Raw genomic sequence first — 67660 nt, 5'->3', positions numbered from 1 at the left:
GGTGGGGCTGTTTGAAGGTGTCAACCTGCGCTGTGGGGGGGTCCTCATTGACCGGAGGTGGGTCCTCACAGCTGCTCACTGCAGCGGCAGGTAAGCACCCCCCCCACCCTCACCCCCCGTTCTGGCTCCCTTCCTTGAGTGGCCGAGGAGGGTGATAGGAGATGGTCCTGCCACAGGAGTCTCTGAGGTTAGACAAGGAGTAGGACTTTTTTTTAAAATATATTTTTATTGATTTCAGAGAGGAAGAGAAAGGGAGAGAGAGAGATAGAAATATCAATGATGAGAGGGAATCATTGATTGGCTGCCTCCTGCACGCCCCCTACTGGGGATCGAGCTTGCAACCTGACCAGAATAGAACCCAGGACCCTTCAGTCCGCAGGCCAACGCTCTATCCACTGAGCCACACCAGCCAGGGCCAGGAGTAGGACTTTTTAAACAGTGGGCCTGGGTGGGGCTGGCTGGGGTGCAGTGGGGTGGGGGGCCGAGGAGGGGCCTGGAACCTGCCCACCCACCTCCTCTCGTTCCTTCAAGTCCCCCTCCCTCCCTAGATGGCGTCTGTCACCAGCCCCAGCCATTCCCCAACCCAGGCTGGGCCCTGGGCCCACATCTGACCCACACTCTCTGTGCAGCCTCAGTGATCCCATCTATAAAATGGCAGGATTGGGCTTCCTGGGTCTGACCCTCTGTGTTCTATGCGAAAGGGAAGTTTCAGACACACAGAGATGGAGAGATGTGGGGACAGGGAGAGGCACACTGTGCAGGACAGAGAGCGGTCACACGGTGGGCCAAGTGGGCAGTCCAGGCAGTCTCCTAGGAGGTGGGGTCAGAGCCGGGAAGAAGACCGACAGCTGTCCCTTCCCCCGTGTGCCTCACCAGCTAAGAGAATCAGATGGGGACACAGATGCAGGGACATGGGGCGGGGGGTGGGGGGAGGAGGGTGATGGAGATAGAGACCAAGAGGCTGAGAGACAGCACCTTAGAGAACAAGGGCAAATGAATGAGGGACCAAGATGATGACATGAGGGCCTGAGAGTCCGGGGGCAGCCCACCTGCTGAGCCAACGTAACCCCTAGCAGGTACTGGGTGCGCCTGGGGGAACACAGCCTCAGCCGCCTGGACTGGACGGAACAGATCCGGCGCAGCGGCTTCTCCGTGACCCACCCCGGCTACGAGGGAGCCCGGAGGAGCCACGAGCACGACCTGCGGCTTCTGAGGCTGGGCACCCCCGCCCGCCTGACCCGCAGTGTCCAGCCCCTGGCCCTGCCCACCACCTGTGCAGCAGCTGGCACCGAGTGCCACATCTCCGGCTGGGGCACCACCAACCGACCATGGAGTAAGCGGGCCCTGGGGTCAGGGGTCAAAATGGGCAAAAGTCTGGGTATAGGGTGAGAGGTCACAAGCCACACCATCTCAGGGGGAGGAGGGTCAAAGGGTCAAACATCAGGGTTATAGTCTGGGGCTGGAGATCCTGGTGGATCAGGCCTTGAGTGTCAAAGTGGTTAAGGGGCTGGGTATGGAGTCAGAAGTCCTGGGTCAGGGAGGAGGTGGTTAGAGGTCAGAGTGCTGTCGGGGATCATTGGACTGGAGCAAAAGGCATATATATAAACTAGAGGCTCAGTGCACGAATTCGTGCACCAGTGGGGTCCCTGGGCCTGGCCTGTGGGATCGGTCCGAAACTGGCACTCTGGCATCCCCCGAGCGGTCCTGAATTGCAAGAGGGTGCAGGCCAGGCCGAGGAACCCCACCGGTGCACAATCAGGGCTGGGGAGGGACACAGGAGGTTGGCCAGCCAGGGAGGGACCACAGGAGGGCTCCAGGGCTCAGTCCTGACCAGCCAGACCCCAGCAGCAAGCTAACCTACTGGTCAGAACATCTGCCCCCTGGTGGTCAGTGCACGTCATAGCGAGTGGTTGAGCGGCCTTAGCATATCATTAGCATACTACGCTTCGATTGGTTGACTGGCTGACCAGACAACCAGACACTTAGCATATTAGGCTTTTATTATATAGGATAGGATCAGGGGTTGGTCAACGTCATTGAAGAGTTGAGGCCATGGGACCCACATGTTGCAGCAGCTGGCCACAGTCTCAGGATGGAGATTAGGGGTCATGGATCTGGGATTGGAAGCCAAAGAGTTTCGAGTGTGGAGGCAGAGGCTAGGGGTCATGGAGTCAGGGTTCAAATAACCTAGGGTCAGAGGTCACCTTGGAATAGAGACGAGTGATTTAGAGGAATCAGAACTGAAGTTGGAGCGTAAGGTGAAGACAAGGAATACGGGGTCAGGAGACAGAAGACATGAGGTCCAGTTGGGATCAATGGATGATAAGACTGAAGGTCGAAGGTCACACAGTAGCTGAAACGAAAGGAGTAGGTCAGGTCCGGATTCATCTATCTATCTATCTATCTATCTATCTATCTATCTATCATCTATCTATCTATCTATCTATCATCTATCTATCTGTCTGTCTATCATCTATCTATCTATCTATCTAATCTATCTATCTGAGGTTGGAGGGACCAGGAGGGTCTAGAGTTATGACACTCAAAGTTAGAGGTTAAAGGTCCGGGAACTGGGCCAATGGGCTGGGGTCAAGGGTCATGATGGCATCAAGTCATACATCTAGAGTTTGGAGGTTTGAGGATTATAGTGGAGGTCACAGGGAGGGGACAGGGCATAGTTTTGGACCGAGCTTCCTCGAGAGGAGGGAAGTGGGAGGTTCTGGGGGAACCGCCAGCACCCACCTTCCACCCCCAGGCCCATTCCCAGACAAGCTGCAGTGCCTCGACATCGCCATCGTCTCCAGCGCCACCTGCCGAGCCGTGTACCCTGGGAGAATCACGGGCAACATGTTGTGTGCGGGCGGCAACATGGGAAAGGATGCCTGCCAGGTGAGCAGGTGCAGGCGATGCCTGGCCCCCGGGGACAGGGAGCAGGGGAAGGGTGAGTCAGGGAAAGGGGGTAGGGGAGAAAGATGAGGCCCGAAAGAAGGGGAGGGACAGCCCAGGGAAGGGGGACAGAACAGGAGGAAGAGCCAGGGAGTGGAGGACAGAGAGAGGGAGGGTGGGCAGAGAGAAGAGAGGGAGATGGGGGAGAGTAAAGGAGCAGCCGGCCTGTGGGGCGCTCCGGTAGGTAAGCTGCTCCCTCTCCAGTTCTGAGTCTTCCCCACACCGTCCTCCTCTGGTTAATGCTGGCTCAGGTGAGAGATTCCAGGATGGAGGCAGGAAAGGAGGTCGGGGCGCTCTCCGCCTCCCATTCTGCTTACCTTGCCCTCTTGGGGCCTCCAGAGAGGAGGCCTGCCCCACCCTACTGGCCAGGGGCCCTAGCCTACTGCCCTTCAGAGACCTCTTTATGGAGTCCCGCCCTCCTTTGCTGCGATTGGTTGTTGGCGCCCATGCTCTCTTCCCTCGTTGGTCAGGGCCCCTGCCATTGTTCTTGAGGGAACTCTCTACCCTTTGTGGACACCCGCCCACCTTCCCTGTGTCTGGCATCTGAGAACAGCATGTCCTTCTCTATTGTTCAGTGATCGCTGTTGTCCTGGGGGCACTTGGCTGGGCTCTTATTCTGTCGACCAGGTTGGGAGCCACTGTCCTCAAGGCCCAGACCTGGTCCGGGGAGAGGACAACTGCAACAGGATTGCCCCCCTATTCATGCCTCGCTCCCCCCCCCCCCCCCCCCCCCACCGCTTTCCTTCCAGGGCGACTCTGGCGGCCCGCTGGTGTGCGGAGGAGTCCTTCAGGGCCTGGTGTCCTGGGGGTCCGTGGGGCCTTGCGGCCAAGAAGGCATGCCGGGAGTCTACACCAACATCTGCAAATACGTGGACTGGATCCTGGGGGTCATCAAGAACAACTGACTGGCTCCTTCTACCTCCGCCCTTGCCCGGCTTGGGGTCCACTCTGACCCCCGGAGCGCCGACACCTCCTCCATCGTCAACCCCAGCTCTCACTCTTCTTGGTCTGGGAAATCCCCTCCCCCAGAACTCCAGCTCCAGCCGGCCCCCTCCTAAGGCCCACGGTTCAGGGAGGAGGGCCTGTGGGGGCCATTTGGAATAAATATAACTCGCCAAGGGGTGGAGTCTGTCTGTCTGTCTGTCTGTCTGTCTGGCATCCCCGTGCTGGTTGAGAACGAAGGGAGGGCTCATTCGTTCCCCTCCTCGCTGGGAGATCTCAGGTGGGGAGGGATTTCCCACAGAAACAGAGTAGGAAAACGTTACTTATCCCAAGAAAAAGAAAGGACCGTGTTCTCCATCGGACACAACAGGAACAGGAACCAAGCGCTCGTAAGCTTTTCCAGGGCCCATACGCCTAAGGACCTGAAGGAGGGGGGACAAACAACACACGGGTTGCAAAATACCCCACGACAACTGCGAACCCAAAATTGGTGACCGTTGAACGCAATGCCCAATACGTGTAACGTTCCCGCCAACCAGCCCATGGCAACTGGCTTCTGCTGGGGTCGAGCACACGTCACATTATTTAACCACTGGACGTAGCACGTGGGTTTGTCTCGCCGACGAGGACGGAGGGTGGAGCGCAGCCACGGAAGGCCCGAGGACCCAGCCCATGTCTTCGAATCGTCCTGCCCAGCCCCTTGGGGTCTGTCCTCCCTGCCTCTCCAGGAGGTGCAGAGAGAACTTGTCCGCGGTGCCTGGGAGAGGAATTTGAGGTGTGAGCATGACAGCCGTGGGAACATGGGCTGAGAACCGTCTGTCCTTGGCTCCCTTCAAGTCCTCATCCAACCATCTAAGGCAGGGCTGTCCCCTTCCCCCCTCCGCGCACACACACACACACACACACACACACACCCCTCCAGGTCACAGATGAAGAAACTGAGCCTCGCTGGGGTGGAGTCCCCCGTCCCACGTCACCGCGGCAGCAAGAGGCAGCACCGAGGTCTGGGGCCAGGGCTGGCTGCGGGCAGAACCCAGGCCCTACCTGGCGATCCTGCTCCGCATCTGGTTAGAGGAGAGAGGAGGCAAGACAGGAAGCAGATCGACCCGATAACAAGCCCGAAGACGCAGAGATTGCCACTAGACTTTGCAGACCAGGAAACCGAGGTGGCTCAGGCCTGGGAAGGCATCGGACCCGGGTCACACAGCCAGTAAGTGCCACAGCTGGATGCCAAGGCCCCTGGGGTGTTCTGGACAGACTCAGGGTGGAGAGAGGCGGGTGGTTAGAGAGAAGGGTGGGCAGAGGAGCCCTCATTTCCTATTCCCCAGCCTTGACTCCCACAGGCCCCGACCTGCCTCCCCCACCCTCCTGTCCTGCCCCTGCGCCTGGCAACAGCCCCACCTCTGTGACGCCCCAGTTCCCCCTTTTCTTGGAATGGAGAAGGGAGGAGCCCTAAGGAGGCCAGGGGCCCACCTGGGCTCGGGCTGTGGGGAGGGAGGGCGGGGCAGGCCCAAGAGGAGATGAGGTAGAAGAGGGGTTGAGAGACAGAGGGAGAGAAAGGGAAAGACGGACAGAGCCTGGGAGATGCAAACAGAGGCAGAGGGAGACAGACAGGCACAGTCTCACAGACACAGAGAAGGGACAGGCACGCAGAATTACGGAAAGGCGGCCGGCCACAGAGGAGGAGAGAGAAGCTGAGAGATGCAGGCAGGCAGGTGGATGCACCAGCCAAAGGGACCCTGAGCAGCAGAGAGAAGAGGGGCTTGGAGAGGTGACAGAGGCTGGCAGGCGGGCGGGCGGCAGCGTCGCCCAGGCCCTGCGCCTGTCTGGGTAGGGCCCCCCCACACACCCCGCCCCCAAGGCAATAAGGTAGGGCTGGGAGGCCCAGTCATGGGGCCACCCCCTCCGACTGCCTGCCTGGTGCCTCTCGCTCCGACCCAGCCTGCCTCAGCCTGTCACAGCCGCCACCACCACCACCACCACCACCGTGGGTCCTGGGAGCCCCAGCTCCAGAGGATGTGAGTCTGGGAGGGAAAAGAAGCGCCCCCTCCCCAACCCCCCCACCCCCAACCCCAACCCCCAGGCATCCAGGTGGTACCAGACAGAGCACTGGGCCTCCTGGTCTCCGCACTGTGCCTCCCTCTGCTCTGTCCTAGGCTTGGGGTGGTGGGTTGGGGTGGTGGGTTGGGGGGGGGGGCTCTCTGCTTCTCTCTGCCTCTCCAACCGGCTGCCGCCAACCTCCGTGACTGCTGGCCTCGGCCTCTGGCCCCAAGTCCAGCCCTCCACCTCTGCCCCTGTCAGCCAGGGCAGCTGAGGACACAGGCTCTTCCTGTCCCAGCCCCTCTCAGCTCCGTCCAGGTGCCCTTCGCAGGGGCTGGGGTGCAGCAGGGCAGGGTCCCAAACACCATCCCCGGCTGAGGCTCCCTCAACCCCCACCCCCCATCCGCCCCCCCCCCCCCCCCGCACTCCCAGAAGCCCATGTCCCCCTGGGTGGTTTCTCAATGGTGCCAAGTCCCTTTCCCATCCTGCCCCAAGCGGCTGGGGCCCAGCCAGCTCTCAGGTGGACCCAGGGGAAAACCTGCTCTGAAAGGGACCAGGGGGGTGGGGGGCGGTGTCAGAGGGGCAAAGCCTCCTCCGGCCACATCCTCCTTGGCCGCCAGCAGCTTCTATCTGAGATCTGGTCCCTCCAAGGCCACCCTCCAAAGATTCATGTCAAGGCCCAGAGGTGCTGTGAGGACAGAGCGCAGGGCATTCTGCCAGCCCTGTCGTGTCTCCCTGGGGACGGTCAGAGCAGGCGAGGGAGAGAGGAAGGGGCAGGAACCCGCCCGCGGTCTCCCCATTTGGCCCCCTCCTTGCTTCCAGAAGCACCTGGGGCCTGCCCTCCTCCCCCCGCTCCAGGCCATGACGATTCTGCCATTAATCATGCTGGCTCTGGCGACAGGTACGGTGGGCGTTGGGGAAGGGCAGGGGCCTCCCTCTCAAGCCTCCAGCGTCCCCCAACCTCCTGCGTCAAGAATAACCCAGAGGGGGCATCTGAAGGGATCTACGAGCCAGAATGAGGCCCTGGAGGTCCTTGGCTGCAGCGGGTGTTAGAATCAATTCAGTGATGGGGAACCTTTTGAGCTCGGCGTGTCAGCATTTTGAAAAACCCTAACTTAACTCTGGTGCCGTGTCACATATAGAAATTTTTTGATATTTACAACCATAGTAAAAAAAAAAAAGATTTATATTTTTGATATTTATTTTATATATTTAAATGCCATTTAACAAAGAAAAATCAACCAAAAAAAATGAGTTTGCGTGTCACCTCTGATGCTAGAATGGGGAAGAGGCCCAGGAGGGTCCCAGGGGAGGGGCCAGGGCAGCCGGGCTGGGGGGGGGGTGGTGGCAAAGAGCTCAGGACAGTGGCTATTGGCCAACCGCTATGTCAATCATTCAATGCCCGGCCTGTCCATCCAGTGCATCCCAGCGGGACACCAGGCAGGGGAGCCCAGACAACCCCCCCCCCCCCCACGCACACACTCCCTCTCTCCTGGGAGTCCTCTCATGCCTGAGCCCCCTCTTTTGCCCCCACCCCCTCCAGGGCATGTAGGGGGAGAGACCAGGATCATCAAGGGGTACGAGTGTTCTCCTCATTCCCAGCCCTGGCAGGTGGTTCTGTTCCAGAAGACACGTCTGCTCTGTGGGGCAACCCTCGTCGCCCCCAAATGGCTCCTGACAGCGGCTCACTGCCTCAAGCCGTGGGTGCGGGGGCCGGGGCGGGGCCGGGAGGGGGCTGGAGATGGAGATTTGCATGAAGAGGGGCTTGGTGATGGGGCGAATGTGCATGGGGCGAGACAGGTGGGGGGGAGATGGGCACAGAGGTGGGGCTGAGTTGGCCTTGGTGATGGGGAGCCACTGGGGATTGAGGAGGGAACGTCAGAGCTGGGACGGGGTTGGGTAGGGGGCTGGGTGCTGGGTGCTGGGTGCTGGGTGGGGATGTAGTTTGGAAGGGGGTTTCGATGGGACCCAGGGGTGAGGTTGGAAGTGGACATGCGGTCCTTCATTCCCTCAAGGGGCCCTCACATCTCCCCCGCCCCAACCCCATGCCACTGGTCCCACCTCCCGTCTCTCCTTCTCCTTCCACCTCTGACCACCGTCTCTCCCACCTCAGCCAATACATAGCCCACCTGGGGATGCACCACCTTCAGAGACATGACGGCTGGGAGCAGACCCGAAGGGCCACCGAGTCCTTCCCCCACCCGGACTTCAACAACAGCGTCCCCAACAAGGACCACCGCAATGACATCATGCTGGTGAAGTTGGCGTCGCCCGCCATCATCACCTGGGCCGTGCGCCCCCTCACCCTGTCCTCGCGCTGCGTCGCCCCGGGCACCCGCTGCCTCATCTCCGGCTGGGGCACCACATCCAGCCCCCAGTGTAGGAGCTCCACGGGGGGCGGGGGCGCGGTGGGGGCAGGGTGGTCCCGACCGAGGAAGGAGCGGCGGGAGACCGGAAGAACCTTCCCCAATGAGTCCCAGTGATCAAAGAGGGGGCTACCTTTTGGTGTCAGGGGTGGGATCAGGTGACAGGAGTCGTGGGAAGTCAGGGCCGGGGGTGGGTGGGTGGAGACAGGCGTCTGGGCCTTTGACTCCGACGGAGGTGCCGTCCCAGACCCAGGCTTGCTGTCCTAGGACCGTAGGCAAGAGGGGTCACCTCTGTCCACCTTGGTTTTCCTCTATGAAATGAGAACCATCACACCCACCCCCCAGGGCTGGATTAGGGGTCCTGTGTCTAGAGACGTGGTCGGCAAACTGCGGCTCGCGAGCCACATGCGGCTCTTTGGCCCCTTGAGCGTGGCTCTTCCTAAGCCTTGGGAGCACCCTCATTAAGTTAAGAACAATGCACCTACCTATATAGTTTAAGTTGAAAAAATTTGGCTCTCAAAAGAAATGTCAATCGTTGTACTGTTGATATTTGGCTCTGTTGACTAATGAGCTTGCCGACCACTGGGCTAGAGCCACGAAGGAGTTACTCGGTAGTTGTTGTTGTTACCAGCGGAGAGACGGGCTGGCTGTCAGCCAGCGCAGGGACTGGGTTCAGAGCGAGCCCTGCAGTGCGGGGCACGGAGCCAGGCGGCTCTCATGGTCCACACCCCTCCCTTCCTTCCGTTCGCACAGTGCGCCTGCCCCAGACTTTGCGATGTGCCAACATCACCATCATCGATCACAAGGAGTGTGAGAACGCCTACCCCGGCAACATCACGGACACCATGGTGTGCGCCAGCGTGCGGGAGGAAGGCAAGGACTCCTGCCAGGTCAGAGGGCAGGGCCTGGGTCTCCAACCTCCATTGTGTCTTCATCGCCACCCGCCACCCCCACCTCTTCCCTCACGTGGCGCCGGGCACCTTCTCCTCTCCCAGTCTCAGCCCAGCTCTACCCCCACCCCCTGCCCATGCCCTCTGCTGCACCAAACCCACCTCCATCTCCGGTTCCCTATGCCCACCCCAACCATCCCCAAGTCCGTTTTCTTTTTCTTTAAATATGTTTTTATTGATTTCAGAGAGGGAGGGAGGGAGGGAGGGAGGGAGAGAGAGAGAGAGAGAGAAACACCAACGATGAGAGAGAACCATGGATGGGCTACCTCCTGCACGCCCCACACTGGGGATGGAGCCCACAACCTGGGCACGTGCCCTTGACCGGGAATTGAACCGTGACCTCCTGGTTCATAGATGGATGCTCAACCTCTGAGCCATGTGGGTCCGGCCCCAACTCCATTTTCAACCCTAACCTCCCTCTTGGTTCTTACCCATAACTCCAGTCTCATCCCCACCCCCCTCCTCAGACTCCACCCTTCTAATCCCACCCCATCCCCATCTCTCCCTAACCCAGCGGTTCTCAACCTGTGGGTCGAGACCCCTTTGGCGGTCGAACGACCCTTTCACAGGGGTCGCCTAAGACCATCCTGCATATCAGATATTTACATGATGATTCATAACAGTAGCAATATTACAGTGATGAAGTAGCAATGAAATAATTTTATGGTTGGGTCACAACATGAGGAACTGTATTGAAAGGGCCAGAAGGTTGAGAACCACTACCCTAACCCCACACCCAGCACCTTCCCCTCCCCCGAGGCCTCTCATTCCCGCTGATGGGTCTTCTCTCTCCCGGTCCCCCAGGGTGACTCCGGAGGCCCGCTGGTCTGCAATGGGTCTCTCCAAGGCATCATTTCTTGGGGTCAGGACCCCTGTGCCGTCAGCAGAAAGCCTGGCGTCTACACAAAGGTCTGCAAATACGTGGACTGGATTCACGAGACGATGAAGAACAACTAGCCGGCACCAGCTCGCCAGCCTCACCCACGCCCCGTCCACGTGTGGTGACGTGGCGCCTGTTCCGTCTGCTCCTGACGAAGCCCGGCCAGGGCCCCTTCAAGCGTCCCCGGGGCTTCCTGGCCTAGATAGATGCCGAAGCGCAATAAGCAACTTGTCAGAATGGGATGAGACCGGAATTCATTAACCTGGGAGTCTGGGGGGTGGTTGTTTGGTAGCTGTTTGGTTCACTGTTGTATCCCAGGCCCAAAGACAGTTCCTGGCACGAGATTTCAATAAATGTTTAGTACATGGATGGCTCGCCTGAGTGCTTACCTGGGTGCCAGACCCCGGCCCAAGGGCTTTTCCCTGTATCCATGAACATACCCTGCACCAACGCCTAAGGAGGTTGTGCTATTATTATTATTACTAGTAGCCCTGCACACAAATCCGCCCCCTGCCCTTCTGTAGCTCCCCCCAACCACACACCCCCCATAGCTTGTTGCCCTGCCCCTTCCTGTAGCTCTCTGCTGCCCCCTTGTAGCCAGTAGGTCAATGTTGCCCTCCTGTAGCTCTCCCCTCCTGCCTCCCCACATCGTAGCTTGCTGTCCTGCCCGCTCCTGTAGCTCTCCACAGTCCACTTGTACCTCGCTGGCCCAACCTCTTGCTGATCCGGCATCTGGTCGATACGTCTCAGGGTCTAACGGCTAATTAGCATATTCATCTCTTACTTTTATAGGATTATGATTATTATTGTTATTATTATACCTATTTTGCAGATGAGGAGACTGAGGCACAGTGAAATGGAGTCGCTGGCTCATGGTCACACAGCCAGCAAGTAGAAAAGCCAGGAGTCTGAAACAGGGGTGATATCTTCACGGAAGCCCTATCGCCTCGGTTTCCTTGGCTGCCAAGCCACACATACACCTTGTACCCCAGCACGGGAGGTCGGGCTGCGGGCACATAGTGAAGACTGAACAAAAGGGAGCTCTCATTGCTTTGTTTCCAACCTCCGTGAGAGGCAGCTAGTTCCCTGAGACCCGCGCAGGCCAATCCGTTCACCACTGACCACATGCGACCTTAAAAAATATATGTTTTCGTGGATTTTTAGAGAGTTGGGAAGGGAGAGAGCTAGAAACGTCCTTGAGAGAGAGACACGGATCGGCTGCCTCCTGCACGGCCCCCACTGGGGATGGAGCCTGAAACCTGGGCATGTGTCCTGACCAGGAATCGAACCTGAGACCTCATGGTGCATGGGTCGACGCTCAACCACTGAGCCACACCGGCCGGGTGTGACTTTAAAGGAAGATTACGTGAAAGCAGAAATGCCATTCTTCCCTCCCAGGTGACACATCGCCCGTGTGGCATGGCCACCTGTGGCCCGTGGCCGCCCTGTTGGGCAGCACACATAGAGCATGGCGTAGCTGCAGGAAGGTCGCGTGGACAACGCGGAGCCGCACGGCCTCTGGAAGGAACTCCCTCCTCCCTGGAGAAGTTGCTGGGTCGACAGCCCAGCACCCGGCCTCTTTCCCAGGGTTCTGCTCTCCTGGCAGGGGAGGTAGCCGGCATGAGGAGGAAGAGCCCGGAGCTGGAACCGGGTCTTCCTGGTTGTTAGGCGGACTTGCTGCGTGACCTCCCCTGAGTCACGGCCCTCTCTGAGCCTCCCATTCCTCACCCGAAATGAGGAAGTTGGCTGAGCTCGTGTGGACACCCCTGGCAGCCTCTGGTGATTCATGGGCCTGCCTGTCACCTGCAGACACACGGAGGGCAGGGAGGGTGTGAGGGGACCACACATGGGGAGGGCAGGGTGTGCCTGCCTCCCTCCCCTAACACCTGGGCTTGGTCACTGGGGACACACACACACACACAAAGTCCACCGCCCTGGCTGCGGTGCGGAGGTTGGGTGGGGGGTGGACTCCAGCACAGAGCATCCTCCTGGGTCTTGTCTCCACCTCCTCTCCCTCCATCTCCCCCTTTTCCTTTTCCTGTTTTGTTTCTGTGAGTGTCTCTGAGGCTCCTACACTGTCCTTGAACCTCTCTTTATCTCTGCCTCCCCCTCTCCCTGGCAGCCTGCTGGCTTTCCTTACGTGGTCACCCAGGTATGCATCTCCCTGTTTATTTATTCTCCCAGGCCTCATCTCCCTGTTTATGTTCTTCTCTTCTGGTCCCCGCCACCCTCAGGCTCCCCGGCACCCTCTCTTTCCATCTGGGAAGACTCCCTGGAACAAGGAGACGTAGGGAAATCCCCAAGGAAGCCAAGTCCCCACAAGGGTGTCTTGGGCACTGGGAGAAGCCTGTATTCCCGGGCCCCTCCCAGAGCAGGAATCTGGGGCCCAGGTTGGATGCCAGCCGCGCCCAAGTCTAATTAGGGAGAGGGAAAAGGAGGGGGCGCGGCCCCGGGGGCAGGGTGGGGAAGTTTCCGGGCTCTCGGAGGTTAAAAGGGAAGGCCTGGCCAGGGGTCCCTGGGCAGAGGATCCAGCTGGCCCGCACGACAAGCAGAAGCGCTTCTGGGTCACCACCTCCTTCTGGTCCGCGACAACCCGGTGAGGTCAGATGCACCTCTCACTCTGGTTAGGGACCCCGAGTCCCGGGCCGGAGCCCGGCTGGAGCCCAGTTTCCCTCCAGACCCCCAGTCTGGCTGGGAAGGAGGCGCGGCCCCCACGCGCCGAGGGGCCGGCAGCCGGGGCAGCCCCACCAGGAGCGCGCTCCCCGCGGGTGCAGGAGCATCATTAAGATAATTGCGCCCATGACCGCTGTCCCGGCCCGAATAGCCATTCCGCCCGCCCCTGGGGTTGTGGCCTCAGGTTACAAGGGTCCAGCGGGCTGGAGGGGGGCGAGGTAGAGGGCTGGCTGGCGGAAGGGCGCGGAGGGATGAGGGTCTTGGTTAGGGCACCTGTTTTAACCAACGCGTCCTCCCCCTCCCCCCCAGCCCAGGTCCAGGCCATGAGACCCCAGCATCTCCACCTCCCCGCCGCCTCGGGCGCCCGGGTCCCGGCCAAGTTGCTGCTGCCGCTGCTGATGGCGCAATTTTGGGGTGAGGCGGGGGTCAGGGCTCGTGGGAGGCGCGGAGACCGGGCGAAGGGCGAGGGAGCTCTCACCACCCACCCCCGCACCCGCTCCAGCCCCGGCCCGGGGACCCCGCGAGCAGCCAGCGGGCCCAAGCGGGCCCCACTCCCAGCCGCGCCCCCTCGTCTAGCTGCGCCCGGGAGGCCGCGCCCCGGCCCGGCCCCGCCCCCCCCCCCCCCCCCCTTTCCCTTCCCGCGTCCTCTCCTCGCCCCTAACTCCGCCGGGTGCTGATTCTGTCCCCTCACTCCGGCTCTGTGGGTCCGGGTCCCTCCTCACGCCGCCCCGTTCGATGCCAAGTCTGGCCTCAGCCCCCTTCTCCTGCCCGTTGCGTGATTCCCACGCCTACCCCTCACCGACCGCGCCCCGCGTCCTGGCCCCGCCCGCTCTGCCCCGGCCCCTCCAGACCCAACCTGCCGGGTCCCCTTTCTCCACTCCGCCGGGTCCCCGCCTTCTTCCCCTTTCACGCCCCTTTCCTTCGCCCACTTCCCTCACGTTCCCGCATGACCCACCCCCCCACTTCCCACGGTCTCCCCGGTTCTGGCTGCGCGCGCCCCTCCACCCCGCCCCCTGCTCTGTCCCCTGGCCGCGCTCGGACCCCAAACCCCGCCCTTGCCCTGCGCGGCCTGCTCTGATCGCCACCTCCTGCCCCCAGCTGCAGAGGCGGTGCCCCCCCAGAACGCCACGGCCTGGGACCTCGAGGTCTCTGGCGCCCCGTGCGCGCGCGGCTCACAGCCCTGGCAGGTCTCCCTGTTCAACGGCCTCTCGTTCCACTGCGCGGGGGTCCTGGTGGACAAGAGCTGGGTGCTCACGGCCGCGCACTGCGGAAACAACAAGTAAGGAGCTCTTCGGGGGTCGCGGGGGAGGCGGGCCCCAGGGAGGGGGCGGGAGGCCTGGGGCGTTTGAGGGGCGGGCGCTCTCCCGGCTCCACGTGGGGTCAGTCCCGCAATGGTCTGCGCGGTGGCCGCCAGGGGGCAGTGTGGTCCTTCTCAGCATTTCTGGGCCCATCCATCACCTCCGTCCACCGGATTGCCCGTGGGTTCCATGTAGGTGTAGAGAGTTGTGTGCCACGGACAGCGGTCAAGGAATTTCGCACGAAAAGAAATGGTTCAGCTCATGAGTCCCTGTTGAGGGAGGCAGAAAAGTGGGCCCCCCAACAGAAGTCAGGGACCCTCCCATGTCCCCAGCTCTCCTCTCTTCCGCTCACTCCTCCTCCCTCAGACCCAGGGGTCCAGGCCCCCAGCCCCTCCTCCCTCAGACCCAGGGGTCCAGGCCTCCAGCCCATCCTCCCTCAGACCCAGGAGTCCAGGCCCCAGCCCCTCTTCCCTCAGACCCAGGGGTCCAGGCCCCCAGCCCCTCCTCCCTCAGACCCAGGGGTCCAGCCCCCAGCCCCTCCTCCCTCAGACCCAGGAGTCCAGGCCCCCAGCCCCTCCTCCCTCAGACCCAGGGGTCCAGCCCCCAGCCCCTCCTCCCTCAGACCCAGGGGTCCAGCCCCCAGCCCCTCCTCCCTCAGACCCAGGAGTCCAGGCCCCCAGCCCCTCCTCCCTCAGACCCAGGGGTCCAGCCCCCAGCCCCTCCTCCCTCAGACCCAGGGGTCCAGGCCCCCAGCCCCTCCTCCCTCAGACCCAGGGGTCCAGCCCCCAGCCCCTCCTCCCTCAGACCCAGGGGTCCAGGCCCCCAGCCCCTCCTCCCTCAGACCCAGGGGTCCAGGCCCCCAGCCCCTCCTCCCTCAGACCCAGGGGTCCAGCCCCCAGCCCCTCCTCCCTCAGACCCAGGAGTCCAGGCCCCCAGCCCCTCCTCCCTCAGACCCAGGAGTCCAGGCCCCCGGCGCCTCCTCCCTCAGACCCCCTTCTAGGATCCAGGAGTCTACCCCCACCCCACTGCCTGTACCCTCCTTCCCAGGGACTCAGAGTCCTGTTTCAGTCTCTACAAAAGCTTTGCCTCCATACGGCTCTTCCCTCCCCAGGCAGCTGTGGGCCCGCGTTGGGGATGACCACCTGCTGCTTCTCCAGGGCGAGCAGCTCCGCAGAACCACTCGCTTTATCGTGCACCCCAAGTACCACCACGGCTCGGGCCCCATCCTGCCGAGACGCACGGATGACCACGACCTCATGCTGCTGAAGCTGGCCAGGCCGGCCGTGCTCGGGTCACGCATCCAGACCCTGCGCCTGCCCTACCGCTGCGCCCAGCCTGGAGACCAGTGCCAGGTGGCTGGCTGGGGCACCACGGCCCACCGAAGAGGCAAGAGCTGAGGGCCCTGTGTCTTGGGCAAGAGAGGCTGGGGGCCTGGACCCCTGGGTCGGAGGGAGGAGGGGCTGGGAGCTGACCCCTGGGTCTGAGGGAGGAGGGGCTGTGGATCTGGATTCCTGGGTCTGAGGGAGGAGGGGCTGGGGGCCTGGACTCCTGGGTCTGAGGGAGGAGGGGCTGGGGGTCTGGACCCCTGGGTCTGAGGGAGGAGGGGCTGGGGGTCTGGACCCCTGGGTCTGAGGGAGGAGGGGCTGGGGGTCTGGATCCCTGGGTCTGAGGGAGGAGGGGCTGGGGACCTGGATCCCTGGGTCTGAGGGAGGAGGGGCTGGGGGCCTGGACTCCTGGGTCTGAGGGAGGAGGGGCTGGGGGCCTGGACCCCTGGGTCTGAGGGAGGAGGGGCTGGGGACCTGGACTCCTGGGTCTGAGGGAGGAGAAGGCTGGGGGCCTGGACTCCTGGGTCTGAGGGAGGAGGGGCTGGGGGCCTGGACTCCTGGGTCTGAGGGAGGAGGGGCTGGGGGCCTGGACCCCTGGGTCTGAGGGAGGAGGGGTGGGGGCCTGGGGCCTGAGATGGGAACAGTCTGGGTGTCTGGACTCCTGGGTCCTGGAGCTTTGGGGCTGGACCCCGGGAGAACCTGGTGCTTCCTCACTTTAGTGAAATACAACAAGGGCCTGAGCTGCTCCAGGGTCACCATCCTGAGCCCCAGGGAGTGTGAGGTCTTCTACCCAGGCGTCGTCACCAACAACATGCTGTGCGCGGGACTGGACCAGGGCCAGGACCCCTGCCAGGTAGGGCCTGCCCGGGGAGGGCCTCTGACCGGTGGGAGTGGGCAGAGGGAGGTGATGGGAGAGCAGAGGGTCCACCCTTGTCCTTGTCCCCAAACCCCCCAGCCACCCAGCCACACATCGTCCTCACGCCCAGCCCTCTCCCACCCCTACCTCAGCTTCATGCCTGTCAACTGAACTTGGTCCAAACCTATATGCAAATTTATGAGTTCATTGGAGTCAAAATTTTGAGTTCTTGCCCGGCAGCAAGATCTCCACGGATTGAGAACATGCTCCGGAGACACGCTGCTTGGCAGTTTCTTTCGTCCGTTCAGAATCGAAGGGGAGGAGTGAGCAGGGTGGCCGGGCATCCATGTGGTGGTGGATGAAGGAGGCGGGAGAACGCACAGCAGGGAAATCTCCAGAAGTGGGTGCCGAGCAACATGGGAGATGCATACTTTCCCATCGGTGGGCGCAGGGTCGCTCACCGCTCACACTCTCAGTACATGGTACGGAGGTGGCACGGGGGCCCCGCTATCACAAGGAGCTCTGTGGGCCGCTGGTCTGGTGCCAGCCTTTGTACCGCCCAGGGGGGTGGAAAAGATGATGACGCCGGCATTTCAGAGGCACGTTATCGTAGATGCCGGAGAAGCATGGGCAGGCCTTGAGGAAGGTGAAGACTGTTATCTTTGCTAAGCTGTAGGCCTGGGGCATGACCACCCGCTATGACCTGCCCCGATAGGAATTTGCGATCTGACCATCCTGTGAGGTTTCTTGCAGTCTCTGCATCCGTCGGCCCGTCCTGTAGCCCTCCCCCCGCCTTCCCCCGCCCCCCACCCGCCCTGAGCTGGTCAGGTGTATGCCACACACCCCTTTTCATTCACATCCCCACGTCCGAGCCTGCCTCCTTGGGCCCATCTTCTTACGTCCAACCCTGTCCCCAGCCCTATCCCCTTCCCAGGCCATCCTGAACTTCACTCCCATCGAGTCATTCCTAAGCCCCCTCACCCCGTGTCTCTCTCTCTCTAGATCAGTGGTTCTCAACCTTCTGGCCCTTTCAATACAGTTCCTCATGTGGTGACCCCCAACCATAACATTATTTTCGTTGCTACTTCATCCCTGTCATGTTGCCACTGTGATGAATCGTCATGTAAACATCTGATCTGCAGGATGGTCTGAGGCGACCCCTGTGAAAGGGTCGCTCGACCGCCAAAGGGGTCGCGACCCACAGGTTGAGAACCGCTGCTCTAGATGCATCTCCATCCCCTTCCCTGTCAGGAGCTAGAATCTCAGCTCCGTCACGCCTGCATTCTCATTTCCGGATCCAACATCCATAACCCACGGTCAAAGGCCGCCCCACTTTATACCTGACTCCAACCCCATTCCCGCCTCCTCTCTATCCCAGCCTCTCAGTCCCCCAAGCGGGAGCCCTCGCCTTGGTGCCTGTATCTGACTGCTCCTCACTCCTCCCCCCAGAGTGACTCCGGCGGCCCGCTGGTCTGCGATGAGACCCTGCAGGGCGTCCTGTCCTGGGGCGTTTACCCCTGCGGCTCCGCTCAGCACCCGGCCGTCTACACGCAGATCTGCAGATACACTTCCTGGATCGAGAAGACCATCCGCTCCAACTGACCCCGCGACTCCTTCCCCATCTCACATCCTTCCTGGTACAGTCGCCTGACTTTCCCTGCCTCGCCCCGTCCAGAGCTCCACCACCCGTCCTTACCAGCCAGCACCTCTCCTCTCCCCTCCTCCTCCCCCTGCCCCCTGGAGTGCAGGACGCGGGAGCCCCAGAGAGGCCGGGAAGCCAGTCCCTGAGAGAAGCTATTGGCCACCCAGCCTGGCTTCCTCGGCCGTTCTCTGCTGGGTGACCCTTGGGCAAACCAGGAGCCTCTCTGGGCTTCCGTTTCCACCTGGAAAATGAAGACAAAGAAGTGCCTACCTCGTAGACGTGTTGTGAGGAAACCATGATAAAGCGTGTGTATGTGTGTAGACCAGTGGTTCTCGACCTTCCTGATGCCGCAACCCTTTGATACAGTTCCTCATGTTGTGGTGACCCCCAACCATAAAATTATTTTCGTTGCTACTTCATCACTGTAATGTTGCTACTGTTATGAATCGTAATGTAAATATCTGATGTGTAGGATGTATTTAGGCGACCCCTGTGAAAGGGTCGTTCGACCCCCCAAAGGGGTCGCGACCCACAGGTTGAGAACCGTTAGTGTAGATCATGATGGTCATTCTCAGTAAAGCATGACATGGCATGTGGTGTTAGGATCCGTGAACAGGTCCTGGTGACAATATGTGTGACTCTGGGTCTTGGAGAGGAAAGCACAGGGCAGTCTCCAATCCTATCACACACACACACACACACACACCCCAGGGGTCTCCATTCCTCAGGGCTGATGGGAACATCACATGGCTCACCCCCCCTCGAAAGTTTCTTGAAGCACCTCCGAGCCATTTCCTTCCTCCCTCCCATGTGTCCCATGCCTGGGTCCACCCAAAACCAGTTGGTCCTGCACAGCAGGAGCTGGTCCGGCTTTTAGTCGCTTGGTGCCTTCTTTGTCTTCCTGGGGCCGCTGGAACACGAGAGACCTCACCCCGGCTCCATCCCAGCCTCTGAGGCCGGGGGAACGCTCCTCACCTTCATTGCTAAGTTCCGGAAAAGAGCCCTCCCTCTGACATTTAGGGGAAATTTTTTTTCTGTGTGTTCAAGCCAGTTGCATCCCTTCACCAACCAAGAGCTGCGACCCCCTCATCCAATGCCCCTAACCCGGGTCCAATGCCATCCTTCACGGCCCCGTCCCAAGATGGCTTGGAGGTTTTTGCTCTGAAAGTGGGTGAAGAAGCGTTCTTTGCCTCGCTCTGAAGCCGTCTCCGTGTAAATATTCCTATACAGGGGGGCCTTGACTTACGAGTTTAATTCGTTCCGAGACCGAGCTCGTTAACTCAAATTACTCTGTCAACTCAATGCAAAAAAATCGGCCGAGAGACAGCTGATATCTCAAAAAACTCGTTAGTCGGGACACTCGTAAGTCAAGGCCCCACTGTACTTGAGGGGTTCGGGGGAGAGAGGAGGAGCGGAGATAATACACAAAATGTGGGCAAAGCCAATATATGATCTTGCACCTCCACTTCGCCTGGTGTTTGGAGTGGACACATCAACTGACCCTATGAGCCACAGAAATTTTCCATCCAGCACAGGCGGTTCTTGTGTCCCCATTCAAACACCAATTTGTTGAGCATTAATTGGATGGCAGGCCGGGTGCTGGGCTGGGAACATAGCGGTGACCACACGGTCGCTGCCCCCACAGACGACTGGTGCACAGTCCCTGGCATGGACTCCTCCCTGCTCCCATCTGCACACCCAGGAAACCATAATGAAGCATCAGCTGAGTTTGTTACGGGAGGATCGGAAGCAAAGCGGGCGGGGACTCAAAAACTTGAATCATTTTCTTTAAAAAATTTTTTTTTTATTATTTCAGAGCGAAAGGGAGAAGGAGAGAGAGAAACATCAGTGATGGGAAAGAATCATTGATCCACTGCCTCCTGCCCACCCCCTAGAGGGGATCGAGCCCACAGCCCGGGCATGTGCCCTTGACTGGAATTGAACCCGGGACCCTTCAGTCCGAAGGTCGACGCTCAGTGATGACGAACCTATGACACGCGAACTCATTTTTTGGGTTGATTTTTCTTTGTTAAATGGCATTTAAATATATAAAATAAAATATCAAAAATAGAAGTCTTTGTTTTACTATGGTTGCAAAGATAAAAAAAATTTCTATATGTGACACGGCACCAGAGTTAAGTTGGGGTTTTTCAAAATGCTGACACGCCGAGCTCAAAAGGGTCGCCATCACCACTGAGCCAAACCTGCTAGGGCTTGAATCATTTTTAAAAATATATCTGTTATTGATTATGAGATAGAGTGGAAGGGAGAGGGAGGAGAGAGAAACATCTATGTGGGAGAGAAGCATTGATCAGTTGCCTCCTGCACGCCCCCTACTGGGAAGCGAGCCTGAAACCCGGGTTTGTACACTGAGCAGGGAATTGAACCGGCAACCTTTTAAAAAAAATTTTTTTAAAATATATTTTATTGACTTTTTACAGAGAGGAAGGGGGAGGGATAGAGAGTTAGAAACATTGATGAGAGAGAAACATCGATCAGCTGCCTCCTGCACACCTTCTACTGGGGATGTGCCCGCAACCAAGGTACACGCCCTTGACTGGGATCGAACCTGGGACCTTTCAGTCCGCAGGCTGACGCTCTATCCACTGAGCCAAACCGGTTAGGGCTGAACCAGCGACCTTTCAGTGCATGGACAGCGCACAACCCACTGAGCCACACAAGCCAGGGCTTGATTCGTTTTTAAAGGCAGCTCACCAGCCTTTTAGTCACACCACAAGTATTTGCTGAATCCTGTCCCGTGTCAGGTCTGAGAGATGAATCAGACTGGGCCCTGCTTTCAAGGAGCTGCTGGTCAGGTCAGGGAGACAGGCAAGCCTTCCATTCCTGGCATTCAAGTCTCAGCTCCACGGTCCCCTCAAGGAAGCCTTCCAGCATGGCCTGGGCTGAGCCAGTTCCCGCTCACCCCCAAGTCACCAAGCCATCGTTTTGTTTCTCTCACAGCCCTCGTTAGAGCAGAAACAATCCTATTATAATAAAGAGCTAATACGCTAATTAGACCAGGCAGCAGAATGACCGTCCGGACGACCTTCCGGACGAAGCTGGGGCTGCGAGGGGCTGCGAGGGATGACCCCCTTGCATGAATTTTGTGCACCAGGCACTAACTGGTTTGGCTCAGTGGGTAGAGCATCAGGGTCCCGGGTTCAATTCTGGTCAAGGGCACATGCTGGGTTGTGGGTTCGATTCCCAGTAGGGGACATGCAGGAGGCAGCCGATCAATGGTTATCTCTCATCATTGATGTTTCTATCTCTCCCTCTCCCCTCCTCTCTGAAATCAATAAAAATAAATAAAATCCTGTATAATAAAAGCCTAATATGTAAATCGACCAAACAGCAGAACGACCGGTGGAACGACCGGTCGCTACGATGCGCACTTACCACCAGGGGGCAGACGCTCAATGCAGTCCTTCGGTTGATCTCTTACCTTCCCCCGCTCCCCTGCCTTCCTGCTGTAGTTTCACAGTCTGTTCGATGCTTCTTTGCCTCTATCTCCCTCTCCCTATGATTTCTTTCTCTTTCCCCACCTCAGCCACATCCTGTCTCCTGTGTGGCTTCTTGCCTCTGAGTCCTGCTTCTTCTCCCGCAGGCTGCCTGATTTCTGTACAGGGCTCCTGCTCATTGGTCATTCAAGGCTCCAGAGCCCGCCTTAGGGATCTTCCTCCTCACCTTCATCCTCCTTCAGGCCACTGACTGTCCTGCATGTAGATCCGGTACCTGGAGGTCATGGGGAACGAGGGCTCCCCCTTTTTGGAGACTCCAGGAGGATTCTATGTCCTAGGGCCCCTTCCCCATGTAGTCAAGCCCTGGCCCAGCGGGCAGTCAGCTCTTTCTAACAGGGGATCCCCCTGTATGGCTCCCTCTCGAGGCATCCAGGCCAGGCCCCAGGGCTTCCTCCTCCCCCAGTGACATTTCCCAACCCCAATTAATCACAGGGTGGCCCCAGGGAGGAGGAAGGACATGGCATGGCGAACCATAAAGAAGCAGGGACACCAGGGCCAGACGCCAGGACCCAGGCGCCAGAGGTCATGCAGCTGGGATTTGTCTGTGCTCTGCTTTCTCTCCTGGCAGGTGAGGCTCCTGCCATCCTCCCTGTCTATCCCGCGGACCCTCTAGGGCCCCAGCAGCCCCTCCACGGTGCCCTTCATGCCCCCAGCCTTCTGCTCCTGCCCTCCAGGCGTCTCTGCCTCTCCCCCCAGCCCTCCCACCTTGCTCTTCACTGATCCCCCTCTGCCTCCCACCTGCCCGCAGGGAACAGCTGGGCAGACACCAGAGCCATTGGGGCTCAAGAATGCCACCCCAACTCGCAGCCCTGGCAGGCAGGCCTCTTCTATGTCACGCGCAACCCCTACCGCTTATTGTGCGGGGGGACCCTCATCAGTGACCGCTGGCTGCTCACAGCTGCCCACTGCCAAAGGCCGTGAGTGACCGTTCTGGGGAGGGCGTCAGGGATAAGAGAGGGTGAGGGGGACACGGGCCTCTGGTAGAGGAGGGAGGGAGCTGTAGGCAAGAAGGGAGGAGCTTTTGTTTCTGTTCCCAGAAGTTCAACTCGGAATTACAGAGTCAACTTTTCCCAATTCTAGAGTTTTAAAGAATCTGGTTCTAAGAGTCTAAGATTGGAAATTTACAGTCTTTGGAACCTCGACTCTGGCCCAGAGAAATCCAGAACCGTCGACTCCTAAAATCTTGGATCCATGAGATTGTACAGGAGCCTCAGAGAATTCTAGAATCTTAGAAGGCCAGAGCAGCGTTGCCAATGAAATATAGCACTAGCCATTTAAGTTTAACATTTCTAGTAGACACGTGGCAAAAGTGAAACAAGAAGATTTTATTTTAATAATAGATTTACCTACGTACTCACAATATTATTTTAACATGTAATCAGTGTCAAATATCTACAAATGTCATTGTTAACTCTTTATGGAGTAAGCCTTTGAAACTGGACATGTATTTTACATGTATGACACATCCCAATCAGAACTAGTTGTACTGGATAAGAGCAATACTAGAATCTTAGAGTATTCCAGATAAATTCATCGACTATAGGCACTCATAATCCTAGAATACTATGATTTGTAACATTCCAGAATCTTGAAACAAGAAAATTCTAGAAGGTTATATTCATCAATGTCTAGAATTTGTCGCATTTAGTATCCACAGAATGCTGTCATTCCAGATTCTTAAAATCTCCACACTTTTAAGCCAGAGAATTCTAGAGTCTCCAACTACTTGAACCCTAGATTTTTTCAATTTCCAAAATCAATAGACTCATAGAATTCTAGAATGATGATATTCTCATTGGATTGTCCCAAAATATCAAAATTCTAGGCTCATTAAGTCCTAGGTTTAATTCAGATAATTTTAAAACCCTGGAATTTTGACCTAGAGGAATCTAGAACAGGACAATCTTGGATTCGTGACATTCTAGAACGTGAGCCTCATAGAATTCTAGAATTTGTAGGTTCCTAAGGGGTTAGAATCCTAGAGTCCTGGGCATTCTGATAGAATCCTAGAATTTACCCGAGGCAGAAATCCTGTCTGCATATCTCTGGAGGGGGAGCTGTCTACCCTGTTCTGATGTTCTTCCCTCCAGGAATGAAGAGCAGGTGTTGCGACAGGATGCTATGTGGGAATTTCCCATCATGCATTGCTCCATGGTGGGGCCTCTTTCAGCTCACAGTCTGTACACCAGGCTAGGAGAGTAAAGTTGAGATTTCAGCCCCAAAGATGAAGAAGGGGAAAAGAAGAGATATGGAGATAGAAGGGATTGAGAGCCAAGGATGAGTTAGGGTCGGGGGGGAAAAGGCCAATTTCCCAGGCACAGAGATGGAAATAACTTCACACTCCTCAAACTCGGCGCTCTCAGGCATTAGCCTGGTCCCTCACGTGAGAGGTCAGAGGCGGGGGGTCAGACATGTAGACCACCAGAAGGTCCCCAGCTGTCCAGGCCCCGAACCCAGAGTAGGAGATGTAAACTGAAACCACAGTCAGAAGACATGAGGTCCAGCCTCAGGAGGAAAGGCACTGAGGGGTTGGCGATATGGCAGTCAAGAAAAGCCGGGGGGCCACAGGTGACCCCAAAGTTGGGGATTTTCCATACCCCATCAGCCGGCCACTCCCCACAGAACCACCAGGGGTGGGGCTGTTTTTGTGTTGCAGGTGGAGCCCCTGTGTGCCTACACGGTGCCAGGGAACCCAGGTCACCAGCAAGGCTGCAGGTGGGGCAATGGAGAAGGTGGCTCAGGTGGCATGGACCTGGGACATGGAGTGAGGGAGAACTACAAAAGCAGAGGCAGACAAAGGGATGGAGTGGGGATCGGGAGCCCAGAGAGGGTGTGTGCCTGGCTTAAAATCACACAGCACTCTTGGGTCGCACCTATGATGGGGATTGAGTGGATATATATATATACTTTGTGGAGAGTCACACAACACTGAGGTCTGTCCCAGCAGGTTTCTGTGGGTCCGCCTGGGGGAGCATCACCTCCAGAAAAAGGAGGGCCCAGAGCAGCTGTTCCGGGTCATGGACTTCTTCCCCCACCCTGGGTTCAAGAAGAACCGTATCACCCAAGACTACAATAACGACATCATGCTGATCCGTCTGCCCAGGAAGGCACGCCTGGGGCCTGCCGTGCAGCCCCTCAACGTCAGCCAGACCTGCGTCTCCCCAGGCACCCAGTGCCTCATCTCAGGCTGGGGGGCCGTGTCCAGCCCCATAGGTACAGCCTTGCCCATGACACACTCCCTTACGTCTCACGCTGAGGGTCTAAATCCCTCCTCCTTTACGGTCTCTGCCTTTCATGTCTATCCTCTATCTATTGATCTATCTATCTCTCCAACCATATGTTCTAGCAAATCTAAGATGCTATCCTATATAATAAAGAGGTAATATGCAAATTGTTTGTCACGCCCTCACAAGATGGCTGCCTATGACCAGGCTGGCAGGGGGGTTAGTGAGGGATAACCAAACGACTGAACAGCAGGCTGCATGGGGCAACCAGGTTGGCCGGGGGGCCATGAGGGGCCACCAGGCCGGCAGAGGGGGCAGTTTGGGGCAACCAGGCTGGCAAGGGGGGGTAGTAAGGGGTGACCAGGCCCGCAGAGCGAGGCAGTTGGGGGCAACCTGGCTGGCAGCAGGGGGAAGTTAGGGATGATCAGGCCAGCACACAGAGGCAATGAGGGACGATCAGGCCGGTGGGGGTGGGGGAGGCCAGTTGGGGGCGACCAGGCAGGCAGGCAGGTGCGAGATTAGGAGCCAGTGGTCCAGGATTGTGAGAGGGATGTCTGACGGCCAGTTTAGGCCCGATTCCGGGGATCGGGCCTAAACCAGCAGTCGGACATCCCCCGAGGGGTCCCGGATTAGAGAGGGTGCAGGCTGGGCTAAGGGGACACCCCCTCCTCATGCACGAATTTCGTGCACTGGGCCTCTAGTAAATTATAAGGTGCATCATTACTTCACTGAGAATGGGGGTCCCACTGACCCTTGTGAGACTACATTTACTGGGAGACACCTCCTGATTTCGGGGTGTTTAAAGGTGCAAATATATGTATCTTAGAATCCAAATAAGGCCACCTATTCTCAGAGTCAGAAATCAAAGACCTATTAGCCAAATTTGGCTTCCCATATTAGTGCTGGAGATTTTGCATAAAAGCTGGGTTTCTGGATTCACTTGGAAAGAACTTGGGGCAATGCTGGACCCACGTTTCCCACTGTTGGATGGAGAGAGTGGAGGTGGCCCCTGCAGATTGAACCACAACAGGGCCTGGCACCCCACTTCCATTTACCCACCAAGCCCCTGGGTGCATCTGAGTTGGCACCCAGGCATTATCTATATTGACATATGTGTGTTTCTATCCATGTCTATCTCTATGTGCTGTAACCTCCTCTATCTCTACCTCGTATCTCTAAATCTCTCTCTCTCTCTCTCTCTCTCTCTCTCTCTCAATGACCATCTCCCTATAAATGTCTCCTCCCCTTTAACTCGGGGCCTTCTCGCTGGATATCTGTGGGCCCGTTTCTATTTCTGCATGGCCTCCTCTGAGAACTTCTTTCCCCTTAAAAGGTCTCTAGCTCCTGCCATGGTCTCTGTTTTTCTCTGTGTAAAATATATGCGCGTCTCTTCTCGTCTCTTGCCTCTCTGCATGTTTCTGGTTCTCTCCTCTCCATAGACGTTCAGGCTATGATTCTGTTTCTTTGTCACTGTCTCATTTCTTGGAGAAGCAGATGCTGTGGCTCCATGGATCCTCCTTAAGAACGGGGTTGTGTGTGCTGCCCTGGCCGGTTTGGCTCAGTGGATAGAGCGTGAGCCTGCAGACTGAAAGGTCCCGGGTTCGATTCCGGTCAAGGGCACATGTCCATGTTGCAGCTCAATCCCCAGTAGGGGGTGTGCAGGAGGCAGCCGATCGGTGGTTCTCTCTCCTCATTGATGTTTCTATCTCTCCCTCTCCCTTCCTTCTGAAATCAATTTTTAAAAATTTATTTTTTTTAAAGAAAAGGGTTGTGTGTGCTGAGTGACATGGGTACAGCTGCTGATCCTCGGTGACCTCCTTCCCCAACAGTGCATTTCCCAGCCACACTGCAGTGCGCCAACATCAGCATCCTGGAGCCCAGACTCTGCCGGCGGGCATATCCCGGCCAAGTCTCCAAGCGCATGCTCTGTGCCGGCCTGTGGGAGGGGGGCCGCGGCTCCTGTCAGGTGAGATCTACTCTGGGAAGGAGGTGGAGGGTGGGGATCCTGCTAGGACACTGGTGCCAGCACCAGGATTGATAGATCTAAGAAAGGGAGGAGAGTTGGGGGTCTGAGCTCCAAGTCCTGGGGGAAGAGGGTGCTAGGTCCCAGGGAGGGGGGAAGGCTGTGAGCTTTTCCTCCTGGGTCTGAGGGAGGAGGGCCTGGAGACCTGGATGTCTGGGTGTCAGGGGGGCGGAAACGGGGTGGTCTGTGTGATGTCATACTAGTCATGTGACGGGCCTAACCATTTCTCTGCTCTTCTCCCGCGCACAGGGCGACTCTGGGGGCCCCCTGGTTTGCCATGGGACTCTGGCTGGTGTGGTGTCTGGGGGCTCACAGCTCTGCTCCCGACCACACCACCCCGGCGTCTATAGTAGCGTTTGCCACTACGTGCGCTGGATCAGAAAGATGATGAAGGAAAACTGAGCCCTCGTGCCTTGGATGACGGGGGCGGGGCACAAGGTAGGGGGGGTCCAGCCTCCATGGTCTCCACCCGTGCCCTCAGCTGTCCTGGAGAGAAGCCTTCTGGACACTTGTAGCCTCCTGGTTCCAGCTCTAAGACGTCAGCAAGAACTGGCACCACCTTGTGGAACAGCATCATCTGGTGGCTCAACCCCAGGCCAGCCATCCACCAAATAGCCCCGCCCCTCGGAACTTTGCCCAATGAGAGGTCTCCGCTGGACTCCAGCCCGTGTGTGTGTGTGTGTGTGTGTGTGTGTGTGTGTCCGCCTCCTTTGTCAGAGTCCCCGCCCCCATGACGTCAGAGGTGCTATAGCTTTCCCCCATTGGCGGGCAGGAAGAGTCTGGCCCCGCCCCTCGAGGCCCTGCTTTGGGAGGGTCCTGGGTTTGAATCCTGCCCTGGACCATCTGGGAGAAGTTGAGGGGAGGGTCTGGGTTTCTTCAGATCCAATGGATGGTTTTGCAATAAAGGCACCACGGAGCCCTTTCTGCTTTCTGCTTGGGTCATGGGATGGAGGAAGGGCAATGAGAGGGTGTTGGAGGGCCCCAAAGGGTACCACCACCGGATGAGGCCAATGTGTGTGTTGGGGGCGGGGGGGGGAGAATGGGGAACATCTGTCCTACTGTCAATAAGAATCCTATATAATAAAAGCCTAATATGCTAAGTGTCTGACCATTCCACCATTCAACCATTCAACCAGTCGCTATGACATGCACTGACCACCAGGGGGCAGAAGCTCCGACCAGAGGTTAGCTTGCTGCTGGGGTCCAGCCAATGGGGATGGGCAAGACAGGCCGGACACACCTTGCAGCCCTCCCACAGTCCCTCCCCAGGCCCCCATTGTGTACTGGTGAGGTCCCTCGGCCTGGCCTGGGCTCTCTCCCAATCCAGGACCCCTCGGTGTTGGTAAATGTTTCCCTCCACTTCCTGCGTGGTTCAGGGTTCGGGTCTGGAAGAGGAGCCGCACACAAATGAAAGAGAAAAGACACGAGATAATTTGGAAATATTGGGGGACCAGGCGGGCAAGTCCAACTCAAGGAGAAGGACTTCCACTGTGCTCAGGCCTCACCAAGCTTTTTATAGTGAGAGGTAAACAAGGTAGTGGTTACCATAGTTACACAGTTCTTGTGAGTTTCACTTGTTTTGACCATGGTTACACTTCCTGCACTTCCTCAGCCCATTAGCTTCCTAGATAAGATCTAGGGAGTGTTATAAGGTCAAGCCTAATTATGCTAAGAGGACTGAGCCCTCTAAGCTGGGACTTGTTTGTGACTTTGCCAACAGGTCAATCCGAGGCTTAACCCTATATCAGTTTCCCACACCTCTGGGGGTGTTGGAGAGCTGGTTTTGGCCGATTTCTGCAGGCCAGGTCGAGCGACCCCAGTGGTGCACGAATCTGTGCACCAGACCTCTAGTAATAAATTAATTTCCCCGGAGCCCTTAGTCGGTCCTGCCTGAAGTGTGTCCCCATCAGCCCTATTGCAGCAAGCCTCGTGGGTTCTGCTCAGGCTGGTCCCGTCACCCCAGGGGAAGGGGAAACCAGGTCACGGTGCCTCCCAAACCTGCCTTCCCAGGCCAGAAGCTCGGGGGACAAAGGACAGGGCTGATCCACCCTCAGGTTCCTGACCAAGAAGACTTGTTTTTCTTCTATTCGGGGTTATTGGCCGCCGCAGCAGCAGCAGCAGCAGCAGTCCTCCTCCTCCCTCAGTCCCAAATCCAGGCCCCAAGCCCTCTCATCCTTGTATGCAGGAGTCCAGACACCCTGCCCCTCCTCATTCAGACCCAGGAGTCTAGGCCCCCAGCCCCGGCCTCTCCCAGACCCAAACATCTGAGCCCTGAGTCCTTTCTGTTTCAGACCCATGAGTCACAGCACTGAGCTCCTCTCCCTGGCCTCTGGCCCCGAGAATCCAGCCCCTCCTCCCTCCAGAATTTCCCTTCAGCCCCTCAGCCCCACAGCCCCTCCTCACTCCAGCCCAGGCTGCTCTGTCAGGCGGAGGAGGAGGCTGAGCAGGAGGTGGGGAGTCCCAGTTAAAAGGCTCCAGGTCCCTGGACCAGGCAGAGTGAGCTCCTGGGGCCCTTCCTCTGGGTCAGAATCAGTAGGTGACCCCGCCCCCTGGCCTCTCAGAGCCTGGCACCTGGACCCGGGCCCCTCCTCCTTCAGGCCCAGGACTTTAACCAGAGAGCCCCTCCTCCTTCCAGCCCCGGGAATCTGAGCTCCAGCCTCCTCTTCCCCAAGATTCAGGAGGAGTCCAGGATACTAACTCCCTTCTCCCTGGGAACCTAAAAACCCAGACCCGCAGCCCCCTCTCTCCTCAGATCCAGGAATCGGGGGCCCCACCCCCTTCTAAGGCCCAGGTTCTGGGTCCCAGCCCCTTCCTCCCACAGGACCCAGAAGAACAGCTCTGGCTGCTCTGCTCCCCTGGACCCCCAGTCCCACGAACCTACTAGGATTTCAGGCTCCCCCCTCCTCCTCTCTCAGCCCAGGCTCTCCCTCCCCCAGGCCTCAGCATGGGACGCCCACCGCCTGCTGCCATGTGCACCTGGATCTTCCTGCTCTTGCTGCTGGAAGCCTGTGCAGGTGAGGAGGGCCGGCTGGCACTGGGGGTGAGTGTGCGCCTGTGTGCACGCCGTGGTGGCTGTGTGGGTGCCTGCAGTGGGTGAGGGAGGCGTGAGGTGTGTGATCGCATGTGGGGGCTCTGGGGCTGGCTTTGGTGGGGGCAGATGGAGGCATGGCTCTGGGGACACCAGGTACGAGAGTGTCAGGGGATGGTGCAAATTTGCATGAGCACACCTAGCTTGCGGGCTGCCTGGCGAGGGCAGAGGAGACACACAGGAGTGTAGGAGCATGTGGAAGCATGTGGGAGCATGTGGAAGTGTGTGATGAATCAGGGGCTTCCATTGTTATCGTGGTAATTAGCCAGTTAACTTTATTTTTTAATGTTTTTTAATTAAATTAATTAATTAATTTTTTTTGGTTTCAAGAGAGGAAGGGAGAGAGAGAGAAAAGCATCAATGATGAGAGAATCATTGATCGGCTGCCTCCTTCACGCCCCCTACTGGGGATGGAGTCTGCAACCCGGGCATGTGCCTTTTGTCCGGAATTGAACCTGGGACCCTTCAGTCACAGGCTAACGCTCTATCCACTGAGCCAAACCAGCCAGAAATAAACCCCAAAGAAAGCAAAGGGAATTCAGACATTGGAAGTGTGGTCACCTGGGAAGTTTCACCAGGAAGCTACAACTTCAACAGTATTGTTCCTCCAAGGGGATTCACACCCCTCCTTCCCCCATCCCGAGGTTGAGGGGGGAAAGGGCAAGTTAGACCAGTGAAGGCAGGATGACATATGGAAGGTGCTTGCCTGTCGGTCTCACCTGGGAAATACCGGATTGTCTAGGGCCGTGTGGTCGGCAAACTGGGGCTCGCAAGCCACATGCGGCTCTTTGGCCCCTTGAGTGTGGCTCTTCCACAAAATCCGACTTCTGCGCATGGGCCACGAAGTTTCAATCGCACTGTATGTGCGCGCCCGCACGTGGTATTTTGCCCCGACTCTAGGGCAGCGGTTCTCAACCTGTGGGTCACACCCCCTTTGGGGGTCGAACGACCCTTTCACAGGGGTCGCCTGAGACCATCGGAAAACACATATATAATTACAGATTGTTTTTGTGATGAATCACTATGCTTTAATGATGTTCAATTTGTAACAATGAAATTGGGGGTCATCACAACAAGAGGAACTGTATTAAAGGGTTGCGGCATTAGGAAGGTTGAGAACCACTAGTCTTGACGGTGGCCCCATCAGAAGCTCCTGGAATCTTGGAAAGTTAATAGGTCAGTTTGAAGAAACTCCTGGTTAAAATCCCCCAACAAAGAGTTCCTTCTCTCCTGCTCCCTTTAGCTCCAGGACCCCACTGGCAGCTGCATGCCCGCCTTCTCTCTGCAGAGCCAGGTGGACCTCGCACGCAGGACACTGGCCTGGATGAGACACTAACATGGAGCAGAAACCAGGGGCAGTGGCCTTTATCCTGGTCCTGCTGAAGATGAGACCGATGTGTTCCGTGGTGGGATGGAGGGAAATGGGGCATGGGAAAAGCAGGGGTTTATTTCCACGCCCATCAACATCGCTCTCCTCCTGGGCCGGTCTCGGGAAACTCTTTTCCTTGAGACATGGCAAGGACTCCACTGCCACCAATAACACAATGAGTGTCCGTGTGATTCCATGTGGCGGCATGTGCCAGCCGGGAGCCCCACACGGGAGGGTGTGTGGACACGGGAGGAGGCAGGCAAAGAACCTGGGTGTGTCCCTTTGAACCCACAGTGGTTTTCCTGCCCTTCTCCTCCCTCATCCCCCCCTACACTGCCCCGGGGGTGGCGATCCAACCTCTCCCTCCTGCTGCAGGGCACTGGAGGGCACAGGAGAGCAAGGTGCTGGGGGCCAGGGGCTCAAGGCCCATTCGCAGCCTGGGAAGGCGGCTTTGTTCCAGGGCATTCAGCTGTCATGTCAGGGTGTCTTCATAGATGTCACAACTGGGTCCTCACAGAAGCCCATTGTAAAAATAAAAATAAAAAACTGTGGGTGGCCCTGGCTGGTGTGGCTCGGGTGCTTGAGCGTGGTGCCATGCACAAGAGGTCACCAGTTCAATTCCAGTCAGGACGCAGGTCCAGATTTTGGGCTGCATCCCCAGTAGGGGGCATGCAGGAGGCAGCTGGTTGATGTTTCTCTCTCTCTCCCTCTCCCTTCCTTTCTCTCTAAAATCAACAAAAACATGTGTGTAAAAACCTGAGTAGACCTAGCTGGTTTGGCTCAGTGGATAGAGCGTCGGCCTGCGGACTGAAGGGTCCCAGGTTTGATTCTGGTCAAGGGCACATGCCCGGGTTGCAGGCTCGATCCCCAGTAAGGGGGGGTGCAGGAGGCAGCCAATCAATGGTTCTCTCTTATCATTGATATTTCTCTCCCTCCCTCCCTCCCTCTCCCTTCCTCTCTGAAATCAAAAAGAATATGTTTTAAAAAAACAAAAATCTGAATGGATGCTTGGCCTTAGGTGGGTTTGGCCTAAGGAAAGAGAGGGCTGGATTTTCACATCAGGGAAGAGAAACTGGGGACCGAGTCTCTAACAGAGGAGGTTTGGGGGCCTGGGTCTGAGAAGCTGAAGGGCCCCAACTCCTGGGTCTGAGGGAGGAGGGGCTGGGGGCCTGGACTCCTGGGTCTTAGGGGGGAGGGGTGGGGGCCTGGGGCCTGGGATGGGAACAGTCTGGGTGTCTGGACTCCTGGGTCCTGGAGCTTTGGGGCTGGACCCCGGGAGAACCTGGTGTTTCCTCACTTTAGTGAAATACAACAAGGGCCTGAGCTGCTCCAGGGTCACCATCCTGAGCCCCAGGGAGTGTGAGGCCTTCTACCCAGGCGTCGTCACCAACAACATGCTGTGCGCGGGACTGGACCAGGGCCAGGACCCCTGCCAGGTAGGGCCTACCCGAGGAGGGCCTCTGACCGGTGGGAGTAGGCAGAGGGAGGTGATGGGGGAGCAGAGGGTCCACCCTTGTCCCCAACCCCCCAGCCACCCAGCATCCCCACGCCCAACCCTCTCCCACCCCTACCTCGGCTTCATCCCTGTCAACTGAACTTGGTCCAAACCTATATGCAAATTTCATGAGTTCATTGGAGTCAAAATCTTGAGGACTTGCCTGGAAGCGAGATCTCCAGGGATTGAGGGAAAAAAAGAACAACACAAAAACCCTGTCTGCCTTTGTAATGATAATATCTAGTTTCCAATAAGCTTATCTAAATAATCTATTAACCAGTTAACTGCCACGCGTCCACCACGGAAACCATCCCCACACATCAAGATATTTTGAATTTAATTTTAAAAAAATCAACTCGCAATGAATATTATAAAAATAAATATATTACTCACAATACGGGTGTCCTTGAATATTTTCCGTTGAAAATTCTCATGGGAAAAAAAAAAAAGATTTTAAAGCATGTACAGACGCTTGTGCTGTACAAAGGGTTAAAATACAAATTCTGAGGAATAAATCTTACCTAAGCCTATCAGTTTAACTCCAGTCACCTGTGGTTTACCGAATCTGTAAATTTTACTGTATGCCTGTCTCCATTAAAATAACTCTCTTAAGCCCGCCCGGCGTGGCTCAGTGGTTGAGCATCGACCTATGAACCAGGAGGTCACGGTTCAAATTCCCCGTCAGGGCACGTGCCCGGGGTTGCGGGCTTGATCCTCAATGCAAGGCGTGCAGGAGGCAGTTGATCAATGATTCGCTCTCATCATTGATGTCTCCCTCCCTTCTGCTCTGAAATCAATAAAAATATTTTTTCAAGAAATGTCAGTAAGTTTGCTAAGACATCATAAAATACGTCTGCCAGCCGAGGGAATGCCATTGACTCACTTTTACTTTTTCTCTCTTCCAGCTCTACTGAAGCCCTCGCTGGACGTCCTCCAGGACCAGTTTAAGGGATGTGGGACTTTGGAAACGGAGGCATGTAATTTCACACAAGTAAATATCACTCCTTATCCTGAGCCAGTCTGAGCAGGCTCTTCTTCTGAAGACGTCACAAGTACCACAGTCCCACTAGCAGTGGACGAATCCCACCCGTGTAGGCCTCCGATAACATCATGATCTGCAAACAGCTCCTGGTGACAACGTGTGTGGCTCTGTGTCCCCGAAAGAAAAGGGCAGGGCAGTCCCTCATCCTTCTCCCTCACACACCCCAGAGCTGAGGGGAGCATCACAGGGCCCACCCAACTCGGAAGTTCCTTGAAGAACCACTATACCACTTCCTCCTTCCCTCCTCCCACTGCGTCCCATGTCTGGGCCCACCCAACACCAGTTGGTCCTGTACAGCAGGAGCCGGGCTGGCTCTGAGTCACCTGGTACCAGCTGGCCTTCCTCGGGCCGCTGGAACCCAAGAGACGTCACCCCGTCGCCGCCCCAGCCTCTAAGGCCAGAGGAACACTCCTCACCGCTGTGTTACATCCCCACAGAGAAGCCCGCGGACATGTAGGGGAAATGGTCCCGTTTGCTTGTGAAATCCAAGGGCATCCCTTCGCCCACCAAGAGCTGCAGTCGCAAGCTCACCGGGTCTCCATTCTCAGCCCTCACCCACAACGCCCATAACCCAAGGCCAGCTCCATCCTCCAGACCCCACTCCCGAGACGGCTTTGGGATTTTGCTTGGAAAGGGTGGGAAGAAGGGTTCATTTCCTCTCTCGGGAACTGTCTCCGTGTACATATTCCTGTGCCAGCAGTGGGACTGGGGAGGTGTGGGGGGGATGATACCGAGTCCAGGCAAAGCTAGCAAATGTTCTTGCACCTCCGCTTAGCCTGGTGTTTGGAGTGGACACATCAACTGACCCTATGAGCCATAGAAATTTTCCATCCAGTACAGGCGGTTCTTGTGTCCCCATTCAAACACCAATTTGTTGAGCATTTATTGGATGGCAGGCTGGGTGCTGGGCTGGGAACATAGCGGTGACCACACGGTCGCTGCCCCCACAGACGACTGGTGCACAGTCCCTGGCACGGACTCCTCCCATCTGCACACCCAGGAAACGATAATGAAGCATCAGCTGAGTTTGTTACGGGAGGATCGGAAGCAAAGTGGGCGGGGACTTGAACACTTGATTCATGTTCAAAGGCCATTCACCCGTTTCTTTAGTCATGTCTCCAGAGTTTATGGAACCCTGTCCTACTTCAGTTCCCCGGGGTGACTGGGCCCTACCCTCACGGAGCTGCTAAGGGCGACAGGCAGATCTTACATTCTGGGCGTGCAGGTCTTCACACCAAGGTGCCCTCCTCCGAGAGGCCCTCCAGGATTGCCCTGGCTAAAGGGGTTCCCCCCAAGTCACCAATCTATTGCTTTGTTTATTTTTAATTCATTTTTTTGGAGCACTTGTCATAGCAGAAAACTATCTCATTTATTTGTTTACTCCCAAATGATCTGTCCCCTTCCTCCTCCCACCCAGTCCATGAGGGCAGGGAGTCTCATTTATTCACTTGTGTTTTTCTAAGCACCTAGTCAGTACCTGGTACACAGAAGCCACTCAATACATTTCTTTAAAATATTTTTTATTGATTTCAGAGAGGAAAGCAGAGAGAGAGAGAGAGAAACTTCAAGGATGAGAGAGAAACATTTATCGGCTGCCTCCTGCACACCCTGCACTAGGTATCAAGCCTGCAACGTGGGCATGTGACCTGACTAGAATTGAACCATGATCTCCTGGTTCATAGGTTGACACTCAACCACTGAGCGACACCGGCTGGGCAATACACTGTTAAAATAAAAAAATAATAATAACATAAATCGGTCAATGCTGTCAGAGAAAAAAGTACAGTGTGCCCCGAGGAGGGGCCAAGGTCTCTTCTGTTTTTTTAAAAAAATGTATTGTTATTGATTTCAGAGAGGAAGGAAGAAGGAGAGACTGATAGAAACATCAATGATGAGAAGCATTAATTGGCTGCCTCCTGCACACCCCCTAATGGGGATCAAGCCTGCAACCTGGGCATGTGCCCTAACTAGGAATCAAACCGTGACCTTCTGGTTCATAGGTCAATGCTCAACTACTGAGCAACATTGGCCAGGCAGTGTGTGTGTGTGTGTGTGTGTGTGTGTGTGTATCCTATATAATAAAGAGCTAATATGCAAATGGTCATCACGTTGTCACGCTGTCACGCCGCCACGGCTCAAACAACACTGGGGAGAGAGGAATGGGGACCAGCCAGACACAAATGAGCTTGCAAGAGAGTAATGGGGACCGGCTAGGCTGTGGCCTGGGAGAGGGACAAGTCGTCCCCCCCATGCTCCCGGGCGCCAGTGGCTGCGTCTGCACCTGTGGCCTGGGAGAAGGACAAGCCACACACCCTGTGGTCCCAGGTGCCAGCACCTGCACCTATGGCCCAGAAGAGGGACAAGCTGCCTGTCCTGAGGTCCCAGGCCCCAGCACCTACGGCTGCTGCCCAGGTGAAGCTACCTGCCCATGGTCTCCTGCAGCTGTAGCCGGCCCGGGCAAAGCTGGCACAGGTCCTGAGTGCCTGCAGCCATCCAGAGAAAGGGAAGCCCAGGTCCTGGGTGCCTGCAACCGGCTGGAGGAGGGCATCCTGGGTCATGGGTGCAGGGCAAGGCAGAGGTGGTTAGGGGCAATCAGACCAGCAGGGGAGCAGTTAGGGGCTATCAGGCAGGCAGGCAGGTGCACAGTTAGGAGTCAGCAGTCCCAGATTGCGAGAGGCAGTTGGACATCCCTGAAGGGGTCCTGGATTGCAGAGGGTGCAGGCCGGGCTGAGGGACCTTCCACCCCCCCCCCCCCCCCGCATGAATTTCATGCACTGGGCCTCTAATATATATATATACACACACATATGGTTGATTTCAGAGAGGAAGGAACAGGGAGAGAAAGATAGAAATATCAATGATGAGAATCATCGATCAGCTGCTTCCTGCATGCCCCCTACTGGGCATGGAGCCCACCACCTGGGTGTGTGCCCTGACCAGGAATTGAACCATGACCTCCTGGTTCCTAGGTTGATGCTCAACCACTGAGCCACGCTGGCCAGGTGGCAAGGTCTCTCCTTAAAGGAGTCAGAGATGTCTTCTCAGATGAGGAGGCATTGCATGGGTTGCTGTTTTCTTTAATCCTCACTCTAGGATAAGTTTTTATTGACTTGAGAGAGAGAGGAAGGGAGAGAAACATTGACGTGAGAGAGAAACATCAATTAGTTGCCTCCTCTAAACACCCTGACCTGGGATTGAACTCAAAACCCAACCATGTGTCCACACTGGGAATTGAACCGGCAACCGTTTGGTGTATGGGATGAAGCGCCAACCAACTGAGCCACCCAGCTAGGGCTGCATGGGGTTTTAAAGGATAAGGAGGAGTTCACCAGTTCTGGAAGGAAATGTATTTCTATAACTTATTGTGTGACATTGACGGCTCTACCTTAATTCCCACCCCCACTTCCTGTGAAACTGAGATGAAAAAGACTCTTGCGAGAAGTAAATGAGATGGTATACATCAGCGGTTCTCAACCTGTGGGTCGCGCAACCCCTTTGGCGGTCGAACGACCCTTTCACAGGGGTCGCCTAAGACCATCCTGCAGATCAGATATTTACATGACGATTCATCACAGTAGCAACATGACAGTGATGAAGCAGCAACGAAAATAATTTTATGGTTGGGTCACCCCATGAGGAACTGTATTTAAAGGGCCAGAAGGTTGAGAACCACTGGTATACATGCAATGCTTACCTAACGGCCAGGTACAGAGTACACAGTCCACAGAGGCAGCTGTCAAGACGTTCTGAAAGCAGTTAGTGTGGCACTAAGTGCATAGTGGGTATTCAGTCCTTGGTCTCCAGACTTGCTCGTCTGGAGAGGGAGTTAAGACAACTGCAGTCCTGGGAGCAGTGCAGGGCTCTGTAGGAGACGGACAGACACAGGTGTGTAATACTCACAATGTGCCAGACACTATCCTCACAAGTGTGAGTCAACCCCCCTACGACCTCGGCGGAGAGAGGTCCCGGGATCTGCTCAAGTTCACACACCTAGTGATTGCCAGCATTAAGATTCAGATCCAGGTTGTCCAGGCCCAGAATTCATGCTCCAAACTGCTACGTCCTTGTGAGGACATGCAAAGGGAGCCCAGACGAGTTTGTCAATCAGGCTCGTGGCACGTGGAAGAGGTGGTGAGTGCTCAGGGGAGGAAAAGAGGGACTCCGCCTGGAGAAATCACAGAAGACTTCCTGTAGGAGGTGGTATTTAGGTTGGGTCTTGAAGGATGAGTAGGAGTTCACTAGGAAAAGAAGGATATTGAGAAAGACATTCACTCATTCAATTAACATGTCCAGGAGTCGAGCCTGAACTGGATGATTCTGGGGAAGCAGTGATTAATCAGACCTGGGCTTGGCCCTTCCTGGGCTGCTCATCAGATGATGAAAGAGAGGAAGAGAAGCAACAAGAATGGGGTGATGGGAAGGACAACAGAGGGGAGGACATGGATGAGAAAAAAAAAAAAGACAAGAGAATGTTCTCCACACTCTGCCAAGATCTGGAGATAATAAGAGAAAGGGAAAAGTGCTGGTTCCGGGCAGGTGGGCCACCGGGGGCCTCGTGGTGTGAGGATGTGAGGAAGGGAGTAGGTTATGGCAAGTGTGTGTGAATCCCATTGGGACTGTATTTCTCAAACATCTTTGTGGTCTCTGCTTCTTTCAGTCAGAGTCAGTCTCTCTCTCTCTCTCTCTCTCTCTCTCTCACTGGATCTTTCTGTGTCTCTATCTCCCTCTCCCTATGATTTCTTTCTCTTTCCCCACCTCACCCACATCCCGTCTCCTGTGTGGCTTCTTGCCTCTGAGTCCTGCTTCTTCACCCGCCTGCAGCCTGGTTTCTGTGCAGGGCTCCTGTTCATTGGTCATTCAAGGCTCCAGAGCCCGCCTTAGGGATCTTCCTCCTCACCTTCATCCTCCTTCAGGCCACTGACTGTCCTGCATGTAGATCCGGTACCTGGAGGTCATGGGGAACAAGGGCTCCCCCTCTTTGGAGACGCCGGGAGGATTCTATGTCCTAGGGCCCCTTCCCCATGTAATCAAGCCCTGGCCCAGCGGGCAGTCAGCTCTTTCTAACAGGGGATCCCCCTGTATGGCTCCCTCTCAAGGCATCCAGGCCAGGCCCCAGGGCTTCCTCCTCCCCCAGTGACATTTCCCAACCCCAATTAATCACAGGGTGGCCCCAGGGAGGAGGAAGGACATGGCATGGCGAACCATAAAGAAGCAGGGACACCAGGGCCAGATGCCAGGACCCAGGCGCCAGAGGTCATGCAGCTGGGATTTGTCTGTGCTCTGCTTTCTCTCCTGGCAGGTGAGGCTCCTGCCATCCTCCCTGTCTATCCCGTGGACCCTCTAGGGCCCCAGCAGCCTCTCCACGGTGCCCTTCATGCCCCCAGCCTTCTGCTCCTGCCCTCCAGGCGTCTCTGCCTCTCCCCCCAGCCCTCCCACCTTGCTCTTCACTGACCTCCCTCTGCCTCTCACCTGCCTGCAGGGAACAGCTGGGCAGACACCAGAGCTATTGGGGCTCAGGAATGCCACCCCAACTCGCAGCCGTGGCAGGCAGGCCTCTTCTTCCGCACGCACCTATTCTGCGGGGCGACCCTCATCAGTGACCGCTGGCTGCTCACAGCTGCCCACTGCTACAAGCCGTGAGTGACCGCTCTGGGGAGGAGGCGACTTGTGAGGAAAGAGTGAGGTGGACAAAGGCTCTGGAAAAGGAGGGAGGGAGCTGTGGGCCAGAAGGGCTGAGCCTCTATTTCTCTTCCCAGAAGTTCAACTCAAAATTACAAATTTGTCAACTTTTCCTAATTCTAGAGTTTTTAATCATCTGGTTCTAAGAGTCTATGATTGGAAATGTACACCCTTAGAATCCTCGACTCTGGCCCAGAGAAATCCAGAACTGTAGACTCCTAAAATCTTGGATCGACTAGATTCTACAGGAGCCTCAGAGAATTCTAGAATCTTAGAAGTCCAGAGCAGCGCTGGCAATGAAATATAACACCAGCCATTTAAATTTAACATTTCTAGTAGACACGTTGCAAAAGAAAAACAAGAGATTTCATTTTAATAATGGATTTAACTTTAAATATTATTTTGACATGTAGTCAATGTTTAAATATCTACAAATGTCATCGTTTATTCTTGTGTGTGTGTGTGTGTGTGTGTAAGCCTTTGAAACCAGACGTGGATTTTACATGTCTGACACATCTCAATCGGAACTAGTTGTACTGGACAGAGCAATATTAAAATCTTAGATTCAGAGTCTTCTGTCTGGATTCATCAAATATAGACACTCCTAGTCCTAGAATACTGTGATTTGTAACATTCAGAATCTTGAACCAAGAAAATTCTAGAAGGTTCTCTTCATAAACATCTAGAATTTGTTGGATTTAATATGGCAGAACGCTATGATTCCAGATTCTTAAAATCCCCACACTTTTCATTCAGAGAATTCTAGGTTCTCCAACTATTTGAACCCTAGATTTTCAAATTTCCAGTCATAGCTTCGTAGAATTCTGGAATGATAATAATCTTGTGCGATTGCTTCAAAATATTAGAATTTTAGGCATGCTATGTCCTAGATTTAATTCTGATAATTTTTAAAACCTAGAATATTTGATCTAGAGAAATCTAGAACAGTACAATTTGGGATTCATGACATTCTAAAACATTAGCCTCATAGAAATCTGGAATTTGTGGGTTCCTAGGATGTTAGAATCCTAGAGCTTTAGATTCTGAGCATTCTAATGGAATCATATAGAATCCACCTGAGGCAGAGATCCTGTTTGCCTATCTCTGGAATGGAGCTGTCCACTCTGTTCTGATGCTCTTCAGGAATGAAGCACAGGTATTGTTTACAGGATGCTGTGCGGGAATGTCCCATCATGCATTGCTCCATGACGGGGCCTCTTGCAGCTCAAGGTCTGCACACCAGGCTAGATTTCAGCTCCAAACACAGAGAAGAAGCAAAGAGGGGTGGAGGTGGAAGGGATGAAGGGACAAGTATGAGTGTTAGTGGGGAAAGGGCTAGTTGCGGAGGCAACACAGTGACAGAGACACACAGAGATAGAAATAACCTCACACTCCTCGAACCCGGCATTCTCCGGGAACAGGCTGGCCCCTCCTGTGAGAGGTCGGAGGTTGTGCAATGGGATGGATATGTAGATCCCCCAGAAAGTCGCCAGCTGACCTAGCCATTGCCCCAGAGCAGAACCAGTGAACGAGGAGCACAGTGAGAAGGCTCGAGGTTACACCTCAGGGGGAAACGCACTGGAGGGTTAGCGATATGGCAGATCGGAAAAGCCCGAGGCCACAGCTGACTCCCGAGTTGGGGATTTTCCATATCCTATCCACCTCCTGCAAGCACACTGGAAGGCACAAACAGCCACTCCTCACAGAAGCCACCAAACCTGCGGGGGCAGGGGTGGGGCTGTTTCTGTGCTGTAGGTGGAGCCCCCATGTGCTTACCTAGTTCCAGGGGACACAGGTCACCAACAAGGCAGCAGGTGGGGCAATGACGAAGGCCGACCCGTTGGCATGGACCTGGGGAAGGGTGTGAGCTTTGGAGGAGAGTTACAAATGCCCAGGCAGACAAAGGGATGGAGTGGGGAGCAGAGGCCCAGAGAGGGTGTGCGCCTGGCTTAAAATCACACAGCACTCTTGGGTCGCACATACGATGGGGACCCAGAGAGGATACGTAGCGTGTGGAGAGTCACCTAACACCGTGGTGGACACGGATTTTGACCCCTGAGGTCTGTCCCTGCAGGTATCTGTGGGTCCGCCTTGGGGAGCACCACCTCTGGAAATGGGAGGGCCCAGAGCAGCTGTTGCGGGTCACGGACTTCTTCCCCCACCCTGGGTTCAACCAGGACCTTAGAGCCCAAGACCACAATAACGACATCATGCTGATCCGTCTGCCCAGGAAGGCACGCCTGGGACCTGCCATCCAGCCCCTCAACATCAGCCAGACCTGCGTCTCCCCCGGCACCCAGTGCCTCATCTCAGGCTGGGGGGCCGTGTCCAGCCCCATAGGTACAGCCTTGCCCATGACACACTCCTTTACATCTCACGCTGAGGGTCTAAATCCCTCCTCCTTCTCTGTCTCTGCCTTTCATGTCTATCCTCTATCTATTGATCTATCTCTCCACCCATATATTCCAGCAAATCTAAGATGCTATACATTATAAGGTGCATCATTATTTCACCTCATATTATTTATTCTCGTATTATTGAGAATGGGGGGGGGGGGTTCCATTGACCCTTGTGAGATACCATTTACTGGAACTCACCTCCTGATTTCGGGGTGTTTAAATGTGAAAAAAATATATGTATCTTAGAATCCAAATAAGGCCTTCTATTCTCAGAGTCAGAAATCAAAGACCCATTAGCCAAATTTGGCTTCCCACATCTTCCCACATCAGTGCTGGTTTTCCAAGTGTCTTGAAAAATAATGTCTGAATTTGTTGCTGCCAACATCTAAAACCTGGGAGATTCTACCTAACAGTCAGGGTTCTTACTCACATTCATTCCCACAAGAGCTACCAATATTGGAGAGAGTGCAGGTGGCCCCCTGCAGGCCAAACCACAACAGTCTCCTATTTATCCACCAACCCCCTGGATGCACCTGAGTTTGCATGCATGTCTGTAATTTTTGCACATTATATACGTGGACATATGCATATGTATATCCATGTCTATCTCTATATGCGGTAACTCCCTCTATCTCTACCTCGTATCTCTAAATCTTTATCTCTGTCAGTATCAATGACCATCTCCCGATAAATGTCTCCTCCTCTTTAACTCACAGCCTTCTCACTGGATATCTCTGGGCACATTTCTATTACTTCATGGCCTCCTCTGAGAATTTCTTTCCTCTTAAGAGGTTTCTAGCTCCTGGATGGTCTCTATATTTTGTATGTAAATTATCTATGTGCCTCTTCTTGTCTCTTGCCTCTCTGTCTTTTTTCTCCCTCTCTCCCTGCATCTTTCTGTTTCTCTTTCTCCCTTTCTCCTTCTTCATATACATCCATTTCCCTTCTATGCTAGGATTCTGTCTCTCTGTCACTGTCTTTGATTCTATCTTGGAGAATCTTATGCTGTGGTTCCAAGGGTCCTCCTTAAGAAATGGAGGGGGAGCCCAGCGGCGTGTTTCAGTGGTTGAGCATCGACCTATGAACCAGGAGGTCACAGCTGGATTCCTGATCAGGGCATATGCCCAGGTTAGGGGCTCAATCCCCAGTAGGGGGCGTCCAGGATGCAGCCAATCAATGATTCTCTCTCATTATTGATGTTTTTATCTCTCTTCCTCTCTGGAATCAATAAGAATATATATATATATATATAAAATATATTAGTGGCTCAGTGCATGAAATTCATGCACGGGAAGGGGGGTGTCCCTCAGCCCAGCCTGCACACCCTCTCCAATCTGGGACCCCTCGGGGGATGTCCAACTGCTGGTTTAGGCCCTCTCTCAATCCAGGACCACTGGCTCCTAACCGCTCACCTGCTTGCCTGCCTGCTCGCCCCCAACTGCCTCCCCCACTGGTCTGCTCGCTCCCAACTGCCCCTCCCCGCTGCTGGCCTGATTACCCCCAACTACCCTCCCCTTCTGGTCTGATCGCCCCTAACCACCTCTGCCTTGGACCTGCCACCATGCCTTTGTCCAGAAGGACATCCGGAAGGTCTCCCGGTCTAATTAGCATATTACCCTTTTATTAGTATAGATTTTTTAAAAAGAAATGGACAGGGAGGGTGCTGAATGAGATGAGTAAAGCTGCTGATCCTCTGTGACCTCCTTCCCCAACAGTGGAGTACCCACTCACACTGCAGTGCGCCAACATCAGCATCCTGGAGCCCAGACTCTGCCGGCGGGCATATCCCGGCCAAATCTCCAAGCGCATGCTCTGTGCCGGCCTGTGGGAGGGGGGCCGTGGCTCCTGCCAGGTGAGATCTACTCTGGGGAGGCGGTGGAGGATGGGGATCCTGCTACCACACTGAGGCCTGGGAGAGGACGGGGCCAGCACCAGGATTTCTGGATCTAAAAGAGGAGGGAATTGGAGGGGCGGGGGGAGGGGTCTGGTTTCTAAGTCCTGGGGAAAGAGGGTGCTAGGGGCCCAGAATGCTAGGTCCCAGGGAGGGGTGAAAGCTGTGAGCTTTTCCTCCTGGGTCTGAGGGAGGAGGGCCTGGAGACCTGGATGTCTGGGTGTCAGGGGAGCGGAAACGGGGTGGTCTGTGTGATGTCATACTAGTCATGAGACGGGCCTAACCTTTTCTCTGCTCTTCTCCCGCGCACAGGGCGACTCTGGGGGCCCCCTGGTTTGCCATGGGACTCTGGCTGGTGTGGTGTCTGGGGGCTCAGAGCCCTGCTCCCGACCTCGGCGCCCCGCCGTCTATAGTAGCGTTTGCCACTACGTGCGCTGGATCAGAAAGATGATGGAGGAATACTGAGCCCTCGTGCCTTGGATGACGGGGGGCGGGGCACAGGGTAGGGGGGCGTCCATCCTCCATGGTCTCCACCCGTGCCCTCAGCTGTCCTGGAGAGCAGCCTTCTGGATACTTAGGCTCCGCACCCTCGGGATGGAGCAGGAAGACACTTGTAGCCTCCTGATTCCAGCTCTAAGACAGCAGCAAGAACTACCACCTTGTGCAACAGCACCACCTGGTGGCTCAACCCCAGGCTGGCAATAGCCCCGCCCCTCGGAACTTTGCCCAATGAGAGGTCTCCGCTGGACTCCAGCCCGTGGGGCCCCGCCTCCTCCTTTGTCAGAGTCCTCGCCCCCCTGACGTCAGGGGTGCTGTAGCTTTCCCCCATTGGCGAGCAGGGTCTGTTCCCGCCTCTTGCAGCCCTGTTTTGGGCGAGTCCTGGGTTCGAATCCTGCCCTGGACCATCTGGGTGAAGTCGAGGGGAGAGTCTGGGTTTCTTCAGATCCAATGGGTGGTTTTGCAATAAATGCATGGAGCCCTTTCTGCTTTCTGCTTGGGTCGTGGGATGGAGGAAGGGCAACGGAATGGGCGGTGGACCGCTGGTAGGGAACCGTCACCGCGTTAAAATTTCCCCGGAGCCCTTCGTCGGTCCTGCCTGAAGTCTGTCCCCATCAGCCCTATTGCAGCAAGCCTCCTGGGTTCTGTCAGGCTGGTCCGGTCGCCCCCAGGGGAAGGGGAAACCAGGTCACGGTGCCTCCCAAACCTGCCTGCCCAGATCCCACCCTCTCAGGGGACAGCGGGCGGGGCCGACCCGCCCTCAGGTGTCCTAACCAAGAAGACTTGCCTTTCTTCTACTGGGGGTTACTGGCAGCAGCCCCTCTCTCCCCTTCCCCCTTCCTCCCTCAGTCCCAAAGTCCGGGCCCCAAGCCCTCTCATCCTTGCATGTAGGAGTCCAGACATCCTCCCCCTCCTCATTCAGACGCAGGAGGCTGAGTCCTCAGCCCCCTTCTCTTCTCAGACCTAGACAGACGCCTGAGCCCCCAGTCCTTTCTGTTTCAGACCCAAGAGTCACAGCACTGAGCTCCTCTCCCTGGCCTCTGCACCCCCCTCCTCCCTCCAGAATTTCCCTTCAGCCCCTCAGCCCCACAGCCCCTCCTCACTCCAGCCCAGGCTGCTCTGTCAGTTCAGGGCGGGAGGAGGCGGAGCAGGAGGCGGGGAGTCCCAGTTAAAAGGCTCCAGGTCCCTGGACCAGGCAGAGTGAGCTCCTGGGGCCCTTCCTCTGGGTCAGAATCAGTAGGTGACCCCGCCCCCTGGCCTCTCAGAGCCTGGCACCTGGACCCGGGCCCCTCCTCCTTCAGGCCCAGGACTTTAACCAGAGAGCCCCTCCTCCTTCCAGCCCCGGGAATCTGAGCTCCAGCCTCCTCTTCCCCAAGATTCAGGAGGAGTCCAGGATACTAACTCCCTTCTCCCTGGGAACCTAAAAACCCAGACCCGCAGCCCCCTCTCTCCTCAGATCCAGGAATCGGGGGCCCCACCCCCTTCTAAGGCCCAGGTTCTGGGTCTCAGCTTTTTCCTCCCACAGGACCCAGAAGAACAGCTCTGGCTGCTCTGCTCCCCTGGACCCCCAATCCCAGGAACCTACTAGGATTTCAGGCTCCCCCCTCCTCCTCTCTCAGCCCAGGCTCTCCCTCCCCCAGGCCTCAGCATGGGACGCCCACCGCCTGCTGCCATGTGCACCTGGATCTTCCTGCTCTTGCTGCTGGAAGCCTGTGCAGGTGAGGAGGGCCGGCCGGCACCGGGGGTGAGTGTGCGCCTGTGTGCACGCCGTGGTGGCTGTGTGGGTGCCTGCGGTGGGTGAGGGAGGCGTGAGGTGTGTGATCGCATGTGGGGGCTCTGGGGCTGGCTTTGGTGGGGGCAGATGGAGGCATGGCTCTGGGGACACCAGGTAAGAGTGTGTCAGGGGATGGTGCAAATTTGCATGAGCACACCTAGCTTGCGGGCTGCTTGCTGAGGGAAGAGGAGACACACGGGAGTGTAGGAGCATGTGGAAGCATGCCTGGGTGTGTGACTGTGTGATGACTCACGGAGTTCAGCGAGTGTACGTGTGAATGTGTGCAGTGGCATGTGCCAGCTGGGAGCCCTACACATGAGGGTGTGTGAACACAGGAGGGAGGCAGGCAGAGAACCTGGGGTGTGTCCCTTTGAACCCACAGTGGTTTTTCTGCCCTCCTCCACCCTCATCACCCCCCTCCCACCGCTGCCCTAGGGGTGGCGATCCAACCGCTCCCTCCTGCTGCAGGGCACTGGAGGGCACAGGAGAACAAGGTGCTGGGGGGCCAGCCGTGCAAGTCCAATTCGCAGCCTTGGCAGACAGCCTTGTTCCAGGGGGACCAGCTGCTATGCGGGGGGTTGTCCTCATAGATGACAACTGGGTCCTCACGGCAGCCCATTGTAAAAAACCGTGAGTGGGTGCCTGGGGCAGAGGTGGGTTGGGCCTGGTGAAAGAGGGGGCTGGGTTTTACCTGGGGAAAGAGAGAGCTGGGTGCCAGGGCCTCTAAGGGAAGAGGTCTGAGAGAAGAGGGAGCAGGGAGCCTGGACGCCTGGGTCCGAGGGGGACTGTAATGACGGGGCTGCATCCCAAACTAATCCCCATCATTACAGGGAGGTACACGGTCCCGCTTGGGAGAGCACAGCCTGCAGAATAAGAGTGGGTCAGGGCAGGAAAGGGCTGTGGCCCGGTCCATCCCACATCCCTGCTTCAGTGGTGACAGTGAGGACCACAACCACGACCTGATGCTCCTTCGACTACGTGAACCAGCATCCACAGGGGCCCAGTGTGAAGCCCATCAACCTGACAGATCACTGCCCTCAAGATGGCCAGAAGTGCACCATCTCAGGCTGGGGCACTATTACCAGCCCCCAAGGTAGTTGGAGTGGAGGAGGAGCTGGTGTTCCCAGTGGACCCCAAGCCACTAGCAAAACTTTACCCTTGAAGGGACATAAGGAAGGGAATGTGACTGTGGGGTTGCAATTCACAAGTGGTCCATGTTAGGAACTTTGAAGGCCAGAATATGAATAGGATTGGTGGGAGAAAGAAAGCATAGTAACACATTGTTTAGCAGGGCTCGAAAATATGGATGGATGGATGGATGAATCCCTCCTTTATGATGGAGAGTAACGTGTTATGAGATCTTTGTTGTATAGGATTTTATATAATCTCATTAAATAGACCTGGGATACAAAGGATTTACAATGGCCCAAGAAAGCAGATTTCTCAGCCCCTTTTCCCTCTTGAACCCAAGAATACTGGCCCAGGCTCTCGGTCTCACTCGTTTATCTAAACGAACAGATAGACCCTGAAGCTCCATAAGGGCTCATGTTATATCTATTTTTTTTTAATTGGGGCATTCCTGGTGCTCAATACGTATTTGTCAGATGATCATGTGGATGAGTGAAAGAGGGGAACAAATGACTCCCTCCTTCCAAAAGCTGTTGTGAAGATTAAATGAGATGCGAGCATATAGCTCCTGGGCTGGTAGAGGTGCCCACGTTTCCCCACCCAAACCTACTGCTCAAAGGCAGGTAAGAAAGACGAATTCCACTTACAGTCATTAAAATGCAAACACTTGTGAGGATCTGACAGGCCCCACTTGCTGGACGGGATGAGTCCCTGTCCTTATAGAGATGCATACCAGGTGGGGAAAAATAGATAACAGAGAACATGAAATATGAGAGAGTTGTGGTATAATGAAATAGCCTGGATGGTAAGAGGATAGGGCAAGTGATGGCGAACCTTTTGAGCTCGGCGTGTCAGCATTGTGAAAAACCCTAACTTAACTCTGGTGCCGTGTCACACACAGAAATTTTTTTGATATTTGCAACCATAGTAAAACAAAGACTTAGATTTTTGATATTTATTTTATATATTTAAATGCCATTTAACAAAGAAAAATCAACCAAAAAAAATGACTTCGCATGTCAGCTCTGACACACGTGTCATAGGTTCGCCATCACCGGGATAAGGAGTGACAGAGGTGTGTTTATTTAAGATGGTCGGAGAAGGCGGGGGGGGGGGGGGGGGGGAGAGGAAGAGGAAGAGGAGGAAGAGGAGGAAGAGGAGGAGGAGGAGGGGGAGGGGGAGGGAAGGAGGAGGAGATGACGACAATGGGAAGTAGAATTCAGCTGAGATTGAGAACCTGGTGGCCTGGGGGTGGGAAGACTGGAGGGAGTGGGACAGACGTGTCACAAGAGGGCACCTCCAAATCCTCCTGTCCCAACTCTTAATTTGAAAATGACTCAAGGCAAGAAACAAAAGATAGGATCCAATGGTCCGAGATCAGGGGCCATGGCTCTGTTGAAGATGGTGAGAAATGATGAGCCACAAGGAATGTGCCAGAAACTACCCGTTCCTCCCCACCCCCTGCAGCTGTGGAAGCAGAGAGGAAAGGTTAGATCCAGGCAGGCATGGAGGGCAAGGGTTGCTCTCTCTGGGAACTTACAACCTGTACTCCCTCAGAGAACTTTCCAGATGCCCTCAACTGCGCAGAAGTCAAAATCGTGTCCCAGAAGCGGTGTGAAGACGCCTACCCTGGGAAAGTCACGGAGGCCATGATCTGTGCCGGAGACAGCAGTGGGGCTGACTCATGCCAGGTGAGTGACTTCCTAATCAGCCAATCGAAATCCCTTCTGAATTAGCCAACCTGAAACTCCTTCCCCCACCCCCCTTTCCCCCTGGTAGAGGCTGGAGGCACCGCAGTGGGATCACCCCCAAAGGGTTAGCACTCAGAGAGGTCATTCCCGTCTCTATAAGGTGGGAATAAGATTCAGAGAAGGCCACACTCTCCCTGCAGGTCACACAGCGCAGGGATCAGAAGTGTTGAGTAGTTGCTGTCGTTTTTATGGAAACCCCTGTCTGCAGGATGAGGATGAGGTTCAGGGAGGGGAAAGTTAAAGGGGGTGAGAGAATGTTTCCATGAAGGAGAGAGTTGGAGGCTACAGGACACACAACCTTCCGACGTTTGTGTGGACTCGGCCATCCACCAGCTAGTCGGCCACTTTGATTTGGCACCTGACTCCGTTTCCTAGCACAGCTGCCTGCTCCTATGATTGGTTTATTGGGGGAGCCATGCTCTCTTCTCAATTGGCCAGGGAACGGTGCCATGGATTACAGTCCTCCTTCAAAGACGCCCCATCCGCAAGATGACATGTCTTGGGGTTTGCCACAGATGTAACTCTCTCTTTTCCTTTGGCTGCAACTCCAGTCTTCAGGGCTCTTCCTGGCTTTGTCCTCTGCATGGAAACCCCGCCCCCTTTGCCAATGATTGGACCCTGAAAACGATGCTCCACTGCAGTTCTTCCCCATTGGCCGGGAACACAGTCATTCCATCAGTGATCCTGCCCTGAAATCAGTTTCTGTGAATGGTTCCTAGAGAGGATGGTTTCTCCCCACAGACACTACTACAATTATTGGCATAGGTGCATGCGTGTGTGCGTGTGTACAGAAACCCTGCTCTTTTTCATGTTTGGTAACTAGAGTCAATGATTTGTTCACCAAAAGCCAGGAATGGAGAACACATCAGCTCAGACCCTGATGTTTTCTTTTTAGATGGGACACGTCAGAGCACTCTCTTCTCTCATTGGCCGGGGTTTCCCTCACCCCCAGAGACAATTTGTCTGGTCCCTTGTATGTGGAAGACCCCACCCCACTCTCTTAACCTCTCGCTCACCCTAGCCTGCTGGGGCTGACCAGCAGACCCTAAGCGACAGATGACTACTCTGACACACGTTTGTGTGAAAGAGAGGGCTAAGGGACTGCCTGGCTAAAGGAACCAGACAGCCCCGTTTGCCTGCCTCCTTAGGCTTTTACTGTAGTAACAGCTTGAACTAAACTTGATCTCTACATCAGTAGTTCTCAACCTTCCGGCCCTTTAAATACAGTTCCTCATGTGGTGACCCAACCATAAAATTATTTTCGTTGCTACTTCATAACTGTAATGTTGCTACTGTTATGAACCGACATGTAAATATCTGATATGCAGGATGGTCTTAGGCGACCCCTGTGAAAGGGTCATTCAACCACCAAAGGGGTCGAGACCCACAGGTTGAGAACTGCTGCTCTAGATACTATTAGCAGAGTAAGCATCCTTGAGAAAACACCTGCATCTGCAGTGTCTTTAAAACAAGGACGTTTTGAAGTCTAAACATAACGATTCCAGTAAAACACCCAGGGGCTCAGACTTGTTTGGAAAAGTCAAGGCAGGGTCTACCACCCTCGGCAAGGTTCCCCTAGGTATCCGATCTTCCAGAGAATCCTCCTTACAAACTTTCCAACCAAGTCCCGTGCTTCCCTACATCAGCCAGCGGTTGGAACCAGGGGACAATGCTCCTGTCCCCAGTGGCTGGGGGGCCAATCATGCAGCAGAGCTGGTGCTAAATGCTGGGTACAGCTGGGTATCTTAGGTGAAACTCTCGCCCTACTCCCCTGCAGGGCGATTCCGGGGGCCCATTGGTGTGTGGTGGAGTTCTCCAAGGGATCACATCCTGGGGATCGGACCCCTGCGGGCAGCCCCAGAGGCCTGGTGTCTACACCAATCTCTGCCGCTACCTCGACTGGATCAAGAAGACCATGGGCAGCAGGAGCTCAGCCTAGGACAAGCTTTGGATGCCTCAATAAACCAAAAACCATGGCCTGGCTCCTTGCCTGTCTTGCTTTGGCCCTGCTGGGAGTGTGGAGGGACAGCATCTGTGCCCTATGGGAGGCTTGACAGGAAGTCTAGAGAGACCAGGACCCCATGGCCACTCTGGTCATCACCACTGCCTGAAGCGACCCCTTTTTCCTGGAAAGAGTTGGAGGAAGGGGAGATTAATTTCAGGGGACAGAAAACATGTAAAAATTTTTAAAAACCTTTATTGTTGTATTACATATGTCCCCCTTTTTCCATTAACCCCCTCCAGCCCGCCCCAGTCCCTCACCACCCCACTATCTGTGGCCATGGGCCATTCAAGGTTCTTGGTTGAATACTTCCCACCCATCCACCATCCCCTACCTTCCCTCTGAGATTCTGCACTCTGTTCCATGCTTCTGTCTCTCTGGATCCACTCCGTTCATCTGTTTACTTTGTTACTTAGATTTCACATATGAGCGAGATCATGTGATCCTTGTCTTTCTCTGACGAAGACTTATAATTTTTTAATATCCAATGGCATGGCCTGTCAAAGACAGACTTGAAAGGGTTTATGTTTCCTTTTCCTGAGCAGCTAATGTGTTCTTACCTGCCGAGGAGAGATTCTTCTTCCTCGCATTGTTAAAATTTTGAAATATGCAAAATAGGGTGCAGGAAGTATGTTGACAGCTAAACATGCATTCGTGAACACCCATAAAGCACCACCCAGGTGAAGAAATAGGACACTGACAGCCCTGAGACGTCTGAGCGACCAATTCCCTCCCCCACCTCCCCTCAGGAGAAATAGCACTCTTTCTCACAGGTTAGAGCTAGCTGCCCGGGGGTAACTGCTGTGGAAGAAGGGGGTGAGGCACATCATTGCTGGTGTCCAAGTTGAAGTGTGGAGAAGAGGAAATTTGGGGCAGTTCTTAGGAAAGATGTGTGTGGCGTGGGTAGTTGTTGTGAGGATATAACATATTGCAACCAAGTGGAGACAGACTCCCCTCTGCACCTCTCTCCTTGCTCTTCCAGGATGTTCTATGACTTTCTTGCTAACAACAATCTAATTCCTCTATTTGATGCTGCAAATCCCTTTTCTACTGCTTCCGCATTTTCATAGTGTCTGCTCCCTTGTGCCTTTTCCCATTTCTCTCATTTTAATTTTTCAACTTCACCTTCAACCATCAACAGCTCCATTATCCCAGAATTCTTTAAATTTTATTTATTCATTCATTCATTGAAAGAGAGAGAGAGAAACATCAGTTTGTTGCCCCACTATTTGTGCATTCATTGGCTGGTTCTTGTATGTGTCCTGACCAGGGATTGAACCTGCAACCTTAGCATATAGGAAGAATGCTCTAACCAACTGAGCTAGCTCACCAGGGCTCCCAGGATTTCTCAGGTCATATTTTCATGAAAGAAAATCCAACTGGTCCAGCTCAACTTTTCTCCTTCAGCCACATCATAGGTCCCTGAATGGCCAATGGTTTGACTGCATTCTGGTCAAGTGACCAACCCTATCCAATCACCACAGGGTGTTTGGAGTCATGCTCTATGAGTGGTTTTCCCCAAGGGTTGTGAGATATCTTGTATGCATCAGTCTCCCTGAACTTCCATGAAAGTCCCTTCATGCCAGAAATCCAGAGGAAATCTTTCATGCCTGACACTAAGTCCCTGGTGCCACGAATGCATATCTGGAGGGGCTACCCAAAGGTCATCTCAACATGAAGAATAGCCCAGATTTGGAAGCAGCCCAAATGTCCATCAGTAAATGAGTGGATAAAAAAGCTGTGGTACATTGACACAACAGAATACTGCTCAGCCCTAAGAAAAAAAGAAATCTTACACTTTTCTGCAGCATGGATGGACCCGGAGAGTATTATGCTAAGTGAAATAAGCCAGTCAAAGAAAGACAAGTACCATATGATTTCATTTATATGTGGAATCTAAAGAACAAAATAAATGAACATAGTGGAGGCAGACTCATGGATACAGAGAACAGCCTGACAGTTGTCAGAGGGGAGGGGATTGGGGGCTGGTTAAGGGTGAAGGGATTAAGCAAGGGAAAAAAATAAAGACTCATGGGTACAGACAACAGTATGGTGCCTACCAGAGAGAAGGGGGTAGGGGAGGTAGATGAGGAAAAAAGGGATAAATGGTGATGGAAGGAGACTTGACTTGGGGTGGTAAACATGCAATATGGATAACTTCCCTCTAGCGGAGAAGCTCTCTGAATCCTCGGACCCATTAGCTTTTATTTGATATATACCCTGATACTGGGAGATGACCCCAACATTCCTCATCGTTATCTTTTACCTGCATAACCTCAGTAAAGTATTTATGTGAGAGGTTAACGAACTTGCATTACCTGTAAAAGAAACATGTACCTTTCCATTGTCCTTTGTATGTATCCTATCCTACAGATTTCCCCACTTTTTAAAAATTCAACAAAGAGGGATATCACAAGCCATTGGCAACAAATTCCACCCCTGAACTTGTATAAAGGAGCTGAGAGGCAGGACTAGAATACACATTTGCCCTTTAGCAAAGCAAACAGGCATATCAAAGGTAAAGTTTGGTAAACAGTAAAAGGATTAGCAGGTTAGGGCAGTGGTCGGCAAACTCATTAGTCAACAGAGCCAAATACTAACATTACAACAATTGACGTTTCTTTTGAGAGCCAAATTTTTTAAACTTAGCCAAAACCGGTTTGGCTCAGTGGATAGAGCGTCGGCCTGCGGACTGAAAGGTCCCAGGTTCGATTCCGGTCAAGGGCATGTACCTGGGTTGCGGGCACATCCCCCGGGGGAGATGTGCAGGAGGCAGCTGGTCGATGTTTCTCTCCCATCGATGTTTCTAACTATCTATCTCTCTCCCTTCCTCTCTGTAAAAAATCAATAAAAATATATTAAAAAAAAAAAAAAAACTTAAACTATATAGGTAGGTACACTCTTATTAACTTAATTAGGGTACTCCTAAGCTGGCCTTTGCTAAAAACGTCCTCAATCTGATTGAGGTACATTCGCTGAGGTCGACCCCTTCCAACTCTCCCATCCACACTTGTCTTGTATACTTGTTTCGTCTATCTCTTTTTGTTCATCCTCTCTATATGTCCAAACCATCTCAACATACCTTTCTCAATACTCGACACATCTTCTTTCACTCCACAACATTCCCTAAAATTAACTTAATAAACTTTAAAGTTTTAAGTCTTAAATTATAGGTACGTTGAATAAAACTTGATATCATACTTAATAACGATATTTATTGATAAAATTAAATTCCTTACAATTTACAATATCCATAAAATTAAAACATGACAATGACTGACAAACACTAATGTGAACAATGGCCTTGCATCTCCTTGGAAAGTTTGGGTAAGTCAGGTTTGTATGTTGTTGTTTTTAATTTTAGGCACGATTCCAGGTTCTCATCAGTAAGACAACCTCTCAATTTACTCTTGATAAGGTTCATGCTTGAAAATGATTGTTCGCATAAATATGTAGACCCGAATAAGGAAAGAACAGCAAACGCTAGTTTTTTCAGTTGATTATATGAGTCAGGAATACTATTCCAGGTGTTAAAAATCAACGTATCTTTCTTCTCCAGGTCTTTCAAAGCAGACCACTTGTGCTGTGAACTAAGTTCACATTTGTTTTCCTCCATTATTTCTATGTCAGCACAAAGACGTTCAAATTTCGAGCTCCACAGTTCTCTGTTTTTTAAATCCAGCAATTGCATTTCAAAATTGCCAATGTCAATATTAAAGGGAGAAAAATTTAATTCTGTTACAGTAGCATTGAGAGGTTTTTTAACAAAGTCTAATGTCGCTTTGCTGTTTCTGAATTCCTGAAACCTGTTGAGAAAAGCTTCCCTCATATTTAAAAGTGTTGTTTTGAAATAGCAAATGTCAATATCAGAATTATTTTCTTGGCGATGTTTCAACAGGCTTGGAAAGTGAATCAAAGTTTCTCTTTCAAAATCTTGAGCAAAAAGATATAATTTGTTTTCGAATGAAATAACTTCTTCTAACATTGAAAAAGCTGTGTTTCCTTTCCCCTGTAGTTTACGATTAAGCTGATTTAGATGAGACGTAACATCTACCATGAAATAAAATTTTTGGATCCAATGATCATTCGTTAGTTCTGGATAGTGAATACCCTTCTCAAGGAGAAATGCGTTAACTTCTGTTAATAAGGAAGCAAAATGTTTCAAAACGTTTCCTCTTGATAACCAACGTACCTTGTTATGCAGCAGCAGATCTGCGTACTCACTCTCCATTTCAACTAAAAATTCTTTAAATTGGAGATGATTAAGAGCTTTAGCTATAATGGAGTTGATAATCTTAATCACCAATTCCATAACTTTGCAAATTTCTTCTGGAAATGTCTGCACACAAAGGGCTTCTTGATGAATGATGCAATGGTAAGTAAGTATCTCGTGATTAATTTTTTCTTTCAAAATAGCAACAAACCCGTTTCTTACGCCAGTCATACTTTTCGACCCGTCTGTTGAAATTGAGACAATTTTATCGAGCGGAATATTATGTTTTCCAATGCACTCAATTACAGCATTTGCTATATCCTCTCCACATGTTTGACCTTTGAGTGGCAATAATCCTAAAAGTTCTTCTTTAGGACCTGTAGATGAAATAAATCGTACAAAAAGTGAAACCTGTGCTGTATCATTTATGTCACAAGACTCGCCAACTGCTATTGATAAAGCTGAAACCAATTTTAGATCTTCAACTTGCTGGTTGGTTATATTCGAAGACATTTTGACTGTTCTATCTTTCACTGTTTCAGCAGATAATGGTAACTCTTTAATTTTTTTTAGAATATCTGCTTTGTTCTTAAAATCCCGAAATAGCTCTTCGGATGCATTTATAAAACAACTTTTTATATATTCGCCATCTGTATATGGTTTTCCTCTCTTAGCAATCTCTTGACTAACCACAAAACTTGCAATATTAACATTGTTGGAAGATGGCAACCAGTAATTAAATTCAGAATTTGATTTTTCTTGACTCTTCTGAAGTTCTTCAACCGCTTTCTTCCTTGCATCACCGACAGGATATTTAATACTAAATGACACGTGTTTAGTTGTAAAGTGTCTCTCCACATTTGATTTCTTGTTATGCGCCAATTTTTCCTGACAAATAAGACAGGTCGGAAGGCCATTTAAGTTTTGAATAAATGCGAAAGTCTCGGTCCATTCAACTTTAAATTCACGGTTTTCGTCTTCTGTTCTTCTTCGTTTCTTCTTTGTAGCCATGTCAAACAGGGCACCTAAAAAATGTTTCATTTTATAATAATAAAGCCAACAACACAAAATATCTACAATTCTTAAATTGATGACAAAAATACCTGTAGGATTTGCAGCTGGCTGGAAAAATACAGGTAACTTTATGCTTCTAGTAGGTACTTTTGTCACCCGTGTGCAATCTGCGGATGCGACTAGCACTAACCACTACACAATGAGACTGCCGGCTCACTTAACTCGTGCATAAATCGCGCGCGCCTCCCCCGCGCTGTGTATCCCGCAGTCTGCCTGCGCCATGTATCCCATCGCCCGACACCCCCCACTTCTTCTAATGCCACTTCTTCAAAATAAGACTTGCCCAGGCAGAAAACCCACTTCTGTGCATGGGCCACGGAGTTTCAATTGCACTGTACGTGCGCCCCCCGCACATGGTATTTTGTGGAAGAGCCACACTAAGGGGCCAAAGAGCCGCATGTGGCTCGCAAGCCGCGGTTTCCCGGCCACTGCCCTAGGCGGTTTGTCTCAGTGGTTAGTGTTAGCCCATGGACTGAAGAGTCCTGGATTTGATTCTGGTCGAGGGCATGTACCTCGGTTGCAAGCTCAATCCCCAGTCCAGGTCAGGGTGCCTGTGGGAGGCAACCAATTGATGTGTCTCTCCCTCTACCTTCCACTCCCCCCCAAAAAAAAATCAATGGAAAAATACCCTTGGGTGAGGATTAATAACAGCAAAAACCAACCTCATTGGTTCTGCCGTCTTAGCTACAGGGAAGAGGGAAACAGAGAGCACCCCCATCACCCTGCAGCACCCCAATGTGCATGGAGGTTGCAGAAATAAAGACCTTTCCCCTTTTCAAAAAGGATAGGGGTATGGGGAAAATCAGAGTCTCTATATGTGCAAGTCCTCAGCTGTGGAACAGGAACAAACCACCCAGCTCACTGGGCTCCTGAGGTCTGAAGGAACAAGTGCAGAGCACTGTGCATGCTCAGAGTGGGTGCTCAGCACCTCTCATTATACCAACATCACCACAATTTAGGTCTTTTTAACTAGAAATTTATAACATTAGAAACTTAACATGATTATTATGGAGTTAATAAGATACTTCTGTTCTTACCAAGAAGGATGGGGGGGGCTGTTGACTCCTGGAGGAACCACCTGCAGAAAGGAGTAGGGAGGGAAAGCAGTCAGCGGGGTGCAGGGCAACCATGGTCCCCGCATGCATCCCTCCTCAGAGCCAGGGCCCCTCAGACTCCTGGGTGTCAAAAATCCCAGGGGGCACCATGTCCTCAGGGGAGGTCAGAGCCCAGTGCTGGACATCATGGGGACCCTAGTCTCCCTCTTCACCCAGGCCCCAGAGCCACCTGCCTACAGTCCTAAGGGGACAACAGAGACAAGAACACAAAGATCCAGGCAGGAAAAATGACTAATACATGGCCCTGAGCTGCAACAAGGGAACCCCCATCGCCTGCCTTCTGACACTGTATCTCCTCATTGCCACCTCTCAGTGGCTTATCCCTGGGTGTCACTACTTGTATGACCTGCAGCACCTGACTTAAGCCCCTGTTGAAAATGGGAATAGATTAGCCTTGCAGACAGGCTGTTGGCAGAATCCAGTGAGATGGAGGCATCCCCTTGGCTCAGCTCCAAGGTGGGTCCGATGAGCACATCCCTGCACGTGCTCTGCCCACACCTCAGGCCTGTTTTCCCACCCAGCTCCCCAAAGCCTCCAGCTCTGGGCTAGATATGCATCGCCATTTCTTGCTTCTTAACCTGAGGAAGCAGCTATACCAGAACCTTCTGAATCAGAGAAAAGTTAAATGCCTGCCATCAGGATCTGCATGGATCTGGTGAGTTCTCAAAAGTACTGAAACAAGGCAAGCACTCCCTATTGTGAGCTACTCTTTAGCAAGCAGAAACCATTAAATCTGAGTTTTGTGAAGAAATATGCTGTCCACTTGAATGCACATATGCATGGCCCATGAACACAGACAATGGAGTGGTGAGGGTTTGGGGGGACGGACGGACAAGGGACAGGCTGGAGAGGATCAATGGGGGGGGAAAAAGGGAACAGGTGTACTGGTTAATAATGTGGATTTTGTAATCAAAACACGATAATTTCAACAGAAACATCAAAAGTGCTTTATTCAAAATAATGACCACCGCTAGCTACACATTTCTCCCATCTTTCCAATAATTTGTGGATACTATCCTAATAGAACTTTTCTTGTTTTGAGGCAAACCATTCAGAGACCTAATTTTCCACTTCTTTGTACGTTTTGAAGTGCTGCTCAGAAAGTGTGTGTGCCATCAATCAGAAAAGAGGTAATCTAAAGGAGCAAGATCTGGTGAATACAGCGGGTGGGTTAATACTTCCCAGGCAAGATCTTTTTTTTTTTTTTTAATATATTTTATTGATTTTTTTACAGAGAGGAAGAGAGAGGGATAGAGAGGTAGAAACATCGATGAGAGAGAAACATCAATCAGCTGCCTCCTGCACACTCCCTATTGGGGTTGTGCCTGAAACCAAGGTACATGCCCTTGACCGGAATCGAACCTGGGACCTTTCAGTCCCCAGGCCGATGCTCTATCCACTGAGCCAAACCAGTTAGGGCCCAGGCAAGATCTTTTAACGAGTCTTTAACTGGTTTTGAAGTGTGTGATGGTGGGTCATCATGAAGCAAAATTACTTTGCCATATCTTCTGGCCCATGCTGGTTGTTTTATGATCAAAGCATGGTTCAAATTGATTATTTGTTGTCGGTATTGATCAGTATTAACAGTTTCACCTTGTTTTAGAAGCTCATAATACACCACACCTTCCTGATTCCACCAAACGCAGAGCACTATCTTCTTTCAAAGCGATTTGGCCTTGCTGTCAATGTTGATGGTTGACCTGAATCAACCCATGATTTTGTGCATTTGGGATTCTCAAAATAAATCCACTTTTCACTGCCAGTCACAATTCAATGCTCGAAAGACTTTCTTTTGTGCCGCCGAAGCAGCATTTTACTGATGACTTTTCGGTTTTCCATTTGTCTTTCATTCAGTTGATGTGGCACCCATTTTCCTTCCTTTAAAATCTTTCCCATTGCTTATAAACAATCGGAAATTGTTTGCTGAGCAATGTCTAATCTTTCTCCAAGTTGTTTTTGAGTTTGACACCCATCTTCATCTAATAAGGCTTGTAATTGTTGGTCTTCAAACTTTTTTGGTTGACCTGGATGTTCTTTGCCTTTCACATCGCAATCATCACTTTTAAAGCATTTAAACCAGCGTTCACAAGTATCTTGAGATGGAGCATGTTCACCATAAGCTTCCCAAAGTATACAACTTTGAGCAGCACTTTTCTGCTCAAAATGATGAATTAAAACTTCTTGCAAATGCACATTTTTTGGCAAGAAATTGGACATTTTTAAGTGTAAAAAACTATGTTAACACCTTCAGAAAATTTGACAAATGAAGTTTTGAAGCTTGCTGCCAATGCCAAATAGCATACGTATCAAATTGCATATATATCAACCCATGTGTAACTCCATCTATTGAAAAAAATCCGATTAACCAGTACACCTGTATGTAATACTTTCAACAATTAAAAAAAAAAACAGAGACACTATTTCCCTTGCCCCCCATACCCATGTCCAGCTGGCACTTCCCTCCCTCCATGCTTTCCCCGAAATTCCCTCTCAAAGGGCACTTAGGGTGAAGAGCATCTGCCCCTCAAAAGACAATTAGGGCCTGGCCGGTGCTGCTCAGTGATTGAGTGTGGACCTATGAACCAGGAGGTCAGCTGGACTCCTGGTCATAGACACATGCCTGGGTTGTGGGCTTGAACCCCAGTGGGGGGCGTGCAGGAGGCAGCCAATCAATGATTTTCAATAAATGATTTTCTCTCATTATTGATGTTTCTTTCTCTCTCTCCCCCTTACTCTAAAATCAATTAAAAAAATATAAATGTGACAATTAGATGATCCAAAACTTGAGCTGACCACAAAAAGCAGCTTCTCCTCCCTAAAGGGCCTGCCAGCAAGTGTTGGAAGATCCAAGAACAGGGAACAGAGGGAAAGCCCTCCTAGAGCCTAGAACACTTGCTCCTCTTTGGGTAACCTGTATCCAGGCCCATTTTATGACTTAGGTCTTTTTTTTTTTAATATATTTTATTGATTTTTTACAGAGAGGAAGGGAGAGGGATAGACAGTTAGAAACATCAATGAGAGAGAAACATCGATCAGCTGCCTCCTGCACACCCCCTACTGGGGATGTGCCCGCAACCAAGGTACATGCCCTTGACCGGAATCGAACCCGGGACCCTTCAGTCCGCAGGCCGACGCTCTATCCACTGAGCCAAACTGGCCACGGCTATGACTTAGGTCTTTAAAACACTTGTGAAATATCTGCCATGGTGCACTGTCATTTTAACAGCCGTGTGTCAGTAGAGGGTAACTTTATTAATATAAGTTTATATGCACACAATTCATGGAAAGCTCTCAACTTGGCTAATACACTATATCCAGTCTAGAAACCAGTGACAGTATTAACTGCTAGCCACCCTAAACCTGAAAAATTGGACTTTTGATTAGTCCCCGCCCAAAACCAAAAATGTATGTATATTTCTTCCTTTCACAGCCTGTGCATTTCATTTTATTCAACTCCTCCTTTCAAAAGCAGGATATATCATGCCCTGCCTCCCTCCCTCCCCCACCCCCTAAATATGAGAGGACAACCTCTCTGCTCTTGACATATGTCAGATGCTAGACACAGAAACTGAATCTGAGGCTCAAACCCACCAATAGCAGAGCTGGGATTTGTATGTAAATACTGAGCATGACTGTTCACATATAAATTAGGTTCCAGGGATATCTGATGTGAAGTCACCCAAAATGCAGGTGTTTTAGATGTGGGTGGGTCAGGGAGTGGGAGCAAGGATTCTTACCAAGATAGGGTGGTGGTAGGTGGCCCCTCAGCTTGAAGAGACACCTGTAACACAGGAAGGACTTAGTGAGGTTGTGCCAAAGGTCCGAGGAGGCACTGTGTCCTCAGGGGTGATCAGAGCCCAGTGCTGAACATCATGGGAGTCTCAGTCCCTCGACAACCAGGCCCCAAGGCCACTCACCATCAGTGACTGAGACCACGCCAACAGTACTTAACAACTGGGAAACATTAGGGGTGACAAGGGCATTGTCATTAAGTAGAAAATATTATGTTAGGAACCTAAGTGGCAACTACTTTGGATGAAATGAATTTACTTTCAAAACACTAAGTACAAAAAAAAAAGAAATAAAAACACTTTAAGTGCAAATAACATAAACATGTGACTTGTGTCAAATATCAGGATTATGTCTATTTCCTGTATGTTTGAATATTTCACTAATAAAAAGTAAAAAGTGTAGTTGCTCAGCCCTAACCGGTTTGGCTCAGTAGATAGAACGTCGGCCTGCAGACTGAAGGGTCCCAGGTTCGATTCTGGTCAAGGGCATGTACCTTGGGTGCGGGCACATCCCCAGTGGGGGGTGTGCAGGAGGGAGCTGATTGATGTTTCTCTCTCACTGATGTTTCTAACTCTCTAACCCTCTCCCTTACTCTCTATAAAATAAATCAATAAAATATATTAAAGAAAAAGTGTTGAGCGTGGACTAATGCATCAGGAGGTCACCGTTCAATTCCTGTGTCAAGGGCACATGCCCGGGTTGCGGGCTCGATCCCCAGTAGGGGGCACTCAGGAGGCATTGATATTTCGATCTCCCTCTCCTTTTCTCTCTGGAAAAAAAAAAAGTGAAAAGGGGGCACGAAAAAGAAAAGAAACGTATGGGGCAGTGGCGAAAAGGCGGCAATGCCAATGATGAATGAACGAGAAAAATCTTCCCACTTGGGACACAGTGGTTTGGTGGGGGAAACGGGAAATGAGCTTCACGGCCGGTAGGCTGGGGCGAGCCATTGCTCAGCAGCCGGGAAGCCCAAGTCCAAGGCCTTAAGGCAGTGGTTCTCAACCTTGGCTGCACGTTAGAGTCACCTGGGAATCTTTTTAAAATCCTGATTTCTGGGCCTCGTCCTCCGGAAATTCTGTTTCTTTGTGATGGGGTGGGGCCACAACATTAGTAACAAAGAAACAGAATTTCCGGAGGATGAGGCCCAGAAATTAGGATTTTAAAAAGATTCCCAGGTGCCTCTAACGTGCAGCCAAGGTTGAGAACCACTGCATTAAGGCCTGACTAGCCCAGAACTAACGTTTAACCGACTGTGCGGAGTGACGGGGTCAAGAGGATTCCTGAAGGCGGACAGAGGCCTCGTTTGCTTTCTCCTGAGGCCATTCCTATCCGATTCTCAGAACACCAGCCATTCGCGTGGAGACCCCACTTCCACGTTCCCCTTCGTGGCCTCTGGGGTCCGAACTCCCCTCAGTCTCTGTTCGAGGCGGCAAAACATGCGCAGCCGCCTGGGGTGGGAAACACAGAAGCGACTTCCGAAGGGAAGCACGGGCGGCAAATCTCTGGAGAACTCGCCGCCTCACGCCCCCCGCCCCCCAGGAAGACGGACAAAATGGTGGACGCCCGGGCCGTGCGCCGCTGAGATGGTGCCGGCCGCTAAGGTGGCGAGTCCTCCCCACTGCACGCGCCCCCCACCCGCTCCAGACGCCCCAAGATGCGGGGCGAAGGCCGTGGTCCCGACCACGCGACAGCGTGGCCATCCCGCCACAGCCCCGGCCACCTCATTACACGCGCGGCCCAGACCCCCAAGCCCCGCCGCGCAGACGGAAAGAAACCGAAGACGAAGGAAACACTCACCCGATTCCGACTTTCTCCTCAACAAACGCGGCGGGGCTCGCGCTCGCGTCCCACTTTAGGGAGCGCGCCGCTCGCGAGGACGCCCCACGGCCAGTCTGGGCTCCGCCCCGAGGCGTCTAGTGGCGGCGCCGGTGCCAGAAACCCCGCTTCGGTGCTTGAGGAAGGACAGTATCTGTCCCCGTTAGAATCCTCCTGAACGTCGGGACATAATACGTTGCCCCCGTAGGCGGAGAACACAAACCGAGGAAATATCGCCGCCTGTTGTCCTGTCAGGAGCGTCAGGCACTTCGGTGGACGGCCCCAAAGAAGGATCAGAAAGGGGAAGGACCCCGAGTGGGGGCGGGGTCCGCGCCCAGCCCTGGCGGAAGGAGCGGGGCCGACCCCCGACGTAATCCCAGCGGCTGAGTGGGAGGCGGGACCAGAGCTGAGATTGACAGGGGGGAGTTCTGGGAGAGCGCTCACAGTGGCGCGGAGTTAGAGGCTTAGCCTGGACTCTGGTTCGGGGCGGGGAGGTGCGGGGGGCGGGGAGGCGGGGAGCGGGGGTCGGACTGGGGTCCTGGACTCCGGTCCGAGGGAGGAGGCTGGGGACAGGACTCTGGGGCTGAGGCAGGACCGGGTTTGGGGCTCGTTCCCCAGTTTTTAGATCGCCAAAGACCTGGGTGCTGGGTTTCATGGTAGCTTGGCGATCTAAGGCGTGTCTTTCAACAGACATGATGGAAAAACGGTTTATTTTCTTTTTATATTTTATTGATTTTTTACAGAGAGGAAGAGAGAGGAATAGAGAGTTAGAAACATCGATGAGAGAGAAACATCGATCAGCTGCCTCCTGCACACCCCCTACTGGGGATGTGCCCGCAACCAAGGTATGTTTTGTTTTGTTTTGTTTTTCAAAGATGAAAAAGGAAACTTTAATATATCAACCCACACACCGGAGGTCGCTGTGGTCAACAGTTTGGTGCGGACTCTTTATGGCTCACACACACGCAAACACACAGACACACATGCACACACATACATGTACACACTTACACACACGTGCACACATGTGTGAATAGAACACATATTGTTTAGCTGGTTCCCCTCGTTTTCTGGGTTTTTTTCCTTCCTTCTGGCTGGGAGATTCCTCCCGTGAAGTCTGTAGTCCGAAGTGAAAGGAAGAGACTCGAACTCCTCTCTTAGGAAAAAACGAGGCGTTTCCTACCCGGACCGCACCCCAAGTGAAGCCAGTGCTTCGCTGTGGCCCCGAGGCGGGGAGTGAGGTGCCGCGGTCCCCTCTGCGCCCACCTCCTCCCTCCCCTCCCTTGCCCAGGCCCCACGTGCACGCTGATTCCCCAGGCCTTCTTAGGACCTGCCAAGCACACAGTTGCACCCCAGGACCTTTGCATTGGCTGTTCCTTCTTCCTGGAACTCTTTCCCGAAATCTAACTCCATTTGCTCTCTTCCTCTCTTGAGCCATGATTCTGCTCAGGTGTCACCTTAGCAGAGAGGCCACCCCCCGCCCCCCACCACCAAGCCCCCTTCTCTTTACAGAATAGACCGGTCTCCCTTACACTCCTTTGTTTCTCTTCATAGCACGGATCCCTAACACACCCAACTCTTCGTTTGTGGTCCTGTTATTTTGCCTCCCAGATGAAATGTCAGTTCCATAAAGACAAGAATTTGCGTCCAATTTGATCACCGCTATAGATCCGGTGTCTGGCACATAGTTACAAATCAGCCTGTGTTAAAAAACAACAACAACAACAACAACAACAAACCAAATTTGACCCCTGGTCGGGTAGCTCAGTTGATTGGAGCATTGTCCTGTACACCGAAAGGTTGCAGGTTCAATCCCTGGTCAGGGCACATACAAGCAGCAAACAATGAATGCATAAATAAGTGGAACAACAAATTATCTCTCTCTCTCTCTCTCTCTCTCTCTCTCTCTCTCTCCCCCTCCTCCACCTCCCTTCCACTTTCTCTCAATGAAAAGCAATGGAAAAAAAATCCTCATTGGCCTAATTCTTGGCTGGCCTTGTGCCTCAAGTCTCTTTGTCATGATTCCCTCCCCTCACTTCTACCCTTAAATCCCATCCTTCTACCCCACAGGGCCCAAGGGATGACCTCAGGAGGTATGACAGCTCCACAGAACACTGACAAGATACTAAGCCAAAAGCATATTTTGGCCAAAAGTACAGATTTACAAATACCGATTAGTAATTTGAGTGGGGGAGACTCAGAGGGGACTGAAAAGGGACAAGAGTCGGGGTGGGTGTGAGGGCCGGAGAGCAGGGTCGTCAGCCCCGTGGCAGGGAGCTGTGGGAGCAGGAAGGAAGGAGGGCCATTCCCATGTCCTAAGTCCAGATGGCCTGGGGTGCCAGTACGAACCAGAAATTCACGTAGTTCATGTAGGAAATGAAACCTGAGGGAGGAAGAAAGCAGAGGGGGTGAGGTGTAGAGTTCACCAACCCCACCTGGACCCCAGTCCTCTCCCCATGCCCAATGATACCCCCTACCCTGTCCCCACATCCATCCCTAGACCCAACCTCAACCCCATTCCCTGCACTGTCCGAATCCATTTCCAAATTCAATCCCATCCCCAGTTCCATCTCATTCCCTACCCTGTCCCCAACCCCTTCACCTGCATTTTCCTGAACCCTCCACCTTCAAACCCAAACCTAACCCATTCCTACCCTGCCCCCAATAATCCATTTCCTAACCCAAACCCAACCCTATCCTCATCCTCAACTCTTTCCTGGGCCGTCCCCCATCGGTATCACTGAACACTGTCCAAACCCAACCCCATCCCAGCTCAGACCAATCGACAGGAAGCAGAAGATGCCAATCCACGCCAGGTAGAAGCTACGCCCCAGACTGTAGGTCATGCCTTCCTGCAGGAACTCATGGGCCTGCAGCAGGTAGAACAGGATACCCAATACCATGCTGGTCCCTGCAGGAGTACAGGTGTTAGGAGGCTGGACAGCAGGTGTGTGAAGACCCGTGCCCCTGGTTGTGTAACTGGGTGGCTCTTGCCCATTATTTCCCCACTTCCTTTGCCCCCCTGTATCTGTGCTCACAAGCAGGATAAGAGGCTCCTGACAATGTCCTAGCAGAGGACACTGGAAGTGCAAGTCTTGGTCTTTCTGTGGGCCACGGGCGTGTCTAAAACCACAGGCTTTGGGGCCAACTGACTGGAACGCTTGTCTGGCCTCTGCCTCCCACCGTCGGGACACACTCCATCTCTCTGAGCCTCATTCCCCCCATCTGTAAAGTGGGCATAATTGCAGGAACCATCTCCTTGGTTGTCAGGAGAAGAGTTATGGAGGTTGGCCCATTTCCTGGCACACAGGGAGCCCTCAAGAATCAAGCCAGATTAACATCACTGTGCTGGGTCTTTAATTTGGGGTTTCTGAGGTAGTGGATAAGGAACTCTGTCATTCTGGATATTTTAGCTGTATTTTTAAATGACATGAATTAAAGATGATTTGTGAAAAGGAAAAGTTTTTGTTTTCAGGTAGTGAATGGAGTACTGGGTAATTTTTATTTATAAATTTTTGAGAGAGAGAGAATGGAGAGAGAGGAAGAGAGAGAAACATCGTTTTGTTGTTCCTCTTATTTATACATTCATTGATTGATTCTTGTATGTGCCCTGACTGAGGATAAAACTCACAACCTTGCTGTATCAGAACGATGCTCTAACCCAGTGGTCAGCAAACTGCGGCTCGCGAGCACCATGCGGCTCTTTGGCCCCTTGAGTGTGGCTCTTTCACAAAATACCATGTGCAGGCGCGCATGTACAGTGCGATTGAAACTTTGTGGCCCTTGCACAGAAGTCGGTATTTTGTGGATGAGCCACACTTTGTTGAATTTTTAAAAAGTGGGGAAATCTGTAGGATTGGGTACAAAGGACAATAGAGAGGTACATGTTTCTTTTACAGGTAATGCAAGTTCCTTAACCTCTCACATAAATATTTTACCGAGGTTATGCAGGTAAAAGATAACGATGAGGAATGTTGGGTACATCTCCTCCCAGTATCAGGGCATATATCTCTGGAATTTTGGAGAGATTATACTGACTTTGAAAGCTGTTCTTTTCCCAGATGCACAAACACGGTGAACAGGGTTTGCTCAAGGTAAAGGTTGACATACCATATAGACCTTAGGACGTGACTTCTTGCAATAACCCATCTGTTGGGAATACTTTATGATCAGAACATCCCATGGGGTTACTTTCAGTTAGGGAGTTTGTCAGACTTGCCAAATAGTTATATTCTAGCTCATATTTCTTCTCATTGTATCTCCCTCTTGAGTCTCTCCTAGCCCCACGCTCCACCCTTCCCCATTTTGCAGAAATTCTGCAGCCATTGGTTCCCTGCACACAGGAGGTGAAGACCCCTCCTGGAACAAAGTATAGAAGCCACGACTCCCAGATGCCCCTCTCTCAGACCCAAAAGTCCACACCCGTCCTGCTTAGGACCCACAGTCCAGGGACCAGCTCCCTCTTAAGTCTGGACCCCAAAGTCTAGACCTCCACGAAGGTCCTTCCTTTTGAGACTTTGGAGTCCAGGTAGCCCCTCATATTCTTCTTCACAGGGGAGAACTTGGGGTTCAGCTCAGAGAGGCAATGTGACTCACCAGAAAGCAGCACAGCCAGAATTCAGGTCCCTGCCTGTCCGACTCTTATTTCTCAGTAAACACGGAGAGGCTGTGAAAAGCCACCCAGGGCCTCATGAGCCATACTGAGGACCAGGTTGTACGCTGTGACTTTGGCAGGGACACCCACTTTTCCAACGTCAATGCTGAAGCTGACATTGTCCTCAATGACCACTCATCAAGCTCACTTCCTGGTGTGAAAATGAACTTGGCCACAGAAATGGAGAGATTGATCGGATGA

At 53.4% G+C, this 67660-nt stretch overlaps 5 protein-coding genes, 1 long non-coding RNA gene, 2 other non-coding genes and 1 pseudogene across 15 annotated transcripts in view; 6 read left to right on the top strand and 3 right to left on the bottom strand.

The window, feature by feature from the left end:
* Nucleotides 1-4064, top strand: part of KLK12 (kallikrein related peptidase 12) — a 5286-nt gene extending 1222 nt beyond the window's left edge. For 2 of the 3 annotated variants that reach the window (XM_070401737.1, XM_070401739.1), the window contains exons 3-6: nt 1-90; nt 1074-1333; nt 2756-2889; nt 3696-4064. The exon at nt 1-90 is cut by the window's left edge and continues 70 nt beyond it. In XM_070401737.1, the coding sequence (XP_070257838.1) occupies nt 1-90; nt 1074-1333; nt 2756-2889; nt 3696-3851 (640 nt within the window). In that variant the 3' untranslated portion in view covers nt 3852-4064. The remainder of the gene's footprint in view (nt 91-1073; nt 1334-2755; nt 2890-3695) is intronic. The other variant, XM_070401738.1, reaches the window with a different exon arrangement.
* A 741-nt stretch (nt 4065-4805) lies between these two features.
* KLK11 (kallikrein related peptidase 11) lies at nt 4806-10486 on the top strand. 4 transcript variants are annotated; one of them, XM_070402101.1, is made up of 6 exons: nt 4806-5098; nt 5830-5906; nt 7472-7628; nt 8042-8307; nt 9048-9184; nt 10049-10486. In XM_070402101.1, the coding sequence occupies exons 1-6, from the start codon at nt 4818-4820 to the stop codon at nt 10199-10201; spliced, it is 1071 nt and encodes a 356-aa protein (XP_070258202.1). In that variant the 5' UTR covers nt 4806-4817; the 3' UTR covers nt 10202-10486. The 4 variants fall into 4 exon arrangements, with proteins under 4 accessions (XP_070258202.1, XP_070258203.1, XP_070258205.1 ...); XM_070402104.1 differs by lacking the exon at nt 5830-5906 and adding an exon at nt 6751-6829 and having other exon boundaries at nt 4963-5098; XM_070402103.1 differs by lacking the exon at nt 4806-5098 and adding an exon at nt 6751-6829 and having other exon boundaries at nt 5395-5906.
* Nucleotides 10487-12648: 2162 nt separating this feature from the next.
* On the top strand, nt 12649-19953 carry KLK10 (kallikrein related peptidase 10). 3 transcript variants are annotated; one of them, XM_070401553.1, is made up of 7 exons: nt 12649-12725; nt 13107-13211; nt 13896-14076; nt 15207-15481; nt 16140-16273; nt 17726-17913; nt 19735-19953. In XM_070401553.1, the coding sequence occupies exons 2-6, from the start codon at nt 13121-13123 to the stop codon at nt 17876-17878; spliced, it is 834 nt and encodes a 277-aa protein (XP_070257654.1). In that variant the 5' UTR covers nt 12649-12725; nt 13107-13120; the 3' UTR covers nt 17879-17913; nt 19735-19953. The 3 variants fall into 3 exon arrangements, with proteins under 3 accessions (XP_070257654.1, XP_070257653.1, XP_070257655.1); XM_070401552.1 differs by lacking the exon at nt 19735-19953 and having other exon boundaries at nt 17726-18337; XM_070401554.1 differs by lacking the exon at nt 19735-19953 and having other exon boundaries at nt 12655-12720; nt 17726-18337.
* A 1940-nt stretch (nt 19954-21893) lies between these two features.
* LOC138999955 (kallikrein-9-like) lies at nt 21894-27085 on the top strand (annotated as a pseudogene).
* Nucleotides 27086-38918: 11833 nt separating this feature from the next.
* KLK9 (kallikrein related peptidase 9) lies at nt 38919-44111 on the top strand. The gene is made up of 5 exons (XM_070402098.1): nt 38919-38976; nt 39157-39313; nt 41431-41696; nt 43471-43607; nt 43959-44111. Exons 1-5 carry the CDS (start codon nt 38934-38936, stop codon nt 44109-44111), a joined length of 756 nt encoding a protein of 251 aa, XP_070258199.1. The 5' UTR covers nt 38919-38933.
* A 1292-nt stretch (nt 44112-45403) lies between these two features.
* KLK8 (kallikrein related peptidase 8) lies at nt 45404-50773 on the top strand. Its single transcript, XM_070402099.1, is given in 7 exon segments — nt 45404-45862; nt 46354-46496; nt 46499-46552; nt 46749-46922; nt 46924-47011; nt 48604-48737; nt 50575-50773. Coding segments are annotated over 7 exon segments (825 nt in total). The 5' UTR covers nt 45404-45792; the 3' UTR covers nt 50737-50773.
* A 3221-nt stretch (nt 50774-53994) lies between these two features.
* Nucleotides 53995-62881, bottom strand: LOC138999528 (uncharacterized). Its single transcript, XR_011469398.1, has 4 exons — nt 62788-62881; nt 60939-60982; nt 57124-57164; nt 53995-56037 (listed from the first exon to the last, which is right to left on the bottom strand). It is a non-coding gene; the product is annotated as an uncharacterized lncRNA (long non-coding RNA).
* LOC139000442 (small nucleolar RNA SNORD88) lies at nt 57247-57337 on the bottom strand. Its single transcript, XR_011469617.1, has one exon. It is a non-coding gene; the product is annotated as a small nucleolar RNA SNORD88 (small nucleolar RNA).
* LOC139000446 (small nucleolar RNA SNORD88) lies at nt 60977-61083 on the bottom strand. The gene has a single exon (XR_011469623.1). It is a non-coding gene; the product is annotated as a small nucleolar RNA SNORD88 (small nucleolar RNA).
* Nucleotides 62882-67660: the final 4779 nt, after the last annotated feature.

The sequence above is a fragment of the Myotis yumanensis genome, unplaced genomic scaffold (assembly GCF_028538775.1).
Source record: "Myotis yumanensis isolate MYYU_CA2020_CCGP unplaced genomic scaffold, mMyoYum1.0.hap1 SCAF_23, whole genome shotgun sequence".
Lineage (NCBI taxonomy): Eukaryota > Metazoa > Chordata > Mammalia > Chiroptera > Vespertilionidae > Myotis > Myotis yumanensis.
Note: the sequence above shows the minus strand (reverse complement) of the source record. Positions and strands in the feature narration are given on the sequence as shown.

Coding starts and splice junctions, on each gene's coding strand:
- KLK10 (XM_070401553.1), top strand. CDS start 13,121: ATGAGACCCCAGCATCTCCACCTCCCCGCCGCCTCGGGCGCCCGGGTC. Junction 13,212..13,895: donor GCTGATGGCGCAATTTTGGG/GTGAGGCGGGGG, acceptor TCCTGCCCCCAG/CTGCAGAGGCGGTGCCCCCC. Junction 16,274..17,725: donor AGGGCCAGGACCCCTGCCAG/GTAGGGCCTGCC, acceptor TCCTCCCCCCAG/AGTGACTCCGGCGGCCCGCT.
- KLK11 (XM_070402101.1), top strand. CDS start 4,818: ATGAAGAAACTGAGCCTCGCTGGGGTGGAGTCCCCCGTCCCACGTCAC. Junction 5,099..5,829: donor GGACCCGGGTCACACAGCCA/GTAAGTGCCACA, acceptor GCTCCGACCCAG/CCTGCCTCAGCCTGTCACAG. Junction 5,907..7,471: donor GAGCCCCAGCTCCAGAGGAT/GTGAGTCTGGGA, acceptor CACCCCCTCCAG/GGCATGTAGGGGGAGAGACC.
- KLK9 (XM_070402098.1), top strand. CDS start 38,934: ATGCAGCTGGGATTTGTCTGTGCTCTGCTTTCTCTCCTGGCAG. Junction 38,977..39,156: donor TCTGCTTTCTCTCCTGGCAG/GTGAGGCTCCTG, acceptor ACCTGCCTGCAG/GGAACAGCTGGGCAGACACC. Junction 43,608..43,958: donor GGGGCCGTGGCTCCTGCCAG/GTGAGATCTACT, acceptor TCCCGCGCACAG/GGCGACTCTGGGGGCCCCCT.